The following is a 61,336-nucleotide window of genomic DNA, read 5'->3' on the forward strand; positions in this document are numbered from 1 at the left end:
AATAACCCATTTTGTCTTGGAGTATTTAAAAAAAATTATCTATCCTCAAAAATAAACCAATATTTACTCTAAATGCAATGAAAATGCTATCTCAATTCATATCAAGCGTGTCAGAAATATGCTGCACATTGGTTTTTACAATACATATAATATTTTTCGGGACTTTAAGTATGTCATTTATACAGAAAATAGTAAACAGATAATTTAAATACCATGACATTAATTTTAAATTGCATTTTACAGGTGATTAGTGACAACCAAAAACACATATGCTTCGTTCAATCAGGATTTCATGGCCATGATAATAACGCATGTGCGTACCAGCAGCTGCCATCGATCGGATCTTGGCTGGACTAACACTTTCTTGCAAATTTGTTTTTGTTAGCAAACAGCATATACCCTAACACAAGACCACTTTTTACACCTTACATGGCCAGTGAGATGGCTGGACAGGCAAGACTTGAGAAGAGACGTATGTGTAGATTCAATATTGTTCAAAGAAAGAGACGTGTGTATGTTGAGCACGTAATGAAGGAATTGAAGAGTTTTAGGATAGCAGGATCTATATTTAGACGTAATATGTATATCAAAGTTACTCAGACAATAAAGCTTGTTAAGGTTGAAATATTACATTCTTCTGTCGTCCGTGTTTCACAAAATAATTGTGAAATTTTCAAATGATTATATTTATTTCGGGAGATTCACGTAATAATTACATAACAATTATATGTAACAATATGCTATATTTATTAAAACCACTGTCATTCTAAACCTCAAACCTTTTTTTTTATTTGAATAAAAGAAGGGATTTTGTTTGTTGCTTTTGTATACCATAACACAGGTAAAGTGTGTCAAAACCACTTGTAAATGATCAATTGTGCGTTAGTATCAGTATCGTTATAATATGTATGCATTTATGGATTTAAAGTATATTTCATTAAGTAACAATTCTTATTTTGCATTAAAATGGTGCCTTTTAGATGACAAATTACATTTGTGTCGGACAGCATGGTTTATTAATAAAGTATATGTAAAACGAATGCAATTTCCACATACTCCCTTATACTTTTTTCACTAATTTTAAGATCGGTACTGTCAAAGTTTCTATGCGTTAACGACGTAATTCAGATAATGCGATAATACATACAGGTACATTGAATCTATTTGATAGATGAAAGGTTGTAAATTCACATGTTACATTAAATTGATGTTCTCATTCTTCTAACTTGAACGATATATTTGAGAATGTTTTTTTTTATATAAAACTGACTTAGTAATACCCTACTATTCGTTATTCAACTTTGTATTTATTTTTTTTTGACGTTTTTCCTTCTTTTCAGGGTAATTCATTTGTTGATTTGTGTTATCTCTATAGAAAACAAGTTTTCGGATGCTTAAAGTCAAATAGGCATACGTGACTGAGGTACAGAATACATATATATAATATTAAGTCTAAAGGTACCTGTCAACAAGCAAACTTAATGGGTATCAGATCGTCGAGTCATGACGATGCAGCACCAGCAGACAAAAATATATAAGTCTGAAGAATTGCACAAAGATACTGGTGAAGATGTTAATACACTATAATAAAACATGTAATAAAATTGTCGGTCTACTAATGGTCTTCTTCGGTGCCTTGAATAAACTGTGCAAGAAAGTTAATTGTCTGTGCGCACAACTCATTACCTAACCAGCTGAATACATGTGACGACATTTTACAATTTGTTGAGAGTTAACAAAAATCTTGAACATTGTGTTAAACTACAAAACTAAAATAAATTACAGACACTGTAACCAGAAACTATTCAAATTCAGAAGAACTTTTTTTTTATTATTATTAATTTCGTGTGGATGTAAAACACGGAGTTCTTTATCCTAGTTCGTGTTTTATTCCATGATAAAGATTTTGTTAAAATCAACGTGGCAGTGGTTTGGTATGCTGAAGTGTACACTCACTGGAAATAAAGACTTGTTTGCTATGTCGCTTCTGTGTCCGTTCAAGCGCTTGTGAAAAGACTGTTTAGATTTACCTACATATTGAAGGCCACAGATGGGACAATGAAGCAAATGTATAGCACTCCTTGAGACGTTCAAGTTTCCGCCACAATGGAAATGGGAACGTTTTAAAGAGTGTACATTAGATTTCCTGCAGTGTTCATTACACAATATTTTGTAGCGTTTTCCGTGACAATTCTGGTGAATAATGACAAGTGGTGCATTTAGTGGCAACATTAACACTTTTTGTCAACACAGGAGCGACTCTCACCAGCTTAGATATTTCAGCCCTCATAGTCATACTAGGCAAATTGTTTGAAAGCAATGGTAGGTGGCTCGGGAAAGATCAGGTTGAGTTTAAGTTGAGTTGAGTTTTTTTTTTCGACAGAGGCCCAGTGGTCACGAATGGTATTGTGGCTTTTTTTTAAGATAGGGATGGTACAATGTATCTTAGGTCACAAGGAGTTCTTTTACATGTTTTCTTCTTTACCTTACTGTAATAGACTACTTCTTTGAATATTGTGATTCTATGATTTTGCATCTATATCCACTTCTTCTTAATTGGTTCTTTGGTTGACCTAGGCGATTTTTAATGATTCGTCATTTGGAGAAATGCGCCTTAGCCTAAGACCTTGACTAAATGGTATACTCCTAGTCAGGTTAGATGGACGACAGCTCTTGGGCATAAGATATTGATGTGTGTTAGTTGGTTTGGAGAATAGGTCCATGGAGAACTGATGCCTGCTAAGATGCTAGAGGTATCGAGGAATGCGATGTTAGTAGCAGATGTTTCGTAAGTGAACTTAAATGAAGAAGTTGATTGTTTGCACTTGCGATAAAATTGTTTAGTTCTGCTTCGTCAGGTATATATACAAGTATAAGTATGTGTATTTATAAGACATAAGTATTATGACGAAATTGCATGCAATGATCAAATGTTTTCAGATATGATATTCCGAGCTGTTGGGCAATGTTTTCCGTTTCATGCGTACAGCATGATTTTATATTTTCATATTTGCCCCTGCATTGTTCATTTTCAGTGCATTTCAATAAAATTTTACCTCGACTGACTAAAGTGATTTTGAAAATCTTGTCATTTTCCTTTATTCTGATCGTGCAAAAAGTCAAATTAAACTGTCAAAATGATTTTTTTTTATTATTGTACACCCGCTGCCTGATTCTTTCACACACTGACACTCATTAAAATCATGCTTTTGATAAAAGAAGTCATAACAGATCATTTTATGTACAGTGAAATATGTTACTACATAAATCAATGGAGATAAAACAATACCACGATCAAGATATATCAATTTTAAAAGCTTTCACCGAAACGATCCTGGTTTAAGCCAGGGGTTGTTGATTATACAATTGAATTTGAATGACGATACGTTTCATAGAAAAACAACAAAAAAGAAATAGAAGGCATTATTATATTTCATAAAAGAAGTAGTATACCACCTAACATTCATACAGGGTCCAATTTTCTGTCGCGAAATATGTTCCCTAAAATTCTCTAGACCATAATAAATCATCCTAACAGGAAATACGTACAATTGCAGGCATATATCCATAAAAAAACAAAATGTTTCTAGATATACTTAATGCTTATTATAAAATAAATCAAGAGAACATGGTCTCGGAAACTTGACCGATCTTGTATATTGGAGGACTCTGTCTGTCAGATCCACTTTGCGATGCATTTTTTTCTGAAGCTTATTCGTAACGATTGTTTTATGTAGCAAGTACTTCTTTATCTAAGAACCAGGAAAATATGTGTATGGTATGGCACACAAAGAAAAAAAATACGCAGAGATTTTATTGCATTATGCCAGTATGAATTTCTTATAATTTCTAAATCATTTTTTAGGACCCCAAGTAGCAAAAACAGTGTCTACTATACATGACAAATATATTGTCGTACCAGGAGACAAAGCCCAAAACAATATTGATTTTCGTCTTCAAAACATGTTACATTCAATGTTTATTATCAGAGGTAGACGTAGAAATGAATAGCAGTGATAAGACCTATACTGCTACCAAACCCCCTAAAGAAGAGATTGCGGAAAACCATAAATCTGTGGTATACTATTTTGGTCTTTCTACTAAGGACGATGATTAACACTCTATGTACTGGATTCCTTAACTCTGGAAGTATCAATACAAACAGCGTTACATAGTTGGATTTGCAAAATGTACCGCCAAACTTTTTTTAAACATGAGTATTAGTTCAATGTGGTACTGACAAATTCGAAAAATCTTTTGGATACACTCAGTTCAAGACTCTTATCAGAATATAATAGCATTACAATCTACTATTTTCCAACACCGTATACTTCAATTCCTCATACTCGGTTAACATCCCGACTTGAAAACATTATGCATCGTTGTTTTTTGCCAAAAACAGAAGACGGTACACCTAGACACAAATATATAGTTCTTGGTAAAGATTCCTAATACTATGTAAGAAATAATTCCCAATCATCTTCCAAATATACAGAAGAAGATGTTTACAAAATGCTGGACTTTGTAATCGAAAACACATTTGTCCAGTGTGTTGGACGCGTTTCCAACAAACGGTCGGCATTCCAACGGGAACAAATCGTGGTCCTATACTTGTTGACCTATTACTTCACTCTTATGTGGCTGACTTTGATAATGTCATCAGAAAGAAAAAAATATCGTTTACCTAGATCCTTTAATCTGATTTTCCGCTATATTGAGAATGTGTTATGTTTAAACAATCCCAATTTTAGGGATTTGATACATTTACCCCAAAGAATCTTTGATGAAAAATAATACAGACGCTGTGAGGTCAGGATCATATCTTGACCTCCACTTAGAAATCGATGGTAAAGAAAACATATTGACTAAACTTTACCACAAACGTAATGAATTTTCATTCAGAATTGTTAAGTTTCCTTTTATCTGTGACAACATCCTTTCAGCACCTGAATATGGTTTATTCATATCAAAACTCATACGTTATGACAAAGTTTTCCGAATCTATGCAGACTTTGTGTATCGCGCTACAGTTCTAACAAATAGGCTTCTGGAACCGGGTTATGTTGCTATAAGATTTAAGTCATCACTGCAGAGGTCATCATAAAATCGTGGATCGTTACGATGTATCGATCTGCATCATGTAAATTGATTTATTCAAGAAGTAAAGTGTCATAGTTTTCCTTTCCTCTTTTCCGGACTTGACTTTTGAGTAGCAACTCTGCGGGTGTTTCTAGAAAAGCAGAAGTCGCTTACCCTACCGGTGCCTGGTCCATGCTCCCAATTTTAGTGAGTCCGAGTTGCTTATTTGCTTTTGGTACTTTGTATGTATGATTTTAGTTATTTTATAGTCTTTGTTGTGTATGTACATTTTTTCAGGTCTGGTCTTTGTCCCTGGATTACATTCTTTTAATTACCGCTATAACCTTGGTTCCCTTGATTACTCTGTTATCTATTGAGGCATAACATATAACCACGCCGCCCCAACCCTCCTGTATTTCGGAATCATTTGCTAAATTTTACCCATCATCCATTATTATATATATAATTGATATAGTATGATTTCCAGTGAGAGATTCAGCCGCCAAACAGGAATGATGGAACTTTTTATATGTCACCAAAAAGTGACTATGTTCATATCATTCGTGTTTACTTTTAGTTACTTTGTGTATGTATGATATTTGTATGATATTTGTATATCTTTTTTCGCTGTTGGCTATGTACAGGAAGAATACTGTCTCCTTAAATATATGGTTATACAAATATTGCATCATCGCTCCACAGCGAAACCAGTATATATATATATATTCCTCGAATAGGAATTGCTAGGCATGTTTTTTTTATTGATGTGGCCCAATTCTGAAAAAAAAACTTTCACTTAAAAATTATGAAAAATGTCAATACAATACACATGATAAGTATGGTCAATACATGAAATAAAAGTCCGTCACATAATATTCCATAAAAAAAGTTTTTTTTTAAGAATTGGGCCACATCAATAAAAAAACATGCTTAGCAATTCCTTACCGATTTGACAATGAAATTTCACTCAACGACACTTTCGCTATTTGAAAAAACCACTACACTTGTACAATTATAGATATATTTAGAATCGGGACATGGACTTGCACATGATGAAACATAACATTCCAATGTCTGTCAAAAAAAAAAAATTAAAATCACATTGATAGTAGTTTCACTAGTGTAAAAAAGGAAAAACATACTTTAAAGCTCTATTTAACGATATCTTTTTAAGTATTCTTATGTCAACAAGCTGGCTTCAAAATGTCATGTTTGTTTTGCATCAATGTCACTTTTACAATGTATAAGAAAGATCAAGACTAAGGAATTCCTAATTAATTCGAGGAGAAATCATAGTGTAAAAACAATATGTACCATGAATCCGCCTGAAACACAAGAACAAAAAAGACATAGACGTGTACCTGATAATCTGAATATCCATTTTCTGATGCAAATCAAATGCACGAAGTGTTAAATTTTACAAATCGATTAGTTCCACGTATTTATATCTACATTTATCCTAAGAAATGTACTGTGTATAAACATTTATTCGGTGCATTTCCTTTCATGCAAACATTGTTTTTGTTCTAAGATTTTCCCTTTTATGCAAATTAATCTGCACATATTGTCTACAAGTGTATATGCATGCTTGCCATTGATTTGTTTCACAAATCTGTGTTTCAGGTAGCTAACCTGATATGGACATATAAAAGAATTTATATAAGTTCTGTGTTTGTTTTCTTTCTGGATAATGTACAACTTTGTTAGATTCATACAAATGCTATAATGTGTGATACACCTCCCCCTCCCCCCCAAAAAGGCTCCATTTTTATTTTTTTGTTATTAAGTAGCAGTCCGCCTAACAATCATGCAATTTACACTGAAATTGATTTATTGATGTCTGATATTTTATTCAAATTGACATCAAATCAGTTGATTGTAAAGAAAAACAATGAACAAAATGTGAAAATTAAAAACCATAGCAACAACAATTTCCTTAGCAACGACCAATTTTGGCCTAATAATCACAAAAATGTCACAATTTGAATGTACTTTCATATATCTCATGGTGAAATTTTTTCAAATAAAATAAATATATTAATGAAGTGTGTCTTATGGAAAACAATTTACAATAAAGTACAAAGCAGTTAAAATAGTTAAGATCTGGTTACTATAACAACCAAAATTCTTAATTTTTGATAATTTGAAATAGACGAAAATAGGCTATGTTTAGACCCATCTTGTCAACAGGAACAAGACCATATTATCCAAATATATGCATGGGTGTCTAGTTAGTACTCTCCACTGAAACATATCAACAACTAAAAATATGTAGCATAACTTCTTTTTTTTTTGCTAATCTGGACCTTAAATAAACCCCATAAAGATTTTCTTCTTCTTGACCTTTTCATACAAACTTTGTCCATTACATATTTTTTTGTTTTTGACCTATTCTTCTAATATTCGATCTGTTTGTATATCCTTTCAGGGCAGAGTGATGGATACCGGACTGGGTGACCTTTGACCTTGACCTTTAACCTCAAGGTCAAATAACATACACATTTTGGCAAAATACGATACATAATTTTGTCTGTGCGATAACCTTTTGGTTGTTTTACATAGATATCTGACCTGTTTGACATTTGAGTAAATCACATCAAGGTAGAGTGTATTTTTGGATGACTTTTGACCTAGGCTTTTGACTCCAAGGTCAATTGACATACAAAATGTTGGCCAAATATCATACAGATTTTGTCTGGGCCATTTTTTTTTATCTTTTTACTTAGACATTTGATATTTGGTATGAGGTTATATTTTCTCAAAGCGAGGCGCCTCGTACTGGAGTGGTTGACATTTGAACTTAACCTTTGACCTCATGGTAAAATAACATATTAAGTTTTGACTTAGTGTTAATGAGGACAAATGTCATATGAGAGATACTTAATTGTTTGTATGAATATCTGTATTTTGAGAGAATTCAATTAGGCCCAAAAATAATATTTCTTGTTTTTTGTTGTTCAAGTCTTGACATTATATCCTATTTCTATTTTTGAGCTCATGTTTTGTTGAAATGCACATCTTCCAATCAACATGTCCAAGAATTATATTCTTTTGATGTCCGCTAGAATCTTGGTTCCCATGATTAATCTTGCAAACATGAACATGAAGGTTCTCTTTTACAGAACATTTCAAAATGTATTGTAATTTTGTTGTTTTAAATGTTACAATACTGCGACTTTCTCAACATGGAATTTGGTGAAAGATATTCAGATAAGAACAATTGGAAAATCAACATTTATAATATATCGTAGGAACATTATAAGAGAGCCTGGATCGCTCACCTGGTTTACCATTTGCTTATAAGTAAAAATTGACAATGAGACAGGCTAAGTTAAGATTAACTGAATAGTCAAATGTAGGAAATGCTTCTAACAGTATTTTAAGACCTGAACAAGAATTTTGCTGACAGCAACAGTATAAAAAAAAAATCCTCTTACTCCTATGTTCCATTTTTAGTATAGGCAGTTATATACATTTTGATGGATTAAGACAAAACACAAGTCATTTCGAGCACAATACACTAAAGAATCCATATGCTTCACTTCCATTAACTGATTTTAAATGGTTTTCAAAATTGCACATGTACATTTGAAAAATAAAGAATTATTTCAGGAGCCATAACTACTACATTAGTAGAAGAATCGTTTCGAAAATGTTGGTATTGGCCGGTCTTATGATGCTGAACTATATAACCCTACACAAATCTTTTTTAAGGCAACAATTCTTGATAATTTGCAAAAACATGCTCTCCTACGATAACTCTGCAAGAATTTGCTAAGGGCAACAACCTTTGAGTTGGTTGCAAAACAATTGCCTTCTGACCCCTATACCCCTATGTTCTCTTTTATTAACAGGGGTCGTGTTTTTTTTTCATGGATAAAAAAAATTCAAACTTTTATTTGTGTGGTAAACCTATAGAACAATTATGCAAATTTTCAATGTAAGATTGTTTTTTTGGAGAGAATATTTTCAAAGTTGTACTTACGAAGAATGCCAAAAAAGCTATTACAGGGGGTCATAACTCCTACACCAATTGTAAATATCGTTTGCAGAATTTCGGCTTAAGTATGTCTCTTTAACCTGAACAATATTAACCCCTGACACAATTTAGCTGAAGGCAATGTTTTTTTTGGGGTTATTTGTTTAATGCCGTTAGACACCTATGTTCTATTTCTAATAACGGTGGTCATTTTTTTTTTTAATCTTTTTTTTTTTCTCATGAATCATAAATTCCTACAGTAATTTTGTGCACAATTATCTAGAGGAGAATTTCGAAAATTTGGCGATGACGACGGACGCCAAGTGATGTCAGAAGATTACTTAGCCTTTGAACAGGTAAGCTAAGAATAACAAATATTTGTTTACTGGCCTGCTACCTTACATCTTTTACTTGTACCTGTCTAGAATTTATGAGAGAATCAAACTTGGGTAACCTAAAATTATGCATTTCATTTTATCGTGGCATTTAAGAATACATTGCATAATTGTAGAATGCGAACTACTTTTACAGTCAACACGTTTACATGATCTTTCTACTTTTGACTTTTATAGGCATAAGAAATGATTGCAACAAAAGAAAATGATCATTGCATCATGCAAATATAAATTTCCCATAACCTCTAGCACTAATCATAGAAAAATTGGTAGAGTTGGTTTTATTAACATAATGATAGGTCAAAATAAGTTAAAGTGAACGATGGAAACATGACAGAACAGTTTTCATGCACTTTTTTCCTATATAAGCAAGATGTCTTTACAAAATATAGAAATAATATCTACGTCACAGATGTTTAAGGTTAACTTTGAATAGCTGTTTTCAAGATGTAGTGAATACATTTGACGCAGAGACGAAATTGAGAAAAAATGATGTGCTGGTTCTTAGAAAGAATGATTTTCAATAATTATTGATAAAGCACTGAATTATATACTGCCCGCATCGAAAGTATTATATATTCGAAAGAAATGTTCAATCAACTGATTCATGAAAGTTAAAATATTTCCTCTGATAGTATTTAACAATATAAAGAAATTAAGCCTTTTTTTACAAAAGAATAAATAAATAATAATAATAATAAAATGTTAGTCTTTAATACTCGACATTGATTTGGATAAACCAATTTTGTTTATTTGTGAAATGTTTTTTTACCTAGTGGCTACATTAAAGTATGAGGGTTGTGATCACACCAAAGTATTTTAACCCGGCTGCATTTATTTGCGCCTATCCCAAGTCAGGAATTTCTGGTTTCTGTATGTCTTGTTTTGTTTTCACCTTTAGTTCATTTTTTTTATATTCCTTGAGTCTAAAGGAGCAACACATTTGCTCTAACTGTATTAAAGGATGTTTTTGGGCCAGCTGCAGCTGCCTTGGCCTTCCCTATTGTATGAGGATTTTCGCGGCGCTCATCGAAGACCAATGATAGGCACAAGGTTGCGATTTTCAATCTATACCATTAAATGAATAAAGTGTAATATGTGCTTCTTTGTTTGTACATCTAAAGTGTTTTAGATGAAATGAAAAAGATTGAAAGCCTTAAATGAGTAATGGTAAACGAATCTGTTGATAGGATCAATGTCAAATGTAACATCAACATTTAAAACGGTTGGTTTTGAGTAAAGTCGATACATAATTTTATACGATTTACCCTTTTTATACTGAATATCCCTGTCCAGCAGAATAAATCGCCAAAATCTGATCTCCAATGGTACATTTAGTAAAATAGTATTACAAACAGTAATGTCTTTCAGAAATAAGCCGTCAAACGGTATGCAATATATGTTTTTGTGTTCATGTCACATCTCATACGTTATGCCAGACATAGCAGAAACTACGCAGACTTTTTGTTTCCGCTATACTTCTAATAAATAGGCTTCTTGAACAGGGTTACGTTGCTTCAAGATTGAAGTCATCACTACTCTTTTTTTCTTTTACCTACATTGTGTATAAAATATATTTATTTATCATGTTTTTCGTTGTTGGCTTTGTACAGGAAGATTATTATTTCTCTAAATATATGATAATAAATATATTGCTTAAATTTTCTACAACGAAACAAAAATATAATCTCGCAGCACATCCTGAACATTTGTTAATTCAAGGTTGGACCCCTTCCCATAATTATATTCGAAGACAATCTGAATGTGAATTTAACAGTTTCAGAACTATTCATAGCATGCACCCGTACGATGACAAAGAAACTGCACTATTTAAAGTGGTTAGAGCCACACCAATATGGAATTTTATGTGATGGTCTTTTATTTCATGTATTTAAGTGAATTATTTTTTGTAAGAATTGGGCAAAATGGGAATAAATAAGAAACAAGCATGTCAAAACGTTATCGATCTGGCTATATAATTTCACTCACAAACACTTTTGCTACTTGAAAACACCATTACTTCATATCTGCATTATTGTCTTTGTTCAGTGATTTTTCAATAGGATTTTGAAGCTCTATTTCCCGATATGTATTAAGTATTCTAATGTCAACAAGCTTGCTTCAAAATGTCATATTTTTTTTGTGCGTCACTTTCACTTCTATATGAAAAATCAAAACCAAGGAATACTTAAATAATGATTAAAAGCTTCAAGTTTATCAAGATAATTTGAGAAGAAAACATTGAAGATTCGTATGCATAATAAAGAAACATACCTCCATTTCCTTCCATATGCAACCAAGTCATTTCTTCAAATTTCATTGATTGAAATTTGTGTACACGATACTACTTACATACAGCATATGGTGTTCAAATCAATCTTTAAGTGCGAAAAAAGGAAAGAGAAATAAAAATACCTATTGACGCATGGGGTAACAAAGTATGAGCTATATCAGACAAGCATACCGAGCTTCTTCCAAACAGTTTTATACAGTAAAAGTTAATAGCATTTAACTATCTTGAAAATGTTATATAGTGAAACTTTTCTCTACCGAAACTCGGATAAACTAAAAATCTATGTATACAAAAAAGAAATAAAACAAATATTCTTTTGCGCCTGTTCCAAACAAGGAATTCCTGGCCTCTGTATGTATTGATTTGTTTTTACATTTGGATTATTTCCATGTAACTTGAGTATATAGGGGTATTTATTTCGCTTCACCTGTATATAATGATGTTTTGGGGCCAGATGTAGCCTTCCTGTTGTGTGGGGATTTCCTCGTCGTTATTTGAAGATCAATTGTTTGCCTTGGGTTTTCACTTTAGGCTAAAAACTACTAATTCCACTTCCCATAGGCTTCTATGCTAATTTCACAATATTCAATGGCTTCTCTGGACTTTACCTTAACTTTAACCTGCCTAGGATTATATATCAGCATGATTCTACATATGTCAGCTCACAATCTTCAGATTGGCATGTGGGGTTAGCAGAATTGCAGTGCAGTACTGGTCACCGGAAGTGAAGTGTCTATAAATAGCATGGGACATCCCAGTGTTTTCACAACATAGGCGTATATTTAGAAATCATTATGGAGACTAGGCTTCACATCACAATAAGCAAAATGCACCTATAAAATGTACAGAAATGTGTTTCCTTTCAGAAACTGTTTAATTTTTTTTTAAATGAGATGAGAACCTTTTTCACAGCACTATGAGGAACAGGGGTAATTTCTGCGTAGGACTATTTTTGCGTACGTTCCAAATGCTCATTGGTTGAATAGGTGGTCTGTAACCTAAATTTAATCCCGATCGGTTGTTTTTCTTTGATATATTTACCATACCTATTATTGTTTTACCTTCTGAAGTACCTTTATATTCGCTTCAATATTGCTTAACTCGTTAAAACCGATTATTTGCTTTAGACAAACAAATCTCGCAGTTCATAAGGTGTTTGGTTTAGACACGTTTCATTTATTTGTCTATTAGTGAATGATATAATCTATATTCCGTATAATACATTTGGAAGAAAAGAACGCATTTGTATTCTATCCAATGGTACTTTTGATTTTGATTTTGTGTGTAAGGTGTATTTTGTCAAATGTAGATACATGACGGGATAATCCTATAAAGAACATCATTGATTGCTGAAAAAGGTACTCTGAATATAGAAGAATAAAATATCAAATAATGTTAATGCAGATGATTAGCATGCACCGGATGTCGTAACTTGGATATTTTTTTTCTATTTCTTGAAAACCATATAACTTTTTAAAATAAAAATCGTGATATATGGACGGCAAATCATATATATAATTTGAAGGGGATACCAAGAATAGAATTGATGTATTTTTTTTTTATTACTATTATTTAATATGTATGTGGCCCGGCGTGAGTACAGTTCGGCGCGGTAAACAGCTCAATAAGCGATGTAAAACTCAGACGTAAACAATAGTCAATGTATCTATCGGTCAATTATTTCGTCCAAGTCAAGTTTTACACCAGGAAATTACGTAAAAGTTGTATTCTCATCCCTTATATCCCAATAGAACATCATCATAGTGTAAAATAGTCTGTACTATGAATCTGTATAAAACACAATAACAAAAAGACATCCACGTAATCATTCATTCAAAGCTGTCTTCTCTGAGTAGCTGATTACCAATTAGTTACCAATCCCATCAGCACCTACATATGGAGTTTACTTATCACAACTCATGCCAGACATTTTGTATTGCGCTAGACTTCTTAAAATTGGGCCTCAGAAACAGGGTTTTGTTGCTACGATATTAAAGTTATTACAGATGTATTATGGTCGTCATCATGAATTCGTCGATCGTTACGGTATATCGATCTGCACCATAGAAACTGATTTATTCAAGAAGTAAAGTGTCATAGTTTTCCTTTCCTCTTTTCTGGACTTGACTTGTTTGGGGGCAACTCGGCCGGTGTTTCTATAAAACCAAAGGACGCTTACCATACCGGTACACATGTTCCGTGTTTTCAGGTTTTTGTGAAGAAGAGTTGATGCGATGTATCAAATCCCCGAAATAAGGATTGTTTAAAGATAATACGTCATCTATACAGCGGGAACTGAGATTAGTGGATCTAACTAAACGATGTTCTTTCTTTCGGATCAGATCAGCTATAAAGTCGGCATTATAATAGAGAAGGAATAGGTCAGCAAGTAGAGGAGAACAATTTATTCCTATTGGAATGTCGACTATTTGTTGAAAAACGCGTTCACCAAACTAGACAAATATGTTGTCGATTAAAAAATTCAGCATTTTTTTAAACATCTTTTGAATATTTTGAAGATGATTCGTAATTATGTCTTACGAAGTATGAGGATTCTCTGAGCTAGCTTTCACTAAATTGGAGCGTTTCGCATTTTATCTATATGGCGCATGTTGTGGTGTTCTTAGGAGAAAATTTGACGTATTATTGGACAAATGTTTATTCATTTGTTCAATTCATTTCTATCCTAACATTAAAGGGGGTGGTCCCAACTTTACAAATCTAATTCAACACACTGCATATTTCATACGCCTGTCCACAGTCATAAAGTATTGGTCATTAATGTTTTTTTGTGTTGTTATATTAGTCGTGTACTTCAAAGTTGTGTATACAGATATTGAAGACTTTTTTGGGGAGCTCTGCAAGTATTTACAATTTAGTATTTTTTGTATTCATAAGCGTTGCATATGTTACGTTTTATCATATTATTTTTTTCTATAAGGATTGTTTTAATGCTAAAGGTATGAATGTGAAATCCACAATATAATACAGCAATTGCTCAAATAAAAAAGTTCCCCGTTTGGTTGAATAGGGCAAATTAGTAACTGTTTACATTTTAGATATAAAATTCAGTCCCTGTATGAGATCAACTTCCCACTTGCCCCATTCTCTATTGCCCCATGTCACATTCATTATTGCCCAATACCCCATAGCCCCATTCCCTATTGCCCAATCCCCATTGCATTGCTATAACCCCATTTTCAAACGATCATTTCCCCATTGCGAAAAGATCAATGTTTTATCATAGACATGTAATGCATTATGAATTGCACAATACACTAATCTAAGAATCTCGCAGGCGGGTTATAAGGAATTACCGTTTTGTCAATTATCGCCAATTCAATAATCAAAATATTGATAAATATTATAAAAAACTAAAGATATATGAATGAATTGTTGCAAGACAAATATTTAAGTCCATCTCTACAAAATGAAGGATTTCTGCAGATTGAATTGGTGCAGACGCTTTAAATTTTGATATCGTTGTGATTTTATTTTTTAAGGTTACAAATTGTCCATTTTAGTGTCATCTGGGTCTACATTTTGGCCCAGTTTCCCAAAAAGGAATCGGGGTTTTTTTTGCAATTTTTACGGGTGTGAACGCTTTTAGTTTCAATACTGGTCCAAAATGATTATGTAAAATATGTTTATATATTACGTGGGAAAGTGATTGTACTTATATTATGATATGCGTACTATCATGTTGGTGATTGCGACACTTATCTTTTTGTACAAAAGCATAAGAAATGACATATTTGTTGTCACCTGAAAGGGACCGACCACTTCAGATATTAGAAATTGCCAAAGTTAATTGTTCAATATATTAAATAAGTCAATATTAAAATCATGCAAGCGTCAAATATAAAAGCGCGAAATTATAATGTTCATATATCAATTATATTACTAAATATTAAAAATGTTAATGAATCATGACTTGTGTTTCTTTCTTCTTTAACATGTTTAAAATTGTCTTTTTTTTCAACTCTTCCAGCATAGAAATATAATAGGTACGTTGCGTGCAAATAAAAGAGTGGAGCAATATTCCCGTTCATCCCACTCATAGTCACTGTTGTCCATGCCACATTCCCGGATCACCTACCCCCATTTCCCCATCACCCCATTACCCATTGCCCCATACCCCATTATATGGGAAGTTTGTCCCTCACAGGTACTTTAATTCATAACATGATACGATTGTCTTTTCATGCAACTGGTTTTTACCTCTTCGGATTAAAAACTATTTAGTGTGGAACCATAATTAATGAAAACTGCTTTTTATTAATGAAAAAGGATGGAAGGTAATCGGTAAACGAATTCCACTTACTCACAAATTGTACGTAAAGCTTATTGAACTTTTCATAGATCATACTCCGTTGAACTCGTTAAATTAAACTATTTTTACTCTTTTATGAAAGAAGGTAAGAGTATAGAACCAGTATGGGTGTTCATAATAATATACAAACAGTAAAACAAAACATAATAGACAAATAAAGAATGATTGAAGCAAAGATAGAATTAATAATAATAATAAAACATTTATAATTTAATCTATTCCATATAATATTTCATAAATGTGCTGTCGTAACTGGTGATATTTTACATAAATTCCACAACTGTGCGTATTAAGTGTCAGTTTCTGCAAGAATCAGGCCATAGGTGAAACATAGTATGAACAAACTAACATTTTGATCATATTTGCATCATCAGAATCAATGGTAAACATATAAGATTTTCAATATCATGCGGGAACATTGAGTTCCAATTGTATTGAAATGCACTGAATATTTAAAGGGCAGATAATTCTGTCAAAAACCTAATTTTGTAAGATTCTAGGTAAACATTTCTGAGCAAATCCAATGATGCAGAAACCAAATAATGGTCTTATAAAGCATCGTTGTACAATGCATGTTTTGGATATTTCCCTCTTTGCCTAATTGTGACAAACACTCTTAATTGTTTCTCGCCTTTAATGTGTATCACTTTTCACTTCGTAATTACATGTAGTCCAGGATTTTGAGCTCTCACAAGAGTGTCTTGCACCAACATAAAACAAGCTGCCATCAAGTAATCACACGAGAATCACACCGACGTGTGTACACCCTTGGCAAAGATAAAGTGTACTTACTGATGTTAAACAGAGAAAAAAAACAGGTAGAAGGAAACATTTGTTTTTTAACATTGCTTATCGATGACGATAAAGATAAACAAACACTTTTAAGGTGCCTTTCCCTCAAATACTACCCTTGCCTGCTTTTAGATTACCCTTCGATTCAAATAGATATATAACTTATGTCTATTTCTATATGCAAATAATTCTTTTTTTAAGAACCTGTTTTTGATATAAAAAAGAGGGCTTTCAAAATATATATATTTACATATTTGCTCAAAGATATATATTTTAACAAACTTATTTTCTTTAGTGTATTTCCCGAAACTACAAAATGTGTCTTACAGTTTTTTAGATTTCCCTTCCACGCCTATTAAAATACGTTTTCCGTATGTCATCAATTTTTGCTTACGTGGAAGTTTTTACTTACAAACTTGAGGTCTGTTCAAAAGTATAAATTCATTATTTGGACGCTCGTTGTTAGTACGACGGCGGTTTTGCAACTGGAAAGGTAAGATGTATAATTTCAATATTTGTTATCGTCCATGTATCTGTTTAGATATGTTTATAGCTTCGGAAAGGGTATCGAAATAAGAGATCTGTTCTTTAATCTGATTTGTTGTTGTTGAGTAAACGACAAAACTACCCTCGAACATTCCATCAATATAAAGAATTCCATAGGAGTCTACTGTTTGTGGCATTAATGCATCAGACACTTGAATTTTAAAGCTATCCATAAACTTATTATGATTGTATTTATTTGCTATACAAGTCATTTTAATTTGAATCCTAACAATGTACACTTTTTTTCTTATTTTGCTTAATAACTAGATGTTAGAGACCCTTTAGAAACTCAATCACAAACACGTCAGGAATAACATTCCACCGTATCTCAAAGACAAGTCAATACCGATTCTTTCATATTTTAATACTTCACCTATTGAATCCAAAGTTTTCAATTGTAAAAGGTTATTGCAGTACCTCAAGATTGAGGACTTCAAGGCTAAACCCCCTGACATCGAAAGGGCGTCTCTCCCTAAGGTCCCTTCTAACGGTCAAAAGTACCACGAACCACGCTTAATATATTGGAAATACAAATCTTATGGATGCCGTGAAAGACTACACAACAAAATGGATAAGAATGCAAATTTAAAGTATGTCAATGAGTGTCAATGCTATATCAGTTTTTAAAGACCCTGATGTAGCAAACAGATTATCTACTATACATTACACATATGTTGTCGTACCAGCAGACAAAACAACAAACGTCTTACATCCAATGTTTATGTTTAGAGATAGACGACGCAAATGAAAGCAATGATACGACTTATACTGCTACCAGACTATCTAATAAAGAGATAGCGGAAAAATAAACATAAATCTGTGGTATCCTCTTGGTCTCTCTACCAAAGACAATGGTTGTGATCTGCAGCCTATGAACTGGATTGTCACACTCCACGCAATCAACACTTTATAACTGGAACTGCAAAAATTTCAACGAAACTTCATTTAAATATATTATCTAAGAACTGTTTAAGAAGGTATCCAGTCCTATTACAAGATTTGCTGGAAACACTCAATTGAAGATTATAATCACAAAACAAAATACTTTATACTTCTATTTCCCCTACTCACGTTGTTACTCCACAAAATGGCACACCTAGATAAAAAATAGTTCTAAGTATAGATTACTTATACTTTGTAAAAAAAAATAATTCAGCATCATCTTCCAAACATATCAAAGAAAATGTGTGTTTTTTTTCTTCTTAATGCTGAAATTTGTTATCGACAACATATTGTTCCGGTGTGATAAAGGTGTTTTGTCAGCAATCAGTCGGCATTCCAATGGGAACAAATTGTGTTTCACTACCTGCTGACCTATTCTTTACTCTTATCATGCTGTCTTGATATCATTAAAAAGAGGGAACTTCGTCTAGCTACATGTTTCAATATCTGTGTCCGCTGTATAGATGACATATTATGGTAAAACAATCCCAGTTTTTGGGATTTAATACATCGATTCAATCCTAAATAACTTACCTCCACTCAAATCAATGATCAAGGCAATCTATTGACCAAACTTTACGATAAACGCTGTGACTTTTTTGTATTGTTTTTTTGTTTCGAATTGTCAACATTCATTTCATCTGTGGCAACATCCTTTCAACGCATGGAGTTTTTATTTCACAACTCATACGTTCCGCCAGATTTTGTTGTACCAAGGTAGAATGTTTGTACTTCGATAGACTTCTTACAATTAGGCTTCTTGAATAGGTTTATGTTGCTACAAGATTGAAAAAAAAAATCACTACAGATGTTTAGCTTGTCAAATTTTCCGCACATCATTGCTTTCATCCTCTGTCCTGTTTATCTGTCAATGCCCAGACTTTCAGACGTGAAATTGCCCGACGAATAAACTGTTTGCCTGTCACAATTGGATGACTGGATGGCTTCATTCATCTTCAGCATACCAGGGACCGCCGGCATCAATGGCACACGCATGGAGCCAATAGCGTACGGCGCCATTCACGGAATTAAGTAGGCAATTTCGTGGAAACTTGTTGACTCCTCAACAATGTCGAAATAGCCTTTTATGGGCATAGCAGCGCAAACGGTGGGCTCACAGGCAATGGGCATCCGTCCTGTTCATGGACGAATCCAGATTTCATCTTCGCCATTGTATTGAACGTATTCGTATTTGGAGACGGAAGGCTGATCTCTATGCAGGTCTGTGTGTACAGGAGACTGATCTTCAGGGTAGTCGTAGTGTCATAGTGTGGGATGGCATTTCCTTAAACCAAAGAACCACTTTTGTATTCATTAATGGCAATTTAGTTCTTTAGTATACATAATGATGTGGACATTTTACTGCAGGGCAATAAACTTGCGCATAAGGCACGCATCACAAGCACTTTCTGAATAGGAATACTGTACGAACACTTCCGTGGTCAGCGTTTTCACCATCGAAACATTGTGGAAGTAGCTTGGACGTGCTGTAAGTTGCCTTTCAGCCACACTCAATCACGTCGCACCAACTTGAAGCCGCACTATTGATTTTGATTTTGGCACTGCGAGTTGCACCTGTAAAGTGCCTACGACAATAGTGTGTGACCACCTTCCGTCATTTGTTTTCAAGTGTGATAAGTTGCTAAAGACGTTTAATTTTCAATATGTATTGTCTGTTAAATTGTTAAGTTTTTGAATGAATATACATTTAAAGAAATGAAAGTTTTGAGTTTTCATTTGCCCTCAGTATATTTTGGTTCTTTTATGTTCTTTGTTGTGTTTGTCAGTTGTCTGTGTCTGTTTTCTATTTTTTTTTTTGTCCCTGGATTACATTCTTGTGATTTTCGCTAAAATTTTGGATTCCATGATTATTATTTGTGTTCAGTGTTAACAAGTAAAATGGCCCATTCACTGTTGTTCAAGTTAATCAAACATGAGTCAGGTTGTAGGAATATATGCATGCGAAATACTTTTGTGCTCACATTGGGCTGATTTTCTCCTCCCGTTGGAGTTGTTTGATATACTTACATTTCCTATTCTCCTTATATTTTAACAAAAACTAAATGGGAAATTAAATCCGTGCATAATTCCTTTAAACATGCCACTTCATAAGTGCCGAAAAGGTATATCAACCCCTTTTCAACACTTTCTGAAACTTATCTTAGAACCCGACTCCCCGAACTTGTTTTCTGTTGATTTCGTGTTTTTTGTTTCTTTTTTTTTAACGTTCAATCGTTTTTGCAAAAATGTTCTATACTACAGTACATTTGATTTAATTACAAGGGCATGGTTTATTGAAGTTAAAACTATAAAAAAAAAAACCTTTCCAACCTGATCAACGTACAATTTATCGATTGATCTTTTTAAATAGGTTTCTTCTGCATGCACGACTTAGAAAAAAACAAGCGAGAACTAGCGTTCGTACAAATGCATACATGATTTACTTCAATCGTGTATGACACAGCTTTAAGCGAAAATTTTCGGAATTAAACAATTTTGTTTAAATATCTCAGCAGAAATTTCGTTAAGCTTAAAAACGGCAATAATTTGTCCTAATTTCTATTGGAAAATAGTGATGAGGGTCAGTTTCCCATAAAATACAATCAAACAGTTGATAAATGATATGGTGTAAAGAAACATTGTACAAAGTAGGTATGGATTGTGGTCTTTTGTAAAAATTACATATTGCGATGGGAAGTAGAAAGTTAGTATGAATAGTATGGATCTTGTCATACATTTAATAGAAAGTGTTAGTCTAAAATAAGACCATAATTACTTATGTACACATGTTTATTTAGTTTACTTTTGTACATCAAATATACCCTATTTTCAAAATCAAAAATGGTTTGACAGTTCTTTAACATATAATCAAATAAAGTCTCGAAATTTCCCTTGGTTTTATTGAATTAAAATTTAACTGATGCATTGTTACATGTTAACTTATACTTAATATCAATCAGATCATTAGAGTAAAATAACAGCAGTGCTTGATAATTCATTAGATACGGTGCAGCTAAAATCAAATTAGCAACTTTAGTCATAAATATTTTCTTGATAATTGCAGGTCCATCGAGATTTTTTTTAGTTTTTCCAACAGAAACAATAACTATTGATTTCGATAATTTTGAAGGCATGATTAAGTTTTATAGGCATATCACGCCTATATTTGCGATCAAAGTCATAGCAAAACCGTCTCGATTCTTTGGTATTTTACAAAAATGATGTTTTGGGTCAAAGTTCAACCTTTTTTCTGCGAATGGTAAATATTTTGTTTAAATTCATGATATTTATATAAAATGGTTTTAAAAAAATATAAGGCAATTTTTGGAAAGGTATAATAATGTTAGAGCCTGGAATTAATGAAACATTTTGGGTATCAGCACAATTTGTCCAATCACAGTGTCCGGAAGTATTTACTGACGTAGGATATACAAAAGGCCAACCTAAAATAAGAAATAGTACCGTTTTACCTATACCAACAGCTTGAAATCTAACTTCTTCAATCAAAGTCATATAATGAGTGGCAAATTATTATTGAGATTTTCTGCAATGATATCAGTTACTTTCTTTCATTTGTCTTATCCTCACAAGCATTTTTCTATACCTACCCCCACTTGCATAAAGTATGGTTTTTGACACGACTGTATTAATATATGATATTTTAAGTTTATGCTTTGGAATCATCATAAGTTTGTTGTCAGAACCTATTTTGAATCTATATTTACTTAGATTAGTGCATAAATATGCATATTTTCATCTAAATGAGGCTACAAAAGCTTTTATTAATAGTAGTACCATTTTCTAAAACCACATCACCGACTCCATTCCACACGTTAGTACAAACCAAGAAAATACCAGAAATTATTATTGATGACTGGATTTACATTGTAAAATGTTAAAGCATGACAAAAAGAGGAAACATAAAGTATAAAGTCTTAAAAACTAGAAAATATAGAAATAAAACTACTCTCATAGAACTTAAACGTATTTCCTAGATTGCTCAATCACACATTTAGGTATTATAAAAATGACTTTTGTTTTCCATAAATGTGGTTTAAATGAAAGCAAAACTTTAAACTGTATCAGTTGAGGCCTATTTTACCCCCAAAGTCGCCAATATTTTAGGAAGGATCACCATGAAAGGCTGATAAAAGGTTCTTAATATACTTTGTTCCACATTTTTCCTGTAAATTTGGCCACCTGGAGCCTCTTGTTTACCTCATATTTCACAATAAACAAACAGCAAATTAAACAAAAAAATAATAATTCAATATCTTAAAGGTTGTTATATTATAGAATATTTCACCCATGAAACTTAGTACTGCCTCAAATGATGCAATTTTAAATTGAATTTGCATGATGGACCATATACCGACCAAAATTATGCATTGTTGGGTGGTACAAGAAGCACCATTACATGAACGGTTGAAGAAATAACATTGTTTAAGATCTACAATATAAAAAAATAGCATGAAACTATAAGAAATGAAGCAAACAATAGACAAAACCTAATTTCAGAGCATTTTTTATATCTTCACTTGTCGAATAATGGGAGAAATCAAGAAATGCTAAAATTTCATGAACCTGCCCAACATATAATTTTAATATAATTTTAATATTTGTGTATTTCAACTATCTTGGCTGATTTCTTCAATTTCAGGTACCAGAAGAATTAGAAAAAGAAACCTGGAACATTCACGTTTTAAGTTATGCAAAAACAAAATCAGTATAGGTAGAACCGTACTGTTTATTTCCCATAGGCGACCATAGTCAAACTTTTGAAAAATTCACACCTTTAAAATAATGACGGAGCTATGAACTGACTTTTTTCAGTAATGTCTTCATTACCCTAACTACAATTGAGATCAAAGTCGTAGCAAAACAGTCTCGATTCTTTGGTATTCTAAGAAGATGATGCTCCTTTTTCTGAGAATGGCACATACATTTTAAAAAAATCATAATGTTTATATAAAATGGTTTTCAAAAACATAAGACATTTTCTTAACAGTATAATAATGTTAGAGCCTGGAATTATTAAGACATTTTGGGTATCAACACAATATGTCCAATCACAGTGTCCGGAAATATTTTCTAAAGCAGAGTACACATAAGGCCAACCTGAAAAATGAACAATAGTACCGGTCTACCTATAAGACATTTCACTCTTTCGAGTATACATATAAACAATGTCTATAAAGTTCTCGTACCCATATGACATGCTTTTTGACAATGCAATGAATTAAGAGCTGGGAGCGTCCGTTTTAACGCACGATATTAACGTTCGTTGAATGTTTACTTTGATTATGATTATTTCCTTGATTTAAGTGTTATTTTTTATATTTTTTGCTATAATAAATTCATATTATTTCATTAATTTTATTTTTTATTGAAACGCACAATAGGAGCGTTTGTATAAACGCATGATAGAAGCCCTCGTTTATCGTGCGTCTGTTGAGCGTTTAGCGTGCGTTTGGGTATCGTGTGTGCGGACAACCTAAGTGTCTCAAGGAGTGTACATCAGTTCTAACATAAACTTCCTTTATTTATCTGTACAGATATAAAATGAAATCAATGCAACCCCTGAGTTGTTTGGTTTTAACTTCAATAGTTCTTGGATACAGTGCTACCGGAACAATTCAAGATGCTGATGATATTATAATCGAAGTTCAACCAGGTGTGACAGAAAAAGAAGTCCAACATATCGTGGCAAAGTATCCAAGGTTTAAGATTGGGCATCGGGTTAAGTATCAAACTATCATAAATCAGTAAATGCATTTATTATTCATTGAAACTAGGAACCCCTTCGCTTCATGAAATTACTACAAGTTAAAAAGTCAAATGCGAACAGAGAACGGAACGCTGACATTTCTACAATAGAACTGTTATACTTGAAGTACCAAATGACCCGGACTATGTGTTTGTATTATTTTAGTTATTGTATGTTCTATGGTGTATGTCTGTTTTCCTTGGCTAGTGTTTGTGGTTTTGCGTTCTTTTAATTTTCAATAAAATATTGCTTCTCTTAAGGTTGATTACTCTTTTAATAATCTTTTCCGATGATATAAATAAAAAAAATAATAATTCATTAACTAATTCTTGCATTTTAGTTTGATCTTATCGGAAAAACCCTCTATGAATTATTATTAGACACATCTAAAGGAAAAACAACTATATCATACAATGATTGGGATGTAATTGACATAGGAAACAATAAAAAGGTAAGATTTATATAAAGGTAATCGTCAAAAACATTACAGTAGCAATTTAGTCATAATATAGAGAAGTTTTACACTGTAAAACGACGAAATCATAGCAAAGAAAGGTCATGTTGATGGTAACACCACTAAAATTTTATAACGTCCTATCTTATATTCTAACAGATTAGGGGCGAATTATCTGCGGGTCTATTCGTGTCATATGGTGAACGTCTCTCTGATGAAAATTAACCTGTAGTTTTTATCAAATATTATAATAATCCTTTTTAAAATGGAATTTATATCTGTACGCCATCACTGTATTAGCTATATGCATCCGAAACATCGTTTTTTTTTCTGCGAATTTACATCACAGCTGTTCGATGAACTGCATTGCCCAGTATTTATTTTTAGACCTTCATTTCGTTTTCCTTTGCAGATAAAACATGTAACAGTAGATTATAAATGGAATGTAGAACTACGTGCGCCAAAAACAAATGCAAAATTTCGTTCGACAAAGAAAACTAAAAAACCAACATCATCCACAAAAAGAGGAAGAACACGTGCGCCAAGACTAAGACAACACATAGATAGGGAAATGAACCGAAGTTGGCAATTGGTAAGTATTTGCATAATTTTAAAGACACACAATTACTCTGGTTGACAAATCATCTGCTATTTTTGTTGTTGTTAAGTAGCAGTCCAGCTAAGAATCATGCAAAATGTGATTTATGGTTGGAAAGCCTACATATTTTTATTTTTTGATATTGTGTTTAAAATGTCATAGCAAACCGAAATGAACATTTGGTTCTTCATATAACCCTTTTTCATAGGGTATAACATTATATAGAATGCACTGTATCTTTCAAAATTAAGAGAGATTAATATATATATATGACACTCAAATACAATAGAACCTATTGGATTTTCAATGTTGATTATCTCCTAAGAGCACGCAGATATGAATGAATTATTACACATTTCACAATACAGACCCACTAAACAACTTCATTACAAAAATTAGAAATATGTAGCATTGTTCAGATTTTGCATGATTCTTGCAAAAACATATACTTAAAAACAACAAAAACAACGACAACAGTATAGTACTCGTATGTGGAAAACTTCAAATTATATGGAGTGGGAAATGGGAAATAGGGATGGAAGATGGGGATTGCAAATGTGAAGGAAATGGGAATAGTTTTTAGTATTTATTGATATAACACTTGTATCAAATTTAACTAAGTATACTAGTTTAAATGTTTAGGAATTTTAAAATGTAAAGTTAAGTTTGATTACTGCATGTACTATGACAGTAGTTTAATTCGAGTATACCCATTTTCGTGGATCAGGGGAGAAACACAAATTCGTGGATTCTTGTATTCGTGGTTTTTAAGTTTTCAATTTAAACATCAATGGGAATCTTATGTTCGTTGGGAACCAAAGTTTGTGGTTTCACATACCCACGAAAACCACGAAAATCGGCCCCCACGAACAATAGTGTTCTCACTGTATGTAAATATCAGATAAGACATGTGCAATATCAAAATGAAATATGGTGACGTTTATTTGGCAATTTTTGCAGTTCAAAGCAAACTTGTACCTAGATTTCTACTATCGAATGCAGTGGTTTGAAAAAAGGAGTTTTCACAATTTCTCTTTTCGTAATAGTCATTTTTTTTTTCAACGTGAAAAAATATTTTTCATCCTTGCATGTTCGCTAAAAATACTCTAGATGTGAAAATTGAAGTCTAAATTTATCATTCTGATTGCATTTTTAACAGTTTAAGATATTTACTATTTTATAATCAAATTCCGATTTGAAAATCTTGACTTGCTTATTCAATTAAATGATTTGTTTTGTCTTTTTGTCTGATACACATTTAATTTCAGACCGATGATCATCCTGGGTATTCGATGAATATTGACAGGGCGTGGGCACTGGGATACACTGGACGGGGGATTGTAGTGGGTGTTGTTGATGGACCAGTCCAACTCAATCATTCAGATCTTACAAATATAGTAAGTGATAATGTTTTATAAACGTGGGATGCTGACAATCGATGAGTCTATACATTTTTTTTCAGGAAATAAATTGAAGTAGACAAAAAGTAGAAAAGATATTATGATATTTCAATTAACGATTCATAATTCGGTTTTTCTCTGAAAAGTCTTGTTATGTTGGGAGACAAGAGTACAATTTATATTAACGTATTCACAATTATGTTGATCTAATGATTCATGAACGACTATCCCATTTCATCATTTAGAAACATATCTGTTCTTTTTTTTTTCAAATTAGATGATGGATTTTTGATATTTAATTTTATCTATTTCAGGACAAGGCAAACTCAAAACAATATGCCAATTTCGATCCTAGGCTAACTGACTTCATCATGTAAAGTACCCCGTTTATGCAATATCAATAGCATTTATATTATTTTTGTTAGAAAAAAACAATTACTCCAGAATAATTGAAAAAATATTAATTGTATATGTTTAGTATTAAGCTAAAAAGTAATATGTAAATGCATTTCTATTATTTGAACAATAGCAAGAAATAATTTACATATCTTAGTCGTTGATGCTGGTTACTAGCGAACATCGCAGCTTGTTATGCAAGTGTTCCTTCATGTATTTGGCTTCAAATGTTTGTGATTTCTCATTATTTCATCAAATCGTTATATTTGATTTCATGGATATCAGACCAGCTTTTAGTTCTGAAAAAGTTATTCCGTTGGTACATTTTCCCAATCCAATGTTGTATCTAACTTATTTGCTTAAAAATGAGTACCTGAGTGCACAACATGACTAAATGTCAAGATAATTTAAGGCATACAATGTTGCATTTAAGAAATAAATCACGAAAACTACATTTAATCATTGTTTTACCACTGGTTGACCATTTTTGTCGCATTATTTTACCACGAGCGAAAGTTACCGTGTTAAAACAATGATACACTTGAGTTTCAGTGATTAATTTGAATTCTAGGACAATAATGGTACTCTTTAACATTTTCATGACCAATTACGGAAACCTTATGCCAACCATACTTTTCCATGTTTGGATGTACATTTTACGTTATGTCAGTTGAAATGGTCTGTAGTGAATCTTAATTTTTTGTATTATTATTTATAATAAAAAAAAGGTCGAAGTAAGTAAAATGATGTTAAATATGACACTAGTTTGCATTATAAGGTCACACATGGGAATGTACAATGCATGGACTGAAACGTTTCATTCATTGAAAATTGTCATTGCTTGTTTTCATACATGATAGTGCATATGGCGATTGCTACCAATGTACGTGTGTGAGTGATTGATTTCTACGGAATACAAAATATAACTTTTCTAAAACATAACTTGTAATATTGTTTTTCAAATACAAATGTAATGTTCATTCACGGTACTGTAATGTATGAAAACAGCTAGTACACATCTGAAAGTACGTGTGCTTGTTTATATCTTTTAAGGTGGGCAGTAATTTACACACATACATGCCAGGACCAATAAGTCGCGTGCTGCTTATATAGCAATGGAAAATATACCACAGTTATAGGTTACTAGAATATTAGATTTACTTTTAATTTTATATCTGATAAATATACATGAGGCCACACAAGTCAATACTAGTTAGTCCGTTTTGATTCAATCATACATTAACTCCAACAACATTACTAAAAGCATCCAAATTTTATTTTACATCGCTGTACAATTGTAGGCATGGTACATTTGTTGCTGGATTAGTTGGAGCTACAAAAGGAAACGACATATGTTCCGTAGGTGTGGCATATGAAGTGTCAATGCAAGGTAATCTCATAAATTATTGTCTAACGTTCAAATACTTGCCTAAATGATGTTAAAACTGCCAACACGATACACAATACAAAATGGGCTAATACAGGATTAAGCCGTCCAATGAGGCTTTTACCCGCTCAATATGTCATTTATGTTTTTTTTTTAAAATCCATATTGGCCTAATCCATTATGACTTGTTGGACTAGTTAGTAAATAAAGGTATAATTGCGTATTTTTTTCATACTGACAGTTATTTTTCCTCGGACAGCAATAGTGGACTTGGGCAACATCTCAGTCCAATATGGCTGCCCTTTGACCAATTACAGGATAAACATGGACACACTTACTCAGTGATACAATTTCTCTTTAAAGTATGTTGAATAGAACGCATACCTTTCTGACAATCACTGTTAAGGAAATTGCCTTTTCTGCTTTTCTTTTTGTTTTATCTGTTTCATTTTTTTTAAATCTCATGTTTAACTTTAGTTTATACTTAAGTAATTATTTTGATAAACGTAGGACAATTTTAGGATTTTCCCTTGTGGACACGTGATCATTTCCTGACATCTTTCAACTCTCAACAATAAAATGTTTTACCGATCTGTTAACCGCGACCAAATTTGTGAAAATTTGGAAAGTTTGTTTTGTATTAATGAATTATGTATACAAGTGTCCGGAATGAAAGACAACTTCTGTTTTGTAAAAAAGTATAGTATGCTCTGAGTTACAAAACTGCGTAAAGAGGAGATAATCATGTACATTATTGTTATCCTAAGGTAGATTTTGTTATTCATTTTAACTTTTGGTGCTATGAAGTTCTAAATATTAAACGCGGATACTTATTTAATAAATATTAAACATGCAAGTAACATAATTTGTGAAAAGAGCCAACAAAAAAACCTTATATAAAGGAATCTGTCAAATAGTAAACTTAATGGGTATCGGATCGTCGACTTATGACGATGCAGCACAAACAAAAAAGATTATGTAAGTCTTAAGGATTGTACAACAATACCGATAAAGATGTTAATAGACTATAATAAAATATATAAAGAGCACAATTTTCAGTCAATAAATGGCCTTCTTTAGTGCCTTAAATAACCTTATATATATATATATATATATATATATATATATATATATATATATATACAACGTCTCAGAATGTGACGACTCTATTTACTACACTGAACCATCGGATCAAATGGATACAGGGATGATGTGTAAACGTATATAGTTTTTTTAAATGTTTTAATGATGGGTCAACAACGGTCCAACTTAGTATCGCAGTTTAGATGTAACATAACATTTGCTTCAATAAGTCCGGATTTTCTTCTTTGTTTTACGTCGTCTTGCCAACGCCAACTGAAAGCCAACGAACCAACCACCAGCCAACGTTGGCCCAACGGAGGCATGCTGTCTAGTGTACGGATATACGTTTTGAAGGAGATGCATTTTTTTTTGCATTTACACGCCTTTGTTAATAATTTTATGGATGTTTTTAATGTTATAATTGTTTAGACTGTTATGAGCATTCGGGTAATATTCAATTAAAAATGAAACACTGAGTAAATACACTAAAGGCGGGGGGGGGGGAGGGGGGGTGCCGTGAAATTTCCAAACTTGTTGACAACGCCGTATTATATATATGGAAAAATAGCCACGCCTACTGAAATCGTATGAAATGTGAAATAGGCAAAATTATCAAGGTTATTCAATCTGAAAACTGAAGTGATGATTGAAACCCTTCATTTATTCCAATATCCCTAGATAGTACTTCCGAAAAACGTCTGTTTAATGGAAAATAATAACCGCCAGCATACGTTGACGTAAACATTACTTATGATATTGTGGTATTTTATGACTTTTATTTTTTGTAGTAGAAATACACTTGAAGTGCTTGAAATATCATGCATGAAATTCAAGGTTTTTTCATATCATGTTTAACACAATCACAGGAAAACGTACACGTCTTTCAATGCGAAGCGACACAGCCATGTTAACTTACACTGACATCGACTACCGAAAATATAGTACGCTCATTTATATCTGAAACGCAAACTGCTAGAAAAAGGACTGCAATTGAATTTAAATATTGTTTTTATATACGTATTAATGTTACGTAAAACGTATGTCAAGTGGGTTAGCAACAAAATGCAACTTCGTCGAGCTTTCTAACAATACAAAACGATGTGGATTGAAAGGTCAAATGAAGTGATGAAAAGAACTTTACAGCATATGGATGGTAAATCTACGTCGATTCTTACTCATATGATACGAATTTTTAAAACTCTACCGATGTATATGATATAATTCGTATTTGTTTCTATGGTACTGATTGTTTCGCTGCTTTATCTGTCATTGATTTTTTTTTCGCATATACCATATTAACTCAATCGCTCCAAAGAGTAATCAAGAGAACCAAGATACTAGCGGAAATCAAACTAATGTAATCCAGAAACAAGGACAATACTTAAAACGGACAAACACGACAAATAACATAGAATAACTAGGATACATACAAAGCAACAAAAGTAAATGAGCAACTTGGACAACACTAAAAACTAGAAGCATTGACCAGGTGAATCGGTAGATTAAGCGTCCTCAGCTTTTCTAGAAACACCCGCCGAGTTGCTTATAAAAAGACATGTCCGGGGTAGACGAAAGGAAAACGTTGAACATTAGATTTCATGGTGCAGATGTATATACTGTAAAGATCTACGAGTTTATCATTACGACCATAAACCTTCTGTAGTGATGACTTCAATTTTCTAGCAACATAATCCTATTCCAAAAAAGTGCATAGTTAAGGTAAGCTCTGGCATTACGTATGAGTTGTGACGTGAAAATATATACACAGGTGCTGATGGAATGTTGCCACAGAATGAAAAGTCATCGCGTTTGTCGTAAAGTTTGGTCAATAACTTTCCTCTACCATTGATCCCTTAGTATTGATCATGATATGCGGCTGCGTTTACAGTATCTGTAGTATGCATCTAATCGCCAAAACTAAGATTGTTTAAAGATAATACGTAAACAATATAGTGGAAACTGAGATTAACAGATCTAGTTAAACAATGTTCTTTATTTCGGATCAGATTAATTATAAAGTCAGCCTCATAAAAGTGAAGGATTAGGTCAGCAAGTAGTGGAGGTCAATTTTTCTAATTGAAATGTCGACGGTTTGTTTAAAAACGCGTCCACCACACTGGACAAATATGTTGTCGCTAAAGAATTCTAGCATTTTGAAAATATCTTCTTCTGTATATTTGACAAATGATGTTTATTTCTTATTCCATTTGCAACATGCCCTGTTAATCTTTATTAAATGCCAGAATATTTCATTCCACACGGCTATGTTATGTATCCATATCAACAATCCTTTATTGCACAATAGAGACAAAGATAGTAAAAATTGTAACTCATTCAAACGTTTTGTATTATTGAAAAAAATGTAAGAATGAAAGGATGTGGACAAAAATAATACATCTTTTGCATTTTTTTCAAAATGCTTCACATTTCGATTATTGTAGCAATTGGTTTTCTTGGTATTATTGGCAAGGAATCTATAACCAACGCCGTGCGTGCTTACACCCACAATTTAGACATGGTTGATGTTTACACCAATAGTTATGGTTTGGCAACAGACAAAGATTTTCGACCGATGGATCAATATGTAGTCGATGCTATCAAAAAGGGAATTCAAGAGGTTTGTTACCGTTAATATAGGCTACTTCATATTTTCCAAAATAGAACTTGAGTCTTTACAACATCAAACGTCGCAATGATAAATAAACTCAATGATTTGTTTTATTATTTTCGCTACGGCAATTTTTTGAAACGTGAACTAGACGTATTAAATCGTAACTGTACATGTACACGTACTGTATTCGAAATGTCCGAATTGAATTACTTAATGTCAATTTATTTTGCGTATTGAATTTATGGCGTCGATTTTGTTTTTAACATGTGACTGCCGAACCGTGCAAAGATAAAAGAAGCCGCCCACTCTACTATGATAAAAAATTTCACCAGATCTGCAATACAAATGTTACAATATTACCAAGATTAATCAGTTATAATTTTGTGTTAAGCCCACTTTAATTTAAAAATATTTAACTGTTTGCGGTTGTCCGAGCAACCCTGCCACCCAGTACATTTATCAAATAATTGCGTTTTAGTTTAAGTTACCTGAACTGGTTCTATCAAGTATCCGTTTAAGATACTAATTGTGATTATTTAATTTTGTTCAAATATTACGGTCACATTATATTTTTATATAGACCGAGACATAAATATACAGGCGCGGATCCAAGGACCGGCTTGCCGAATATACCCCCCACACCCCCCCCCCGAAAAAAAAATACGTCTTTGCATAAAATTTTGATTTATCATAAATGTTACCTACTAAATTTTCTTTAATTCTATATAGCCCAAACCTGAGATCATGTATCCGGTCCTGATATATATATGTACATTTAAGACTTCACATCTCTTCGTCACCTAAAATTTGCCTTCCGTGGTCGTATTTAAATATCAAGTCTATAAGGTACATGTTATAAGATATACATTTGTACAATCACACATCTTTCAGAACTTAAATGAAAACCAAGCTGTCCACATGGTTGATATAAAATTAGAATGAGCAACATTAAAAGGCGTAAGTCATAAAACGGGGGAGGGTTGCAAACCTTTTACGAAGCAAAAAATAGGAGCACTATCAGGTCGAAATTATAAATACATTTTAAAACTGAGACTTTAACTTCGAACTTGAATACATGTTTTGTAAGAGTGTTACGTTTTCAACTTAAAATTATCAAAAATAAATAGATAAATTATCAAGAGATTACAGCTATTATGCAATAACTGTTTGTGATGAAATTTGTCACACGTTTGCACTGCTTATATAAGTTACGGTTAGATAGAAGCTCAAATATTTTTTTTCAGTGTCAGATATATCACGGAAAGTCACTCGAATATCATCAAAAAGTGTGTTCTGTTTGAGTATTGGACAATGAATAAGGACATAAATCTCGTTCTCAACTGATCGTGTGTCGCACAGCTTAAAAGTTCTTTGCTCGACTGGAATATTTCGACTTTTACATAATTCAGTGCTGATCTATCGGGATTGAGTCATATTTCAATATCAAGCAAAATAAAAAAAACAAGCTACCAATCTGGGTTTTCTGATGTATGTATACCCCTCGGGAAAATACAAGCCGACCCCACTCAGACTGATTTAATATGTGGCTAGTGCACGAATCAGTAAATATATGTCAATATGGCATATATCAAACTCCTATGTACAACCATAAATATTAATGCATACTTTTTGGGGTTTTTTTATGGCCAGTACATTCTTTTGTAAAATAAAGTAAATTTAATAATTAAAAGCGGTCGTAAAAAAACTACTTGTATACTAAAATGATCAAAAACGAAGTCTTTTCAGACAATTGTCTGTCTTCTTTTTTATTAATGAAAGGCTTGCAAGAATATAGAGTAATAACGTGTACAATCGGTTAAAATATTCCGGTACACTTATATATATGCATTTTACTAAACGTAATCATGCCGTGTGATGTCACTATCGAAAATATACCCTAATACATTCACCAGTCATGGTTTAAATTCATGTCCCGTCGCTCACCTGTGTTATAAAAATATACTAGACAAAAATTTGAAAAGATTTAAGATTTAACATTGTCGTACATGTATAAAACCAAATTGAAATTTGGGGTCTAGAATTTCCACACTTCAAATGTGGTTTTAATTCTTGCATACTTACCATACTCAATATGTAGATATATAATCACCGTTTGAAATTTTACTTTTTTTTATTGAAGATTGATTTTAAAATCACTTCTTGTTCTTGATCTTTATTAGAGTTTGAACTGCATGTGAAACCAGATTGGATTTATACTAACACCCTTTTACAAAGTACACCGTTGCATGTACATGTAGTATATACAGATTTCAAACTTTTTGTTAACCCTGAACGTCTTTTCGGATCTCGCACGTCCACCCCTTACCTGGGTTAGGGGGTATTTCTGGCTGTTAGTAGATACCCAACGGATGTTGGTGGCTGATCCAGCCTTTGAAACAACTGGTTTCGGAGATACATCACATGTATCGTTCACATGCATAATTAATTAGCGCTTGGGTTTGTATGTAGTGCATTCTTTTATATGTCCGAAGAGTATGATTCCCGTAATATTGCCGTCGACCTAATCCCAGACCCATCGTGTTCTCCACTTCATCGGTTTGAGAGTAGATAGACCGATGATCGTGATTAGGATGTAATTTCCTTACGTTTACATATAGCTCATCAACTGAGACATTTAGCTAGTTGAGAAAGACAAGTATCTAAGGGCATGCTTTATTTCTATACTTGTGGCTGAAGTTCGAATGATTCGACAAATAGCTTCGACCTGGAGATCTTTATGTTGAATTTCAACTTGAAAATTTATAAACACAGAAAGGCCAACTGGTAGTTTGTAGTTCAATTGTGCAGTATGTCAAATGTGTTGTGTGAATCCATATAGGTGTAAACCATCATCAAACCCAAATATTTTTTTTCAAACTTGCGCACTGCTAAGATGCATCACGTTTTTTTTTTTTTTTTTTGGTGTTTATTAAATGTCCGTCGTACATGTAATCAGAATTGGGAATCGAAAAATAACTCAAAGAGTTCAATATTAACTATTTACAACATAGACTTGTGTTTAGTTAAACGTTTGAATTCGATTCCTGAACTTTCTTTTTATCCCTGCTATTATCCAATATTTGTTGCAATTTGACTATTATGTGAGGCGTAAAAATTCAAACGATCGATATAAATTGACTCAATACATGAGTACTTGGATTATAATATGTTGACAAAATCTTTAAATGACCGCCTTAAATTTAGAAATAACACATACGTATAATATGATAAAGACTAATATATAGAAACACAGTTTAATAAAAAAAAAGTGTGCATCAGCGTCACGTTGTTAATTCATTCCACAGGTATATGTACGAAGTCCCTTTTAATTCATTAAAAGGTCAATAACTATACTATGTAAGAAAATACATCTTTAACCTCTTTAATCCGGTGTTACTAAATCCTTAATGACACCAATAAACACAAAAGGCATGCTCATTTAAAATCTTAGTAGTTCACCTAAACTACCGTTTTAAATATGAAAAGTTTATAAACCATAGAAGCAATCTGCTTACATTTCAGAGGTGTTGCTGTTAACGAGGTCAAATATCGATTCAACATTTTCTTACTAGACAAACGTGATATATTTCAGAAACCTTTAGTATAGGCAAATGTCAAACATGTAACCGCGGAGGCGTATTAGCGTCAACTACACAGTTTATTGTATTAATTTTTGCGTTATTATCCACAGTTTTGCATCTAAACATCACACGTGATGAAACATCCGCTACAGATTTTGAATGCGCGTCCCGTAAAACTTGTATGTTACATATCTTTACAAATACCTAGCCAGGCATAATATTGTTTTCGGTGCAAACGATAGTGTCAACTTATTTATTTTGACTGTACGACTAGTTCAGAGCAGGGTCTGTTCGATTGGTAAAGTCGTTCTCGTTCTTTCTGGTATGGGAAGTTAAACCATATCAGTAAATGGTCAGATGTCTATAGATCGTTTTTATACCCTTGCAAATACAGTGGGGAAATACAGTGATGGGGTGTCCGTCCGTACTTCCTTTCTTCTGCTACGTTGGGGTCGCATCTCCCATCTCTCATATCTTTTTTGAAGGCCTGAATTATCTCTTTTGTTTCTCTACCGGAGTTGATAGTATTGGTTAACTTTAAACATATGATTAATCTGGATAAAAACCTACTAATTTCTTTTTTTACTTTTTTTATTAGTTTAAAATAAATGAATAAAACACACACAACATAAAAACACAAAAATAAGAGAAAAGAAAAAAAGTAATATTTTATTAAATCAAACTTTCATAGGAACATAATATATCACCATAGATCTGTAACAAAATTGAAAGTCTATGGTATAACATTATCATTTTATTCGTTACCATTTTAATCTCTTGTGAGATTAAAGTAATAGGTATACTGTGATTTCGCATATCGTAAGAACTCTGCCATGTACCGGGGCGGTTGTGCGGTACATGTATATTGTATAAATAGCGTACTACTCGTATATAATTTTCCAGTATAATGATGAACGTCAGTTGATTGTTTTCATCTGCTTCTGTGTGTACCCAGAACTCCTCACTGGTGTTTATATTCACATTCTTTTTTAAAAATACCTTCCGGGGCGGAACGGTTGTATTTGAAAAAAAAAGAGCTCAGAGGTTTCCATGGGAAAGTATTACAGCTAGAATCTGCACATTTTGTCCGAACATTATCACGAAATTAGAAGAGATAAAGACAGTGCCCCACAACATACATGTAGTTAAATCTCCAATTATAATAAAATAATGATTGATTTAATTCTACATTTTGAGAACTTATTTTCGTTTGAAAAATGACACATAACTTCACACTCAGACTTCACTTGGGGAATGTATTAAATTAACTAAATGGATGCCTTCACACCTTTATTTTAAAGTGATTTTTATGTAGATGAAACATTCGAAAGTAACCCATCGTTTTATTACTACATTGTACATGTACCTTAGGGAAATAGATCAACGAAAAAAGTATGTATTGTCATTGTCATTGTCAATGTCTTATTTTAATGATTAATACGGGGGTGAATCGCGTTTTGAAATAAAGAACATCTAAATAACACATTTTCCCTAACGTTACTATATATGACAAAGATTACTGTCTAAGTTTTGCTGAGTATCTCACATTTTTTTCTCATTCATAGAAGACAAACAAGCAGATTGACCTTAAATTCATATTTATGCTTGGAGGTCGATAACAACTAAATATATGTTCTATAAATTATTCTATGTTATTCTATAATTTTCTATTATAATAATCATTTTCATATTTATTATTATTTTTTCCATAAATAATCTATGTTTATCCCTAAATTATAATTTTAATCATTTTATTACAAATAAATAATAATAAGTTTTCCCTCATTTATTAATTAATTTGTTAGTTTATTTATTTAAACATGCATATATTTTAGTGTCATAGGTTTCCACAAGTCTACGGAGCTGTTTGCATGTTCAAATTATTCATTTAGCTCATTTTTTTTTAACAAGTATTCTCTATTTATCCCTAAATTAAAATTTTAATCATTTTCTTATTAATAAATAGTAATTAGTTTTTCCTCATTTATTGATCAATTTCTTAGTGTATTTATTTATATATTTATTTATCTTACTGTGATAAAGAAAATAAGAAAAAAATGATTTAGAGCCCACCAAATTTAGCCGTCCCCACGAAACCCTTAGTAACTACCCTTTAAATTTGCACTTTAAAATTAATCTAATTTAAGGGAAGTAACTCAATCTGATTAAATGTATAATTCTAGTATAAATATAGTGTCAGCTTGTTGAAATTGTGAGCACTTAACAATACTAGACATATACTTGTTTTCCCTTGACGGAAAGTACTGAACACTCTTAATACACTCTTAACACTACTGAATCGATGTTGAGTAAAGCTACTGAATTTACTGAAATTGCTCTAGACAACTCTTAACGACAGATATTGAATTGACACTGAATTTCCACTGAAAAGGCACTGAAACTCTTAAAATTACTGAAATTAAATTTTTCAAGAGCTTACAGTAGATGTTAAGTAGGAAATGACCGATTTAGTAAAAAATTCGGCTACTAATAATTGATTGTTTTGTTTTGTTTAGTTTTTTGTTTTTTGTTTTTTGTTTTTGTTTTTTGTTTTTGTTTTGTTTTGTTTTGTTTTTGTCTTTGTCATATTTATGAGATAATGAAATTTGAAATATATACTTATTTTTGAAAGGAGTATTGATTAAAACAAAAGATCAATACTGTTGAATAAAAATTACAACGCTTTGTTTTTCTTTCAAATATTTTCCATTTTTGTCATAAAAGGCAATTTCACGTTAAATCCCGCGGCTAATCATGAGTTTAGCCTTTGTCTTTAAAGTACAGTGAAAAGGCAATTATTGTTACAGGGTCGAAAAGGCAAAGGGAGTATTTATGTGTTTGCAGCTGGTAACGATGGATCGGAAGCTAATTCGGCAGCAGAAGAAATATTAAATATAATTTACACGATTGCCATAAGTAGTGTAGGACTTGACAGAGTCACTAATTATGGACAGATAGGGTCAAATATAATGGCTGTAACACAAGGGGGATATAAACATGATCGTGTACTAGTGAGTTTTTCCTTATGAATTTAATTAAAGTTCAAAATAATTTAAATATTTCTGTGCAGTTCTTTGTCTCAGGTATGCCGTTTTCCTATTCATAAATGTTATTTTCTCTGTTTGACATGACCAAACGTGGATATGCCTTCCTTTATAAAAATAAAAAAGAAATTGAAATAAATACACAGTTGCCATTTTTTTTTAAATTTGCCTCTATAATGTTTTTTTTTTTTTTTTCATGATTATCTGGAACTTAAGTCAGTTATACATACTGTTCATTTTGGTCGAATATTCAGGTTGTATAGGAAATATGCAAAATATTATATTTGAACGTTTACAATTTCATGTTTAGGTTTCAACTTTTCCGTTTGATACATGTTCGGATGTTGCTAGATCAGGCAGTGATTATAATACAGGAACTTCTAATGCCTGTCCAATAGCATCCGGTGTAATTGCTTTAGCATTACAGGCAAAGTAAGTTTGCAATATGATAAAGCTTCCATGTTTGTGATAATACGGTGCATACAGGTGAATATTGTTTGATACGTTAAAAAGCAGACTATAAGAAGACAATTAAAATTCCAACAGATTCTCATACAGATTGTTTAAATGGTAAACTGCTGACTGACTTCGTTAATGCACCCTTATGGTCAATAAAATAATTTCAAATATCGTCAAAAACAACAAAGTATCCAACCATATACAACAGATTTATTTTTTTGAAATGATACTTTATAAACACCGAAATGAGTATTATACTTGAATTTATCTCAGTTGTTTTACGTTGTGTTTAAATTATTGTTGTTTTACTTATAAATTTCTTTTGAAAACATGTCATTTTTTAACTGAAGAACAAGTGTATCATGGTTCCCCGTAATAAATCTGGTTCTTTTAAAATCTAATACTACTAACGGGAAAAATGTGATCTTGTAAATTGTAATAGAATAATAGAACGGAACAATACGAATTAAATGGCAGGTTATCTAAAGGAACTTCAGAACACCTAAAACAGCAGAGATCAAATCGAGTATACATGTACAAAAGTATGACTTCGTTTTCAACTACACATATTTATATATCACAAGGTTTTAATATCGGAACGAAATAAAAATAAAATAAAATCAAGATGAAGTGCTACATGTAACTTTTATTTTATTTAGAAGTTTTGTATATAGCAGTAATTAATGTGTGATAGTTATCTCTTATTGTGAATATATACATTTTCTATAATGTTATTCCAAATAAATATTTCAGTGAAGACCTCACATGGCGTGATGTGCAACATCTCCTAGTAAGAACATCCAAGGCCCACCGTCTTCAAGATACTTATTCCCCAACTTATGAATGGAAAAGGAACGGTGCTGGTTTGCAATGTGAGTATATGCAATTCAAAAGTAAAAATAAGATTTGTTATTCTTATAAGATTACTTTTACATAATGTTTCATCTTTTGTATTCTTATTAAATTCTCCATTCGGTCACCACCTTTATTTGTACAAGTAATACACAATATCAGCCTAATTGTGATGTTTTTTTCAAAAGAATATATGTACGGTTGTTGTCAGTTTCATACATCATTTGCACATAGGTCAGCGTAAATACCATCTCTTAAGACATTTATGCAAGCATTGATTTGAGACAAACACAACTAAATATAAATTCATACACGTAAGTGGTGTGATTTGATTTACGTTGTGCATGCACATTCTGGTTGTTTGATTCCCTTTAGCATAAACCATTTTACTAAGTTGAAACTACCAAAAGTACTCAATTTCGATGGGTTCACTGATTCACGAAGTTACACCTACACTCCAACAAAGTAGTGGTTCCAGATCTCAATCATATTATACAAATTAACCCGTTTTAGTTCAGGATATACTTATACTTATATATCACTGATAACTAGTAACTGATTCTGCGTTGTCCTATAAAGATGACTTATACAAGGAAGAATCGTAGCTACATTTAAACAATTAAATTAAGAAAAAGTTTTTGATAGAAGATGTACCCTTTTTTTACTTTGTAGACCACCCAAAGATGGGGTTTGGACTGGTAGATGCATTGGCGATGGTAAGATTGGCAAGAAGATGGAGTCCTGTTCCTGAACTCTTAAATTGTACAATAAACGCAACACGCGTCAGTGGGTATGTACATGCTCCAAATTAACAGTAACATTATAAACACAATGTCTAATATGAATAAAATATGGGTTGTTTCTTATTAAAAGACCCAACTGTACACAGCCTATTCCTACGTTAAGAAAATAATATCGTTGATTCAATTTCAATATTATTAAAAAATATTGTAACTTGCAATTCACTGCACTGCACCATTCGGTTTAATTAAAAGAAATTGTTATTTTAGAACTGCTACAAATAGCGAACCATTAGTTGGTGCACTGCGAATACGGAAAGGGGATTGCGCCATTCGGAGTTTAGAGAGTGTACTTGTTGATGTAAATGTTGGTTTTTTAAAGAAAAGAGGTGATATGAAAATTGATATTACATCACCGAGGCGAACAACAAGTCATCTTCTCACAGTAAGACCTGCTGATAGTACTTCAGGCCCACGGAACATTACATGGACTTTCAGATCAATACATTTCTGGGACGAAAACCCACGTGGTACGTGGCAGTTATCGGCGATTTCAACATCAAAGAAGGAAACAGGTAAGACTTAGTGACTTAATGAATTATCATTAGTACATGAGTACATTCTTACTTTACAAAAGTTTACAGATAAGTTTGGATCTACAGATTAATATATTAAAGATACTTACATACTATATTTTTTGGTTAAACCGATTTCTATATGCCTTTAGATTAACATATTTCTTAACATATCGCGATTTGTTTTGGTATCTTTTCAAGCGCGAATGTAGTCAATTTGATTTCCACGATAGGACAAGGGTTACACGTCACTTTTAACTGAAGAGGAATCCATAGATTAACAAAAATGTACTCTAATTAGTACATACGATACGATACGATGACAGAATTGGATGTCATGAGAAAGTGAATTCATAACTTTTTATTGAAACCAAACATCTGATGATTTGTTGTATAGGTAACACAAATCGTATACATGGAATAGGGACGAAACTTGTGACCATGGTACCATCTCTTTTCTTAGAATGTAGATCTGAACGTAAGAGATTAAAATCTTATGCGGTGCATAGTGTAAAAGGGAGATAAATCTTATTATTGCAATCTATAGTAAAAAAATATGGTATGTATACATATGTACATTTAATTTATTTCCGAAGACATGAAAATATTGATTTTACTATTCCAACAATGCATTTAAATGACGAATGGAAAATATACACCTTAGATAAACCACTCTTTAAGGTCACCTATCTGGCTTTTTCAAATCCTTGTTTTTCAATCCTCATTATTTTTCTTTTTTCAGTTGGACCAATGACCTGGTCAATTACCCTGTATGGGACATCATGATTCCAGATTATCTACGTATATGATTTCTACAGAAAACGGACAAATGGAAGATGAATAAAATTTTATTAGCAAATAAAACAAGTTTGGTCTAGAACAACCAATGCGTAGTCATTTTGTTATTATGTCACTTATACAACTATACCATGTATACGTACTACCATACACCACGTACTAAGTTACAACCCTAGATTAATCATACGAAGAGGAATGACCAGGCCAACTAAAGCTAGATTTTATATAGCCTAACTGGTCGAGTGGTATGGGGCGCTGAACTTTGTGCAGCGGTGTTAATACAGATGTCACAGCTGTACTAGTTCGAGTTCCACGGAAGGAGCAACCAAAAATTGGCTTCGCAAATATAAAAGCTCTAACATCTTTGGAAATTTTCGGACCCTTCTATATTTAAAAATGTACGGAACAAAAAGGCTATACTAATATTTACACAATTGCTGCATTAGTTTAAACATAAATACGTATATGCATATGACAACCCTGTACGTGTCAATACTCAACCAAATCGGCAAACGTCTTAAATCTAACAAGTTGTGTTTCAGCAAAATCATTAACTAAAAACTATCAAATGCATCTAATATTCTATCAAATCCTAAACAATTTTTCTTCTGTATGTCTTACATCAGAAAGTTGGGATCTTTGGGAGGGTCCCGCAGTATAGAAACTAACCTAATTTAGGTCAATATTGAAGGCATGTGGAAATCTTATGCATGAAGATTATGACAAGCTTTAGTGATAGTAATGACTCACAAATATAGAAAATTTGTAATACGAAGAAAACAAATTTGGAACATGGTCGCTAAGGTGGTTTCTAGATGTAGCCTTAACATATAAATGAGGATAGCGTTTTACATTAACATATTTACATACTGTCTCGGTTATTCCCGGTTTTTCTTCAATTGGTTGTTTTCGTGTTGTTTCCAAAATATTTTCCTTTTCACCGTTACACATATCTATGACTTCTTTATCAGATAATTCTCAATTATCAAAAGTTTGGTCATCATTATATATTCAAATACAAAAAAAAAGGTGATTGTTGTTTAAATGATTATTAATTTACATTATTTTGTGAAAGACAGAGGCCAAGAGGTCGTATTTGGGATTAAGAATGGTAAGATGAGAAACTTACACCAACCGACAATTAGTGCAATGGACATCTTGATACGTTTTTAATTAGCAATTTTAGTACGTACAAATTAGAACAAAGTTTTAACCAGTATTTTTAACATTTTTTTTTACATGCAAAAATATCTCAAAAAACCTTTCATAGATAGTGTTTTTTGATCGAGTACACATGACCCATTTGCAAAACATGAATACATATCCGATAATTCCATTGGCACTTGTTGATAATACACATTGACAAATGACAAATAATAAATTGACGAAAATAAAATAAGCATTCGAGGGCGAAGACAACGTATGAACACAAATGAATCTTACACAAATGAATTCCTAAAGAATGTTTGGAAAGTTAAAGTGAAAATTGATAACTAATTGATCTATAAATAATAGGCGTGTCTCGTGTATCAGCAATACATTAGTAAAAAAACTACATTGCTTCCAATGCAAAGCTATATTTTCAGTGATGCCCCTTGTAAATAAACCTTTAGAAATCAAGCAGTTTTATGTTTTAGTCTTTACGGTTCATAAGCCAAGTAATATTTTGCAACATTCAAAGCATAGGGCCGTGCGGCATTTTTTGGCCATTTCCACGGCTTCTTAAATACATGTAAATGTGAAAATTTGCTAAATGTTGACCCTAGCCACCATCAATGTTTATAGTGCTGTGAAAAAAAAATGAACAGTAATATAAAGAACAGGCATATTCTGAAGTGCAAAAATGAAATATCTTTGAAAATATATTAAATTGAACAAAATATTATTCAATCCCTTGGCCACTGGCCTTCTCTTCATGACAGATTGTTCTGCCCAAAAGGGGCGGTCCTTGTGACGTCATGAATATTTACTACATTTTTACCTATAACATTGTACGTTCAATGCTCGATATTTAAACACAAATGGACATGCTATATGTATATATATTTAGGTCGATACCTTGTTTAAACATTTAAGTAACACTCAAGGTAAGACTAATGCAAAATGTAAATCATAGTTGGAAAGCCTATACTTGAATTTTTATACTTTATTTAAAATGTTATAGTAAACAAAAATTGAAATGTTGCTTTTTCACATTACCCTGTTCTTAGTAGATAAAAATATATATAAAATACTGTAGAATTCAGAATTAAGGGAGATAACTTTGCAAATGACATTTAAATACAATAGATACTGTCGGTTGTTCAATGCTGGTTATCTCCGAAGAGCAGACAATTTTTAATGGATAGTCATCATATAGACCTATAAAGCAGGTTAAAATAAATACAAAAATAAAATAAAATAAACATTTATTATTCTTTCCGGGGTGTATCACATATTACCGAATTTGCTTGACTCTTACAACGACTACTACTTTATGGTATTGTAATAAAAGTCCACGGCTTCGACGTGTATACTATATGCGCCTACGCAGTGCATTACAATCATATGTATTTAAATTCTTCTTCTAAAAAAATAATACAATAAAAACAAATTGTAACTTAATTGAGCTTACAGAATATTTATAAATACAAACAAAAAAAAAGAAATACCAGTTTTATATGTTGTAAATTTCAATATGCAGTATACATGATTCAAGGAGTTACTTCTCATCAGTACATTAAAATCAAATATGTAGGAAGATCATAATTAAAATATTAGGATGCAAGAATTCATAACTAGGATAGATAAAATATGATATCATTCGGAGTCAGACAAGTCTGACTACTGGGTTGGTTAATACCCTCGGAGGACCTCAGGTCCACAAGCAGTGGTATCGACCCAGTGGTTCTTAAATACAAAAAAAAAATTATTAGTTTTAAATATTGTAAATTTCAAAATGCTTCACACGTATTCCAACAGGTTACCTCACCATCGGTATCACTGTTAGATAAATGTTGATAATGTTATTTAGTTATTTGAAAAGGTTATCTTACTGTTTATTTGAATCTTCATTTACTTTCATTAAAATGTATATTTACCCAACTGTATTTTTATCTGCCACATTAACTTGGTTGTCCCTTAAAAAACGATAGTTATCATATACATGTAATAAAGCTTTAAGAGAGTGACTTTTAAGATCAAGGATATGTGTACAAGTCCTTTTAATCTGGTTTTTAAAAGTTAATTCTTCCATATATATACACGGACAATGTCGTCCACTCTAATATTTAATCTCGGTGCTTCTTTTGAATCATCAGGTCTCATGAACCGCAGAACAAGCCATAGGTAAATACTCACTGAGTGAGTATTAGTTGATGTCATTCTGCATCTATCTTATGAAATGTAATCCGAAATTGAGGATTATTATGGAATACACCTTGACATCCATACATGCAATCACTCAATTTATAACTTAATGGCAATTCGAAGTTATCATATACTGAAAGAGTAATCAAGGGAACCAAGGTTCTAGCCGGATAATACATGTCAAAATCAGTATCATATGCGATATCGATCCGAAACTTCTGTTTGACAACAAAAGGCCACTGGCCTGTGGGGTGATATGGGTCAATGGTTGATACAACCTGTGATACAGATTTTGACATGCCATGTTCATTTTATCATATGTTCTAACTATACTTTAAGTTTGACTAGTGAAAGTATGTGATATAGGGTATACTATACAGGTCTAGGGGTGTAATAAAGTGTATGCGATATAGGTCATCAATATAGGGTTTTAGCTAACACTTATAATGCATATACAGAAGGCATGTTTTATTCTAAATATATGATATAATTTAATAAAGTAGTAACAAAATAGTTGACCTCATAATTATAAATCGAGCAGTGAGAAACGTAGTTAATTGACTGATAAAATAAAAAAAGGAAGCGCGAAAAAATAAATTAGCGAATACATAAGCAGTAAGAATGGACGATTAGCTAGGTTTTATGATAGCAAAACTTCAAGATTTAAAAAAGTAGTATTAAGCAATTCCAGATCGGAAATTCAAGAGTCAAAATAAGAAAAAAAAATAGATTTCAACTTATTGTGACACTAGTATAGACTAGAAGACTGGTATAGTAAGGAACACGTATTTGATGTTATGTCAGGTTGGCGTTGAATTTTTTGAGATACGATCGCAATAACGGTAAGAAATTTGTTTAAGAGAGTGGAGGCACATGTTTTAGTAAACGTGTCTAATTAGTCGTGTGATGAGATTATGTCGTTCTTCTTTTTTTATTAACATAACTATACTCCAAGTCACCGCAGATAGTTTGCGTTTTTTTGCGTTTATTTTTGTAATTATTCGACGGTTCCTTTCAAAAACATGCCATTTTATTCATGTCGTTGTTCTGTACTACGATTCCCTTACAATTATTTTTCGTTCTTACCTCCGAGATTGAAAAAAATTCAAAATTTATTTTTCATACGAGAATTTTACACTGAATGTATTGTTTACCCGCCATCTTGTTTCTATGGATATTTTGAAATGTTGCCTATTATCCCACAATTAAGGAGCTGAAATACGATGATTTCCCGCATCACATAACGCACGGAGTCTTTCATCTAAGGGTTTACTAATATAACGTCCAGTTTCGACACGAAGAGGCAGTATTCCACATCTAAACTGTGCCAACGTTGATCGTTTACGTTTGTCAGATTCATTTCAACATATGTTTCTATTTTGTAGGAAAACTTAAACGTTGTAGAAGTTCTCAATTTAGCATTGTTGTCAACCTGGATTTTCCACTCATGTGTATAGTTTTCTAACAGTTTGTCATTAACACTAGGAAGATCACATTTATATTTATTGGTAAAATGTTCTGCAAGTCCAATGTTATTCATAATAGCTTTGATTTCCGACGATCAATTATTCAAGCATTGTTCCTGGTCCCAGTTGAAAACTTGTTTACAGAGTCCTGTATCAGGCATGAGTTTGAGTCTATTCCAATATCTAATCATGTTGTAATGTCGTCTCTGGCGAGATGGAAGACAACTCATATCGCCTGTAATTGCAAGTTTCAGAGCGAACTTGTGAACACATAAAAAGTATCTACTTGCCTTATTTTACACATTGTCAACATATGGGTAGTCCTTAAATCCCGACACTGAAGAGATGTAATCCAATATTGGTACGACGCAAGAGTTAAACAGTTTTTGGAAAGTTTTGAAACCACATTCCTTCCTACACTGAATTTTCGTAATTAGAGCACCAAGGGCCCTCCACGCAGCCTTCGACAGATTCTCGGCATTTGTATCAAATTTCTTTTTCTCGTGAAATATTACACCAAGATACTTGTATTGTTCTGTGATGTTCAAGATGTTATCACCAATTTTGACTTCAAAGGCTGTTCCACGTTTTCGGCTTGGTCGAAAATACATCACCTTTGATGTGTCAGTGTTAATCAACACTCTTCACTTCTTGCACCATTCGTGAAGCTTATCAAGCATCTTTTGCATATTGTCCTTATTATCGGCAAGCAACACAATGTCATCAGCGTATAACATCAACGATATTTTTCGTATTCCAATGTCAACACCAAGATCCAATAGAGTCATCTCTTGTACTAAATCATTAATAACAATTGAAAATAATGTGGGTGATAAGTTATCTCCTTGCTTCACTCCTAATTGACAAGAAAACCACTCGGTCATCATCTGGTTAATTCGAATACTAGCTGAGTTATTGAGTATATGTTTTTCACTGACTGGTACATTTTGCCATCGATGTTGTTTAAAAGTAATTTGTATAGTGGCATATCGCGATCTACAAAGTCAAAGGCCTTTTTAAGGTCCACAAATGTTCCAATAATTTTGTCATTGTTCTGAATAATGCTGTTGAGAGTAAAGACATGATCTTCACACGATCGGTGCTTGCGGAATCCATTTTGCTCATCAGCAAGTAGGTCGTTTCCTCTAGATACGATGTCAATCGATTGTTTATAAAAGCATTATATAATTTAGAGATGCATGACTGTAAATATAGTCCACGATAGTTCATCGGAATCCGTTTGTCTGAAGATTGATCTTTTAAGATTGGGAACAGTATCGCCTTCCTCCAAATACAAGGTATAATGCTAGCGTCAAATACGAGCTGAAACAAACTTTGTATTGTTGCAATCACAGTATCGGATCGTAAAACATTATAAGGAATTCTGTAGATTTCAGCGGATTTTCCGTTTTTTGATGCCTTTCTAATTTCGTCGACTGTTATCACGGTTTCTCGATATTTTGATACAAGGGATCTAACATACCACTTTCAAGAAGGGTCTTATGGTTCAGAGCGTAACTATGAAATTCGTTATCGAAATCCTGTCACTGTTGTACATCTTTTCAAATGCTGACCTCCATTTTGTACGTACACTTTCTTTATCCTATTGAACGTTTCCGTAGTTTCTATATACCTCCATCGGAATATCTGATCGTTTACGTGGTCCTATCTTTTGGTATTTTCGTCCAGAACTGGTTTTGGTTAGTAGTTGTCATATTTTTAATTTCCTCACAGAATGAATGTCGATATTGTCGATCATAAAATCTGAGCCTACAACATCACTGGACTGGTTATACGTAACCTCTGCTTTTACAGTTAGATAGTTTGGGTGGTATAATTTTGACCATACCATATTTTTATTACATGCATTCGTCAACTGAGAAAATAAAACACATCTGAAAAAGTTCTGTATTTGAATTGAATTGAAAAGAATTTGTCCATGCATTTCTCCATTTTTTTCTTATACATTTTTCCTCTTTCTATCCCTTCTTTGACTGTTTCACATGCTTATCTTGCCAGATCATTTGCAGACTACCGTTTTGATGGTGTTGGTTGGTCATCATCATCTGAAAAAAAAATAAAAAAATAAAAAAACATCCTCTCCTTGTTCTTTCATATTCACAGGAATTGCCTCTTGCATGAATTCCCCTCTGGCTCATTTTGTTCACGATTTAGACCAGGAATGTCTCTCGTTATTATCTCTACGACTTCCTCTTCTATTTTCCCGTGGTCGAATGACCTCTCTATACTTACCATTAAATTTATACTTTTATTAGTATTTCTTTCATGCATAAAACAGTTATCTGCACAAAACATGATAAAGTTAATGCAGACTGTGAAAGAGTTGCACCTTGTGTGTGTATGTTTAACATTTATTTTCGTTGCTCATTCGTGTTAGAAACGGAGTTCTATATTTAGTTGATAATAATGTAAATTTGAGTAAAATAAAGTAAATAAATAAACTTGTGTATCAATGTTAACTGGACAAAATTTATATCTACAGTAGTATAAGTTAATTCACTGACGCGTAACTGTCGTTTTCAATAAAATATCATACTTTTCGAGCAGTCCGCAAATAATTATGCTTTGCTGTCACATGTAATGAATTTGTACCTGTTGAGAACACGAATGGAACAAAACTTTATTCGATTCGGTTTTTTCATCTTGCGATGGGCAATTTTTCAATAAAAGAAACCTCTATGTGTGGTTTGGAAGCCATAGTTAAGAAAGATTACCGCGTGGTTTTGTTTTGCAAGAAAGTATAGGTACAAGGGCAAACCTTGGATTTCATTGGTTCAAAATCATCAAAAAACATGATGAAAAAAACTTTTAACCATACAAATTATGAATATACTTAACAAAAAAGTAAAGCAGCTTCAGTACTGATACGTGAAATTATAATTTGTTGGTTTTTTTAATAGAAAAGATGTGGGGAATAAAAGATATATTTCAGATATACAATTTCCATAGTTACATGTAGTTTAAAATATCTATGCAGAAAACATATGCGTACATGTACACATCTTGTTATTACACCTATTCCTTTATACATGTATCACATCTAATTATATATTGTTACCGTATGTAGTTTAGTATATAAATACTGTAGCAACACATTGTTAAATACTCAAAATGGTTAGAAGAGAACAGTTGTTTGCACTGGTCCTTATAATGTATTTGCAATACAGAAGACTGAAGTTTATATATTTACCATTTACCAGAGGAAGATTTCTTGCTTATTTTGATGATGAAGGTTTTCAACGAGTACAGAAGGAATAGTGCAGTTGCTCTGCCTTTTAACCCAACCCTACAATACGTAACAGGGCACTTGAAACGCATCCTGTACGAGCAATGATGGAGACCAACAATTTATATGAATTACTGTTTACAAGACTGTACAAGTTTTGGATATCATCCGGAGAGACAGTGGTCTCGTTCAGGGATATGCTACTACAAATATCGCCGCGAACAGCCAAATTCAGATTTGGAGGAAGATGTATGAACCTGGAGAATAGACTTTTCTGACTTTAATGTGGCTACGTCAATATCCAACATACGCAGTACTTTGGTGTTAGTATGATAATAACGCATGCGCGTACCAGCAGCTGCCATAGATCGGATCTGGGCTGGACTAGGACTTTCCGGCAAATTTGTTTTTGTTAGCAAACAGCATATACCCTAACACAAGACCACTTTTTACACCTTACATGGCCAGTGAGATAGCTGGACAGGCAAGACTTGAGAGGAGACGTATGTGTAGATTCAATATTGTTCATGGCAAAAAAACGTGTGTATGTTGAGCACGTAATGAAGGAATTGAAGACTTTTAGGATAGTAGGATCTATATTTAGACATCCAAGATGGGAGCTACCTTGTATTATGGCGTTATGTGCAGGACTATTAAAGAAAGGGGCAAATTTGACTAAAACTATGTTTTAATAAGTATAATTTGCGTTGTTTATCAGCACCCACATTTAATGACGCCCAACATTCCCATTAAATAATTACATTTAACAATAAACATTTAAATGTTGAAAACTTGAGGTACAGTCATATTATAAACGAATTTGTTAACGATAGCCATATTTAAAAGATATAAATGGAACTAAGTACAAATGAAATATAAATGAAAGGTAAACGGAAATTGATAAATGTGAGCCTAATTGTTTAGGGCTTACAGTCTTCGCCATGGACAAAGTGTATTGAAGATAAACCAAATTATATTTATGTAATTTCTAGTCGTAGCCTAAACTTTATACATTCATTTTCATTGACATACGACAATGCAAATTTTGACTGTATCTCAGTGATCACACACAGCTAAGAAAAAATCAATGTACTCATGTACTGAATCATTTTTTATCAATCGTTTGAATTTTTACGCCTTGAAGCATCCGAAGCGCTATTATCTTTACACATGGCCGAAAAAGACCATAAGAATGATTATTACAAAAAGCAATGTCACCAGATCTAGACAACAGATCAAAATCATTCCGGAGATATGCATTATCGAAATTCCTATTCTATCATCTAAACATAGTTTCATTTTTATTTGTCATCCATTCCCGGGTTTCCGATGTCACGAGGCGGTAACCGTACTAAAATACACGACACAGTGAGTGATGCATCGAGATGTTTCGGGGGCTATATGCTACCTTTCTGTACAACGTTTTGCCCAAAATATGTGTGGCAAATGATACCTTGGAACCCCTTTCTCTGTATAAGTGTCTTGTTCGGATGCACTGCCACCTGTTTGAATATATTTGGATCCGCTAGGGTTTGCATGAAATATCAGAACACAGCTTCAGCATTCCTCTTTATGTTTCATTTCTGTGATCAATGAATATTTATAGCATCGAAGGTTTTTCATTTTTAGTTCAACTTTAAATAGTGTATTATGCGTCGACAGTGAACGACTAAACAGGTTGTACAGTCACTTGTGAGTACATGCCTAATTGATCAGCATATTTAGTTAATAGTAAAGTTGTTTATTGGGTTTGCTTATTGGCGTAAATGACATAGAATTAAAGTTGGTATATTAAAATATCTATAAAATCTGTATTTGAACCTGAATGGTGTATATGTACTATTTTACTGCAGTAGTGTAAGATAATTGCAAATGCTACCATATATTATAAATCTCAAGGTTCTGGCTACTGCTTTATGTATTTCAATTCTGATTTTCCATCAAAATTGATAAAAAATACTGTAAGTAACATGTAACATGAAAACTATAAAGTATGCCCAAACTGAATATAATTGGCGAAGTAAATGATATAAGACGGTTATCTTATTTTTTTCTATTATTTCAAAACGGTTATTTCATTGATTTCATGAGCATTTCAAAAAGGGAAAGACATGCTCTTTTCATAATTCGGGAAAACATTTGACTTTGAGATAATGGAACATTTTGAAATTTGACAAAAGGTGCCATACCGTATAAAGAAGTCCAATTTGTGGTTATGCATTGAACCATCAATGAGTGGGACTGCAAAAGTGTATATCGGCTGAATTTCTTAAATTGGTAAATCACATATCAGTAATATGTTTTGCATTGTACTCGGAATTAACGCAATATGCAATCTACATCGTAACCTATTCGAAAAGAGTAACGAAGGGGGAATCTAATGTAAATTTGAGACTTGTAGCGTCAAGAAGGTTTGTATCCAGATCAAAAACTTGTGTATTTCTGGACATTTCTATGAACAGAAATATAACTGGAATTAATTTTTGTTACTATTCACATTACGTCCGTAGTTAAGTTTGTTATCCGATTATCTCTATTAGGTGATAAAAACCAACTGCTGCATTTTGTATCATTAGTTCTACAGAAAGATAAATGGAAATTCATTGTACTATTTAGTTAGTATTTGTGTATTTTACGCCGATTCGCTCTTGATCCGTGCTTTTTTTTAGGTTTGTTTGGCATTTTTTATAATACCGGATGCATATAAAGTTATCATTCCGTGATTTTGAAAATCTTTTCATTTTCCTTTATTCTGATCGTGCAAAAAGTCAAATTAAACTGTCAAAATGATTTTTTTTATTACTTTACACCCGTTGCCTGAATCTTTCACACACTGACACTCATTAAAATCATGCTTTTGATAAAAGAAGTCATAACAGATCATTTTATGTACAGTGAAATAAGTTACTACATAAATCAATGGAGATTAAAAATACCGCGATAAAGATATATCAATTTCAAAAGCTTTCACCAAAACGATCCTGGTTTAAGCCAGGGATTTTGATTATATAATTGAATTTGAATGCATTATCTCCCGGGACGATACATTACATAGACAAACAACAAAAAAGAAATAAAAGGCATTATTATATTTCATTAAGGAAGTAGTATACCACCTAACATTCATGCAGGGTCCAATTTTCTGTCGCGAAATATGTTCCCTAAAATTCTCTAGAACATAATAAATCATCCTAACAGGAAGTACGTACAATTGCAGGTATATATCCATAAAAAAATGTTCCTAGATATACTTAATGCTTTTTATAAAATAAATCAAGAGAACATGGTCTCGGAAACTTGACCGATCTTGTATATTGGAGGACTCTATCTATCAGATCCGCTTTTCGATGCATTTTTTTCTGAAGCTTATTCGTAACGATTGTTTTATGTAGCAAGTACTTCTCTGTCCAAGAACCAGGAAAATGTGTATATGGTATGGCACACAAAGAAAAAAAAAGGAAGAGATTTTATTGCATTATGCCAGTATGAATATCTTATAACTGCTAAATCATTTTTTAGGACCCCAAGAAGCAAAAACAGTGTCTACTATACACGAAAAATACATTGTCGTACCAGGAGACAAAGCCGAAAACAATATTGATTTCCGTTTTCAAAACATGTTACTTTCAATGTTTATTATCAGAGGTAGACGTAGAAAGGAATATCAGTGATAAGACCTCTACTGCTACCAAACCCCCTAAAGAAGAGAAAACCATAAATCTGTGCTATACTATTTTGGTCTTTCTACCAAGGACGATGATTAACCTTCTATGTACTGGATTCCTTAACTCTTGATGTATCCATACAAACAGCGTTACATGGTTGGATTTGCAAAATGTACCGCCAAACTTTTTTTTAAACTTGAAAACTGATATCCTAACAGCTGCAAGAGAGGGTCTGAAGTCCTTCCACAACACTTGTTATTCCCGTAGTAGTATTAATTCAATGTGGTACTGACAAATTCGAAAAATCTTTTAGAGACACTCAGTTCAAGACTATTATCAGAATATAATAGCATTAAAATGTACTAGTTTCCAACACCGTATACTTCAATTCCCCATATTCGGTTAACATCCCGATTAAAAAAACATTATGCATCGTTGCTTTTTGCCACAAACAAAAGACGGTACACCTAGACACAAATATATAGTTCTTGGTAAAGATTCCTAATACTTTGTACGAAATAATTCCAAATCATCTTCCAAATGTACAGAAGAAGATGTTTACAAAATGCTGGACTTTGTAATCGACAACATATTTGTCCAGGGTGTTGGACGCGTTTCCAACAAACGGTCGGCATTCCAACGGGAACAAATCGTGGTCCTATACTTGTTGACCTATTACTTCACTCTTATGTGGCTGACTTTGATGATCTCATCCGAAAGAAAAAATATCGTTTACCTAGATCCTTTAATCTGATTTTCCGCTATATTGAGAATGTTTTATGTTTAAACAATCCTAATTTTAAGGAATTTGATACATTTACCCCAAAGAATATTAGATGAAAGATAATACAGATACTGTGAGGTCAGGTTCATATCTTGACCTCCACTTATACATCGATGGTAAAGAAAAAATATTGACTAAACTTTACCACAAACGTAATGAATTTTCATTCAGAATTGTTAACTTTCCTTTTATCTGTTACAACATCCTTTCAGCACCTGAATATGGTTTATTCATATCACAACTCATACGATATGACAGAGTTTTCCAAATCTATGCAGACCTTGTGTATCGCGCTACAGTTTTAACAAATAGGCTTCTGGAACCTGGTTATGTTGTTATAAGATTTAAGTCATCACTACAGAGCTTTCATTGTCGTCATCATGAACTGGTGGATCGTTACGGTGTATCGATCTGCACCATGTAAATTGATTTATTCAATAAGTAAAGTGTCATAGTTTCCATTTCTTCTTTTCCGGACTTAACTTTTGAGTAGCAACTCGGCGGGTGTTTCTAGAAAAGCAGAAGACGCTTACCCTACCGGTGCCTGGTCCATGCTCCTAATTGTAGTGAGTCCGAGTTGCTTATTTGCTTTTAGTACTTTGTATGCATGATTTTAGTTACTTTATAATCTTTGTTGTGTATGTTCATTTTTTCATGTCTGATCTTTGTCCCTGGATTACATTCTTTTTAATTACCGCTATAACCTTGGTTCCCTTGATTACTGTGTCATCTATTGAGGCATAACATATAACCACGCCGCCCCCCTCCCTGTATATCTAGAATCATTTGCTAAATTTTACCCATCATCCATCATTATATATATAATTAATATGGTATTATTTCCAATGAGAGAGTCAGCCGCCAAACAGGAATGATGGAATCTTTTATATATCACCAAACAGTGACTATGTTCATATCATTCTTGTTTTCTTTTAGCTACTTTGTGTATGTATGATATTTGTATATCTTTTTTTCGCTGTTGGCTATGTACAGAAAGAATACTGTCTCCTTAAATATATGGTTATACAAATATTGCCTCATCGCTCAACAGCGAAACCAATATATATATATATATATATATATATATATATATATATATATATAACGTCTCAGAATGTGACGACTCTATTCTCTACACTGCTCCATCGGATCAAATTGATACAGGGAAGATAACGTAAACTTATAGAAGGGTCTGAAAAGTTCCCGACGATGTTAGAAGTGTCAAATTTGCGAAGCAAATTTTTGTCGTTCCCTCCGCGAGACTCGAACTCGTACCGCTGTGACATCTATGGCAACACCGCCTGCAATAAGTCCAACGCCCTAGACCACTCGGCCAGCTAGGCTATAAAATATAGCTTTCGCTGGCCGGGTTTTTCCTCCTCGTAGGATTAATCTAGGGCTGTCACTTAGTACACGATGTATGGTAGTACGGGACAGTTCATCTAGGTGTTATTATGTAGGATAGAGGATCAAATTAGTGGTGCATGTCGCAACAATTGTGTAGCCTAGCTGGCCGAGACGGCGTAAACATCTTTAACAATATAGAAGCACATAATATTTTGTCACAGGTCAAAACTACGTCTAAAAAGTCTCGTAGACGCAGATTTAAGAGAAAATCTCACTTGAAACGAATTTCCACCATGACAATTGTCAACCTTTCATCTTTTACTCTCTCTGAAACTGAAACCAGGATTTTATCTAAAGGTTTGAATTTCTGTCCCACCCCTAACAATATAGATGAAGTTCAACTTGAAGACGACCTGGATAAATTTGCTAGATCTCTCAGGCTCAAAGAACATTTTGCTAACAAACATGAAGACCAGGTTATGGACCCTGACAGTTCTGACTCCGACTATGAAGAAAGTGATATATACACTCGAAAATTCAAGAAGAAAAATCAATGGGCTCCAAAATCAAATAAATGGGGCACGCTAGAAAATGTCATCGACAAAATAAAATCCGATATCAAACACTTATCCAACAACTACATTCCATCTTTCTTTAACATTACGCTCGATGAGAAAAAAGCAATACAGTCGTTGAAAACCCGTGATTATATATTATAAAACCAGCAGACAAAGGCAGCGCCATAGTAGTTATGGATAAAAATAACTACATCTCAGAAGCTATGCGTCAACTCTCTGATGAAAGATTTTATAAAAAGCTATCCTGTGACCCTACTAAATCTTTCAGTGAAAAAATCACTTCAGAACTGAACAAAATGTTCAAGGACGGCAGCATTACAGAAGAACAGTTCGAATACTTAAAACCAGAGGATCCAAGACCCGGACGTTTTTACCTTCTACCTAAAATTCACACAAAAGATATCCCTGGACGACCCATAGTTTCTGCTAATAGTCACCCAACCGAAAAAAATTCTGAATTTGTGGATTACCATCTCCGACCCCTTGTTCAAAAGCTCCCGTCATATTTAAAAGACACCACGGACTATCTGAGGAAAATGGAATAAATGAATCCTTTACCTCCCGAAACACTTCTGGTCTCCCTTGATGTCACTTCACTCTATACTAATATCCCACACGATGACGGTATAGAAGCCTGCAGAGAAGCTTGGGAATCACGAGATATTTTGGACCCCCCTACCGACTGCCTAGTTAATTTACTCACTTTAGTTTTGAAGTTTAACAACTTCACTTTCAACGACGAACACTACCTCCAAATCAATGGTACAGCTATGGGAACGAAAATGGCTCCTTCGTATGCTAACATCTTCATGGGTAAATTAGAAAATCAAATAATCTCAGCATCTTTATCGAAACATTTCTCTTGGCATCGATTCATCGATGATGTTGACATGAAATGGACTGGGTCGAAACAAAATTTAGACAATTTCATCACACATGCCAATAATGTTCATCCATCAATCACTGACACTAAAATCACATTTTTGGATACTACTCCGTTTGTAAAAGACGGGGAAATATCCATGGATCTTCACAGCAAACCAACTGATAGTCACCAATACTTATCTCCGAATAGTTGTCATCCAAAACATTGTACTAAAAGCATACCATACAGTCAGGCACTTCGAATTCGGCGTATATGTTCTTCTGACGATACCACCAACAAACGTCTAGATGAACTCCGTGGTCATTTGTTATCGCGTGGCTATAAATCAACAGATATAGATCGGGGATTTGAACGTGCTAACAAAATCACCCGTAAAGATCTCCTCGAGTACAAACCTAAGAAAAAGAACAAAAGGGTCCCTTTTGTACTTACGTACCATCCAGCCTTTGGGAAACTCTCGCAGTTACTGCATTCAAGTTGGAATGACATTCAAAAACATTCCAAGCTCTCCAAGCTCTTTCCGTTGGCCTCGGTCCTGGCATTCCATGGACCTAGGAGCCTAAGAGATGCCTTAGTAAGAGCAGCGATTTCATCTCAGTCCAAACAAATTACAACGGGCCAGTGTCGACCATATAGAGATAAGAGATGTAAGACCAGTACCCAGATGCTGCACACCAAAACTGTTAAAAGCAACTGCACTGGAAAGGAATTTGCCATTTTTTGCGACGTAACTTGCAAAACCGAGAATACCATATACCTTCTCCAGTGCCGATGTGGTATGCAGTACGTTGGCGATACAGAACCTTTCAACAGGCGTATGAATGGTCATCGCAGTGACTACAAATACAAACCAGACCTCCCTCTAAGTCACCATCTTAGATCTGCCGGACATTGTTGTGACGATCATAGAACATAATAAGAACTGGTCAAAATGTAAAAGAGTATCTCGGGAAAGCTTTTGGATGAAGAAATTGCAAACAACTTCTCCAGATGGAATTAACGAAAAAAATAATTCATTTTTAGGTCTTGGATCTAAGGCTTGAACAGCACTACTTGCAATATATCCATACGTCGTACTACTATATTTGGACTTTTTATTTTTTTTAATTGTTTTCCACAGTTAATTGTAACCTTAATAAAAAGACCCTCTTTGTTATTTTCATTCAGGCTCTTCATCAGTTGCTTATGTGAGCCTTTGATAAAGGTACAATCACCCACAGCGTACGCGATTCTGAATCTATGTTGATCTTGAACTTTATGAGTTTTATGCTCGTTAAGTTTTGTGAGTTTTGTGCTCATATAGTTTTATGAGTTTTATGCTGAGGAAGGATATCTGCTATCCGAAATATTCAATTTAAATTTTACCATCTTTTGGTGATGTTAAACATATTTAGACATATATATATATATATATATATATATATGTATACACGTCTAAATATGTTTAACATCACCAAAAGATGGTATATATATATATATATATATATATATATATATATATATATATATATATATATATATATTTGCGATGCAAATTTTTGGTCGTTCCCTCCGCGGGAAACGAACTCGTACCGCTGTGATATCTATGGCAACACCACATTCTGAGACGTATGTATAATATTGATTTGTTGTGACATGCATCATTAATTTGATCCTCTATCCTTCATAATTACTTCTAAATGAAATGTCCCGTACTACCATACATCGTGTCCTAAGTTACAGCCCTAGATTAATCCTACAAGGAGGAATGACCCGGCCAGCGAAAGCTATATTTTTATATAGCCTAGCTGGCCGAGTGATGTAGTTTGTCAGTGCTGCGATGGACAACGCTGAAGAATGTTGGATGTCTAACGCAAATGCGCGGGAGTGCGACATCGCCATATATATATATATATATATATATATATATACCAAAATTATACAGGAAATCAAAAGAATGCAATGAATATATATATATATATATATATATACATATATATATATATATATATATATATATTCATTGCATTCTTTTGATTTCCTGTATAATTTTGGTTCCCTTGAGTACTCTTTCAATGACATTCAGTTTGATATTTGTTTAATTAAATATACTTGATTATGTTTAAGTTGTAATTGCATTGAAATATGAATAATAATTTAAACAATAGATATGTAAAGCATGTATCGGTTTTATGATTAAAAACAAAGCAGCACTGTTTGCCTAAAGTATTCATCACATATTGAATGATGTGTGTTGATACCCGTTTTATCCAGATGTATGTTTATTTTGTTGTTTATATAACAGTTTTTTGTTTAAGACATACACTCTTCAATTGTGGAAACAGGTTGTTAGACTTAGTATGTACTATATAATGACCTGAACATGTAACTTAACACTCTAAATTAAAACACAGTTTCTTCCACTTGTCAAATAAATCATTAATATGATTCCATATTTTTATGTATGTTAGATATCTATGACATTCGATTACATTGTTCTGATGATTATGTTTCAGTCTGTTACAGATTGTCTAATCATTTAATGCCCTGCTTTGTCCACAGAAAGTTTTATTGCAGGTAACAACTCAGATGTGTTGTGAAAATGATTGTGGAGTCTTATGATTTATGAACCAACATAACTTGAAGATAGTGGTAAATAAATACATTTTTTATCGCTAAAACTGAAAACCAATATTTTTTGTTTACATATATCGTTTAATTTGATAATTATACATGTACTATCAATTACCTCACTATTTCTTTGTACAATTACACTTAAAGTAAGGTATAATATAATGGTTTTTAAGATAAATGAAAAAAAATGAAAGTGATTTTGCCTTCCTTTATAGTAGAAGCTGTATCCAAGAGAGACAGGACAGTTAAAGTAACCCCTTTATTAAGATGGTAAGTACTTTTATTAATACGCGAGCGCCAATTTAAAAAAAAAGTCTCCCGTTAAAGTTTTTTTATGCAAAGGTTTCCCATGGTCACATTTCTTAAAATCTCGCAAAATCGAAGATATGTCGAAAAGCTTGTATTTAAACATTGAGATTCAATTCAATAATTTTTTTTTTTGACTTTTGATGCTGAATTATTTCTATTCTTAATAGAAAGATGAAACATTGTAATAAAAAGGAGAAAATTTTGATAAAACAATATTAAACTATAAATAATCAAATGCAATGACGTTAATGTCGACTCCCCTTTAGTTTAAACAGCACAAACAAAATTATATTACTTCAGATTTCTCAACAAAATAACCTATTAGAAATTTCGTAAGTCTTTATTAATCTTATTTCAAATAGACTTGAGCGATTTATTCACTTACTGAAGATCAATGATGCAACTTTATATTTTTACAAGCAAAAATAAATAGCAGTTGATCTGTCGTCCAGATTGTTTTTGGTGTTTATCCTGGGCTCGTTTTATTCATTGTGTAAAATGAAATATTCCTTAAAAAGACATTTGCGTATCATGATCGAATTTCATGCCCGTTGAGTGTATATCGGCCCCGGAAACATATACAAAGCGAATAAATTGGCATCCTTGTGTTATATGCCAAACTGTCACACAGCTGAAACTAACCGCGAATCAACTGATAAAATAATCTCAACTTTTATAAATGCTTTAAGGCAGGAAAGATGATGTATATGTGGTAGCATGTTATTTTATTATTTGAATTGTGAATTGCTTATTGCTTCAATTGTATCTGTATAATATGTTCGTATTTAGTTTGTCTTTATGAAATAAAATAGTGTTATACGTATTGAATTTGACAAGTCTTCATTTTTACTTGACGAGTTACGACAGTTGACAGAAGACATTTTCTTCAGTTCTGTTGATATTGGTTTCACTGTTAAATTCTATAGTATTTTTCATGGTCGAGTTAGCCCCACATTTCTTCTATTTCTATTGGCTCTCGGATTTTTGGC

At 32.8% G+C, this 61,336-nt stretch overlaps 2 protein-coding genes and 1 long non-coding RNA gene across 3 annotated transcripts in view; 2 read left to right on the top strand and 1 right to left on the bottom strand.

Moving 5' to 3' along the window:
• LOC148620089 (uncharacterized) overlaps positions 1–812 on the top strand; it is a 1,921-nt gene extending 1,109 nt beyond the window's left edge. The window contains exon 2 of the mRNA XM_088576983.1: positions 244–812. Coding sequence (XP_088433109.1) covers positions 244–357 — 114 coding nt within the window. The 3' untranslated portion in view covers positions 358–812. The remainder of the gene's footprint in view (positions 1–243) is intronic.
• The window catches only part of LOC148620088 (uncharacterized), an 18,843-nt gene extending 7,033 nt beyond the window's left edge, over positions 1–11,810 (bottom strand). Inside the window, exon 1 of the long non-coding RNA XR_015921720.1 lies at positions 11,728–11,810. This is a non-coding gene — a long non-coding RNA (uncharacterized LOC148620088). The remainder of the gene's footprint in view (positions 1–11,727) is intronic.
• A 5,449-nt stretch (positions 11,811–17,259) lies between these two features.
• LOC148620090 (neuroendocrine convertase 2-like) lies at positions 17,260–42,189 on the top strand. Its single transcript, XM_088580670.1, has 14 exons — positions 17,260–17,364; positions 23,915–24,098; positions 24,467–24,577; positions 24,993–25,172; positions 26,447–26,575; positions 26,893–26,951; positions 28,276–28,364; positions 31,886–32,061; positions 38,444–38,647; positions 38,991–39,112; positions 39,893–40,011; positions 40,664–40,781; positions 41,002–41,306; positions 42,049–42,189. Exons 2-14 carry the CDS (start codon positions 23,922–23,924, stop codon positions 42,090–42,092), a joined length of 1,833 nt encoding a protein of 610 aa, XP_088436796.1. The 5' UTR covers positions 17,260–17,364; positions 23,915–23,921; the 3' UTR covers positions 42,093–42,189.
• The last annotated feature ends 19,147 nt before the right edge of the window (positions 42,190–61,336 follow it).

The sequence above is a fragment of the Perna viridis genome, chromosome 4, assembly GCF_037379345.1.
Source record: "Perna viridis isolate PV_CMFRI_1.1 ecotype Kerala chromosome 4, ASM3737934v1, whole genome shotgun sequence".
Lineage (NCBI taxonomy): Eukaryota > Metazoa > Mollusca > Bivalvia > Mytilida > Mytilidae > Perna > Perna viridis.

What these genes read in the sequence shown, in the direction of transcription:
- LOC148620090 (XM_088580670.1), top strand. Translation starts at nt 23,922, where the DNA reads ATGAAATCAATGCAACCCCTGAGTTGTTTGGTTTTAACTTCAATAGTT. An exon ending in ATAAACATGATCGTGTACTA is followed by an intron (nt 38,648 to 38,990) that starts GTGAGTTTTTCC and finishes TTTCATGTTTAG; the next exon opens with GTTTCAACTTTTCCGTTTGA. An exon ending in GAACGGTGCTGGTTTGCAAT is followed by an intron (nt 40,012 to 40,663) that starts GTGAGTATATGC and finishes TTTACTTTGTAG; the next exon opens with ACCACCCAAAGATGGGGTTT.